Genomic DNA, 58,974 nt, shown 5'->3' with positions numbered 1-58,974 from the left:
GCAGAGGCTAAAGCCGGACAGGGTTCCTTGTGCTGAAGTTGATGCTTGAGCCCACAAATGACCCTTGTACCGTCTGGAAAAGAGAGAAACCCCAAGAAAAACTGAGAACCGGGTTTGTTTTAGTCTGAATTTTCGCTTTGATCTGAATTTCTGCTTCCTGCTCCCACCCAACTGCCACTTCTCATTCAGTGTGAGTGAAAAGCTTTAGCAGCCAGTGTGCTGAAGTGCAAAGCAAGGAAAGAACACAGGATTCTGAAATTACAAAATGCTCAGAGACACTTCTCTGAAGTTTGTTTTTTATTTGAAAGAGTGTTTTCTTTCATTCAACATCCCAGGAATCTCTCCAGGAACTGCTGGAACCTGTTTTAGGTGTCCTGAGCACTACTAATGACAACTTGGCTCGTTAAAATTCCTCCTGCAGGTTCACTGAACCAGGAAAATGCAGCAGTTTCTGAACATGAACACATCTGGCTGCAAGCGAGCCAGTGGATGCCACAAGCAGCTCCTGTCCTTACTGAGACTCTACCATGTGTGTGTCCCTCTAAAAGAGCTGAGCAGGAGACTGATGTCCTCCTAAAAGTTCCACAGATAAAGAAGAACCTGCACATATCTTTGTGGGACTGGAGAAGACAAAGCTGCTTGACTGAACCCAAGAATAAGAGGAGGAAGAGAGATGTGGCTGTGATAAGAGGACCAGCAATATCTAGGAGGTGCAGTAGTGATGGATTAGAAGTGAGGAGGTCTCCACACTCCCACTGAAGGGGCTGGGAGCAAATACACAAAGTTAAATGGGATGACAGTCACTATGGATGTGATCACTGGGAACCAAACTCACCCAACTCAGTGGGGACAGTTTGGGCCACTCCTGCTCATTGCAGATTTGCTGCACACACCATCCCAGTGTAGAGACAAAACAAACACCAGAGTACAGCTGGATTACACATTGGAGAGCTGGAAAATGCTTTGCACAGGTTGTATAATTTTAATGGCCAAGGAAATCTAGATGCACAACACACAGCATGGAGGCCAAGTGTGAAACTCAGGACTGAGTACAGCTGGGATCAAGGTTTGCCCGGTGTGCACAGACAGGGCAATTAAGTCATCCAGTCCTGGGGCTGTCCAGGAACTCCTCATTCAATCCTCTGCACAGATAATGAATTGAGACAATGAACTGACTTCAAGCTAGGCAATTGACTGAAGATCTCCACAAGTACCCAAGCAGTTGGTGCAGGAGCTCCCCAGGTGGGAATTTCAGTGTGCCCTGGAGACAGCCTTCAGGCACAGACCAACTCCCCTGCTGAAATGTCTCCTGGGTGGAGAGCCCAGCTTTTACTTCCAGAGACCCCCTGGGGGGGTCTTACAGCGAAACCCAGCAGCAGCACTACAGAGATAAGAGAGTTGTGGTCAAGATAAACTTTCTGCAGGTGCAGAAATAGTCACGTAGGACAGATGGTGAGTCAGTGTGTAGGGGGGTCCCTGGGAGACCCACGCTTGGAATGTGATTAATCCATAGTGACACATGGCATGTGGTGGTGCTGGTGGAGGAACCCTGGGCCAGCTTTACAGTGAGGGTGCAGCAGAATGCAGTTTAGGGTCTCACCTGACCCTATTTCAGTGATTTAATTCCTCATTAGAGCACTGCTCTGTGCTGAGACAAATAATTTAAGGTTTTGGGTTTTTTTTTTTTAACAAATGCTCTGTCCATGCCCATGCAACAGATACAGGAATATACAAATCATACAAACTCAATCATTGTGCCAGATTTGTTCTAGTATACAGATGTACCTTTAAATCTAGAATACTAATTGCTGTTTCAGCTAAAATGGGATGAAGTTTAGAATACCTTAGGATGAGCTTTGTGGCCAGACTGTCTCTCATTTATTTAACACAAACCAGTCTTTCTGGTTTCGAACCCTCTTTGCCTGAATGGAAGTAGCTGTCTCTTAACTCCCCAGCAGAAGCCTGAACAGAAAGGCTGTCTAGCTGCAAGTTTGGGTTGTTTTTCTTTTTTTTTTAAGCCAAGTAACACAAGAAATACTTCAATTTTTGTCTTCCCAGCTGTATTGCATATCTAAAAGTCAAACGCAAGGCGTGCTGAAAGCCATGGGCACAAAAACCTGTGGGGAAATGTTCCTGCTCTCTGTACCATTGGCAGATACACTCACAACTTGCCTTGTAATTCAGTAGAAATGTACTATTTTTTAAGAAAGAGGGACTGCAAGTGACTCACCTTCTCTCCCCAGCAAGAGCAGCACAACTGCAATGTCAGCCCAACCTGACTGTCTCCCATCAGGGCTGTTAAAGCCAGGAGAAGGGGGGACGAGTGTGACTGCTCCAGGAAGGTGAAACGCTGCTCCTGGCACCAAAAACTTGGACATGCCATGGGTGACACTCAGGAAAGTTGTGTGGAACCCAGCTGAAGACAGACCCTGAGTGCAGGGATCTTTTAAGTCGCCGAAGACATTTTCTCACATCCTGCTGCAAACAATAGGAAGTCAACAAGCAGATTTCAGGTAACAAAACAACAAAAGTCAGTTCAAAAATTAAGTATCTTTATTTTACACTTTTAGAAAAATTTTTACAGTTTCAAACTAAAACAGGCTCCAGGAAAGTCAATTCCAGTGGTTTTTAAAAGCAAAGAGCAAAGAAGAAAACCCACTGCAATTTCACTTGGGAAGTAATTTTCAAGTATGCTTTCTTTCACCACACTTATGTATGTCTGAAACTGGTTTAATTCCTCCATGGAAAATTTAGTCTGTGATATTCCTTATCTCTCTCCTTAGGAGTCTGTTCCCCCTACTGTTAATTCTGAAATAGAATCTGAAATAAATTTTTCCGGTGTTTCATCACTGAAGAAAGAATCAAATCTACATTTGGTCACTGGAAATGCTATATATTACAATGTATTTACATAGAAAAATACATGTATATATAATAGTATGCTGTGCAATTGGATCCAAGGCTGCAATTCTGGGGAAAGGCTGTTATCAAACGCACAAGGAGCTATCTAGACCCACTCAGATTGAACTGAAAATCTGATGTCTGCAGGTTTGGAAAGACAGAAAGGTTTACTGAAAACATCTTTTACTAGTTGGAAATGATACTGCTTTTTCACTTGGGTCTTCACGATGGCTCTAGCCTATTGTCAGTACAGGAAGGTGTTGGTAAGGTGACATGTTATTATTTGCTTGTACCAGAGATGTAAGATATTTGTACCATAGAGAGATACAGAAAAATGACTAATTTATCATCCCTGGAGATACCATGCAGCAGTTCTGCAGGTTGTCACCTAGAGAATCCAATGCCTCCATCAGGCTGTGTGGAAGGAGAACATTACCTGTCGGGGAAGGCAGCAGGCCTGCCGGTGGCCTAGCGCGGCCTAGCTCTCCTCACAGAAGACAGAGGCCTGCTGGCGGCCTAGTTCTTCTCACAGAAGACACAGACCCTGACAATATCCTCATGTTCCCATGAGACAGGAAAAGTCACTCATGCTGAGAGGATCTTAATAATCACATTCTCAAAACACAGTGGCCTTGATGACAGGGTTACAGGCTGCCCTAAACCAAGAAGTTATTACGGGAGGGTCCTTGGCAGTAACGGAACATGTTAAGAGCCAGCCATAATAAGATGGTCAAACAGCCGGTGTGTGTTTGCTTTTAGGGATCAAAGGTAAACTAACAATATTTAGCTATAAGATATGTTTATCAGAGCTCGTTATAATCACTAACCAATCAGTGAGGTGTAAATAGTGTATGTAACCCATTAGCAGTTTTTTAGCTTGCCACGTTTGCTGTAACAAATGTCTCTAATCTGGGTGATTTCACCCAATAAACAGCTTCACCTAAAACACATATCGAATTGCCTGTTGCCCATCCCGGTCTCCGCAGTTACCCCTCCTCACAGGAGGTTTACAGCTCAGCAACCCACTGAGCTAAAGTTACGAAGCTCTTTAGTGTGTTACCTGACTGAGAAAGTGAGAGAGATGCAAGATAAAAAGGAGGGAAGCAGGGGAAGGGTGTTTATTTTGTCAGCATCCCTGCTGCAGCAGTTGAGGACTGAACACATCCCATGCTGAGAACTGGCCCCACATCCTTTACATCCAACCTGTGTGTCATTTCCATGGCTGCAGCTTGGCAGTAGTGCCCCTGGGCAGGAAACAGACTGTAACCGAGTTTGCTGTTCAGTCTTCCTTCACTGGGGAACTCTCTCACCGTGATTTGGGGTGCTTTTCTTTCTTTTTTTTTTTAAATTAAGAGGCCAAACTGCATAGAGGATCTTAAAATAACAAAAACAGATCATAGAAAATCTTTCCCTTGGCTTAAAAAGTTCATTTCTCATGTGTACATACATGCATTCCCAAGCACTAAGATTAACAGGCTGTAGAGTCTGCACCCCTCCTAAAGCTACAGACTGTTATCTGAACATCAATACAAAGTCCTTTCACAAAGACATCAGACATCTGAAACTGTTCTACTTACCATGTTACCTCCCAGAGTAACTTCCTCCCTAAAAGCAGCTACTATCGAGCATCCAAGACACGAGGTGAAGCCCATCAGTATTTCACTCCCATCTCATACATCCTCTTTATAGTGCTCTACATTTCTGCCTCCGTCCTCCCATCTGATCCACATACAAAGCATCACCAGTTCAGTTTTAGTAACACTGGCATCATTCAAACAGGACCTGGGTGCTCCCAGGACGTCCCTGGAGCCCCCATTCCTCTGAGCCAGCCCTTGCTAGGACTGGAAAGCTGTATTTGCCTTTAAACAGGGTTTGCTTTCACATTCTGCCAGGCATACCCAGCACACACAGTGACTTCTATTTTCAAAAAGATTAATTTTTAGTGTGCAAATGTGACACCCCACTCCCCACCCTACTCCCCACCCCCCATGATGAAGCCAACATACAGTCCATGTGTCAGGCTGGGCTGCAGCGACCAACTCTTGGCTGATTCCCAGTTGGACGCTTTTGGACAGCACCAGGGTTGGCTTTTTCCTCTCCCACAGCCTTGCACTGGCTCTGTGAAGGTTTGGGAATCAGAAGAGAGGACAAATGAATAAGTGTGGCTTGAAGACCAGCAGGCAGATGATGTTCACACACCAGCACACACAGGCCATTACCAGTAACATGACATGGGGTAGTTTTTAAGTCTCCCCTGAGATCTATGAAAATAAAAAGGTTAAAACCCAGAACTGCACCACCAGTGGGTTTTTGGGGTTTTTTTGTTTTGTTTTGTTTTTCCCCAAACTAAACCTGAATCAGTTTAAGGGTTTTGTTCATCATGAACTGGGACAACTTCATTCAGAGCAGAATAATAAAAATCCCAACCACCTACTGACTGGTGTTTTGCTGGAGAAAATGCACATCAGTGACTCTGCTCATCCTGGACATCCCCACCTTTACACCACCTTAACCCATTTAGGCTGTGGATCACAACAGAGATGAGGCAGATTTGTGGTACTTTCCTATTTTCAGCCTTCCCAAACTTCTGGCTTACAGAAGAGGTTATTGTATCAGAACCAGGATCAGCTATGAACGGCTCTTGTGCACAACCATCACTGAAGGGCTGGTCTCCAGGCAGCACCATGGACCTGCCCACACAGACCGAACAGAGAGCTGCCCATTCATAAAGAGCATCACGTTCTCAGTGCTGGAAATGATTCCTCTGTACTTTAGGTGGTGTTTTCCTGCCATCCCAGGGCACCCCACCAGCTCAAGTCACTAATTTTCCAAGAAGCTATGATGAACTTGTTTGCTTTCTTTTCAGCTAACATTAAGCAGCCAGAAAAAGGGCACAAGAAGCCAGGCAGGTTTCAACCAAAAATGTCTGATCTACAGATCAACTCAAAAGATTCCTCAGAAATAAACGTGTGGATGAACTTTGCCACCCAAAGCCAAACTTGCATACTAACATGCAGGAAAATACCCTAAGAAACTTGATAAACTGGAGCTTCACCTTCAGCTAGAGGGAGGTGGCTCCAGATTCTCTCAGGACCACGTGCACTTTTAACCTGGGGCTGCCAGATCAACAATGGGACCAAGAGTTGTGATATTCCTGCTTGGGAAACAGAAACACACCCGAGTTTCTGCCTCACACAAAGGTAACTCCTCTGCTAGTTCCTGAAATCACAGATGACTCCATGCACGATACACTAGTTCCCAATTCAAGAAACCCAGTTTAAGCACATTCTACATCACCTATCACTAATCTAGATGGCAAAACCTCATCTTTACTCTGCATACTGTGGATTTTTACCTGCAGAACTGGAAAAGGCAAAGGTGAAACACTCACAGAAGAGCATGTAATCGATAAAAGGAGGAGATACAGAGGATCATCAAAGAGACAATTCTTTTGTGTCTCACCAGAAGCTTCCTTTGGCACTGGCACATGGCTTCCTGCTCTGAAAACGTTCCAGGGTACTAGAAACACACAATGAAACTCAATAAATTAAACATTTTAAAAAGGAATGCTTCTTTCAGCAGGAAGAGCACTGTGCCCATTTAACGTGTGGTTTCTTTCCAGGCAGGTAATCAGCTTTAAATTAGCAAAATGCAGGTCTTTGCAATACAGGCCCTGGGTTGTCAGACACATTTCCAAAGCTCGTTACAGCACCTACAAACTGGCTGCTAGGGGGTAGCACCCGTGCTAGGGAGACTCCACCTCCATGGAGTCCAACTCTCAGGCTGCACCTGCACTGAGGTGAGCTGGAAGGGGCACAAATGGCTCTTGCTCAGTCCTTCCCTCTCAGAACATCAGGAACTCAGCGTAACGTCATGAACAGCCCCAGAGGTTTCATATGCTTCCTGTGGCTGCTTCACCTGGAGCCCCTCTCACAGACTTCTCTCACTTGCCTCAAAACCACCTTTTTTAAAGCCTCTTCATTCTCCTGCCACGTGAAAAACAACCATCCTGTGTTTTTGCAATTTGCAGTTGCCCTTCAGGCTGCTGGGTAGTTGCCAGACATACCCTTAGGTCTTTGCTTTGGGGTTGGACCTCTCTGGAGCAAAGTCTTCCACTGCCATTCTCTCTGGGTGTCTCCTCGTGCTTTCTGAGCCACCTTTTGTCTCAGCCTTTCCCTCTCCATCCTACCCAGCATCCCTGGCACAGAGCTTTCCTAAAAGAGCTTGTTAGCACGACTGGGAAATCACACTCTGGATAAAATACCTAAAGACTCATTTTTGATGTTTTCTGGACCTCTCACCATAGTTCCTGTTCTACTTCCTGAGTCTCTAATACAATGTTCTCACTTCCCTGAAGACACAGACCTTACACAGATGTTATTTTACACATTGGTCTGTATTTGCTAGGTGAAGGCTCCCTCTCTGCAGGCTCTGGACAATCTGATCTGCTGGAAGAAGCGTTTACGTGAGGTGAGTCAGGTGTTAATACCTGTTAGTTGTGCATTATTTGCCCATGAATGCAAATAACTTGCTAAATGATGAAAGCATATACAAAATATTCAGTTTTGTTAATTTCTGATCAACAAAGTTGCTGTTAATAGGAATTATGACTGGGCTTTACATTCTGAACAGCAAGTGTCATGCAAAAACCAGAATTCTATGTACTACCCAACCCTGGGGCTGAGAAGAAAGACAAGGACAAAAACTGCAGGATCTTGCACTAAAAGAGCTGCATTTTTGAAATTATCTAGCCAGGAGAAGTTCTCCAGTGATATCCAGGAGATGCTGAGCTGCCCTAAGGGGTCAAGTGCTCATTGCAGCCTCCCAGTCCCTGAAGGGAGTGTATAAACAGGAGGGGATTCAACTTATTAAAAGGGGAGATAATGGCAGGACAAGGGGGATGGATTAAAACTAAAGGAAGGAAGGTTTAGATTAGATCTGGATGGATTAAAACTAAAGGAAGGAAGGTTTAGCTTAGATATTAGGGGGAAATTCTTTACAGAGAGAGTGGAGAGGGGCAGGAACAGGCTGCCCAGAGAGGGGGTGGGTGCCCCATGCCTGGGTGCGTTCTATGATTCTATGATTTGTGTTTTGAAAGAGCTCTTGAAGCAAGCCTAGAGAACAGTTCATGGTTAAGTAGAGAACTACCTATACCATTTCTAAGCACTCTGTTGCCCATCAGATACTAGCAAAAAAGCAAGAGCTGCAGGTGAATACAGAGGCTCCCAATTGGTGCATGTACTGCTTATTAGCTAGCTTCTCTCTGGTTCCACTGCCAGTCCTACTTCCAGCGTTTTTAGAAGCCTCCAGGCACCACCCTTGTATCATAGAATCATAGAATCCCAGAGTGGTCTGGGCTGGAAGGGACCCCAAGGGTCAGAAAGCTCCAACTCCCTGCCACAGGCAGGGCCACCAACCTCCAGGCCTGGAGCTACACAAGGTTGCCCAGTAGTCATAGGATGTGGTGCCAGAGCATCACAGATGCAAAAACCAAACATGAAACCCCATCAACACTTGTGAGGCATCAGTGGAAGACACCCTGAGGGCTGCTCTAAAAAAGGAAAAGCTTGATGTCTTGATCTCAGATAATCAGTCATGTAAGAAGTTCAAGAAATGTGGTGTGACTGATACAAGAGAGGGAGGAAATGACGAATACAAGAGTTTTCTAAATGCAGCTGTCAGATTCATTGATAAGCTGACTGGAAAACACACTGTGCTGCAGATTTTCTGCCTTCAGGCACTTGTCCAAGTTTAGAGAAAACAAATATTTTCACAAGTTTAATTCTTACAAACGTGGATGTGCTCATTTTCACTGGCCCTGGTAAAGCCAGGATATATTTTTCTCTATACATTTTGGTGGGGTTTTTATATATTTTGTTTAACTTGCTTTTCATTTGTGGGGAAAACAAAACAATCCTCCAAGTTAGAAGAGGGTTTGGGATACTTCTCCCTTCCTTGCCATCCCTTGTAAAGTCTTTCAAGCTGCACTCTCAGCGGCATTTGTGCAACCCTTTAGGAAGACAGAGTCAAAGAGAAGCACTTGGTCCAACCCCCTGATGCTCTGTAAAGCCAGGAAAGAATGCAGGACTCACTACTGAGATACAAAGGGGGGTTTTGGTGTTTGGTTAGGGTTTTTTTTAAAGTGGGGTTGTTTATTTTGGTGGTTTGGATTTTCTTTAGTAACTAAACAAGAGCTTCCCCTAAACACAGACAAGTTTTCAGAAACAAACCAGAAACACATCAACTTTACTTGCAACTTTCATTACTTTGAACAGTTCAGCTCAAGTTTGGTGTGGGATGTATTATCTGCAATCAAATAGAATCAGACAGCTACATTAACACACCTTCACATCTTCCTATACAAGGTCAGGTTTTACATTAAGCTGGTCAGGGAAGGGCTTGAAAGACAAAAACCCCACAGCCTTGATTTTTGCTGGTTGAACTGTGCAGGATTGGGGTCTGAACAGTCGCAGCCAAACCCAGGGTCACCCAATCTGTACAGTACTGGAACAGTCAAAGTATGTAATTCATGGCCAGGTTACACACTTCAACTGGAGATATTGCATTAAGTAGCTATTCCCTACCCCCCACCCCAGCCCATGGTCATTTTAGTTTAAAAAAACCCCAAATCCCACAGAAGGTGAAGTGTGTGCTCCACCCAGCCTTAGCTAGAATGTGATGTGAGCAAAACAACTGTCACAAACCTACAAATTAAGTGAATTCTGCCCTTTGGAGTTACAAACACAAATGGTTTCCTAACCCACGACACATGAGAACCAATTAATAGGCTTCCAAAGGAGATGATAAAACTTCATGCTTCATCATCAGAAAGCTACTGGCTTTGGAGTGTAGAAAAAGCTTTTCCAAGTAACGTTAGGACATGGAGACAATCGAGGCAAAACCCAAGCAGAACTGAGAGTCAGGCTCCAGACTCATTTTCTTGCTATTTGTCAAGTTCCTTATTCAAACACTAGATTGGTTTCTTAATTTAATATACATACTGAAGCCACTGTATAAATTAAGGCATAATCCAGCTGGCTGAAGTTTTCTGTAAAATGTCTCTGTTGGTTTTTATTAGTAATAGTTGGTTGGGATTACTGCTGGCAAAGTAGCATAGTCCATAAAGAGGAAATTGAAAAACAGATCTCTCTAGTAGCACTCTCTTCCATTAAGGTGATTTGTAAATTAAATGCAGTGCAGGCCTTTGGACTCAGGAAACCTCTCAAGAAACTTACCATTCAATCAATTTAACAGTCAGGGCTTGAGGCTTTAAGCAGGAGCTGGTAAAATGCTGAAGCCAGAGTGGTTTTACAGAAAGCCTTTTAAATTCCAGCATGAGACTGATATCAAGCAAATGTGAAACAGGAGAAAAACCAGAAGTTATCATGCAAAAAAGCAGAGGAGGAACTTTTAAAAAGACTTGGCCAAAAAGACAATGGCTGAAATTTAATAGGCAATACATGAAAAGAGAGCCCTCTTCATTTTTGAAAGAGAATTTAAAAAAAAAAAATCTAAATTTAAATCTTGAAATTTAACTTTTTCACAGAAAGAGTCATCAGAAAGACTCAATCTTACAGCATTTGAGGCTTTCTGGGATTGTAATTGAAGCACAGAACAGACACCTTTGATAAAGCCAAATATTCTTAGATGGAATAATATGCAAATTAAACTACCCCTCTACATGTTGATGCATAAAACACTCAAATCACGTTATACAGGGAAAACTCGATTTCAGGAATATGAAGATCAGCTGCACCCTGGAAAGTTTTCAATTATCAAATTCATAACCCTTCCCAATGTCATGTAGCAAGAGGTACAAACTACTAGGCTGGATCTCAGCCCTGTGTTACAGCCCAACAGACCACGGTTTGGCTCTTGGGACCAAGATAAACCATGACTGAGGCAGCTGATTAGTTTCCAAGCAGATGCAGCTTTATGTCACAACTGACTGTAGCACCGCACGTGCTCCCTTGGGGATGAAAACACCACATCATCTTCTTCAGAATTAGAAATCACAGTTACATTCCTTAAATGAGTAACAAGCAGCAAAACTCCAAACATATGAACTTCTACTGCTTTAACGTTTTCCCAATTAAAATATTGCCTATTAAGCTGAGAATAGTGCTACTACCTATTTTCTTACTTATTTGGCTTGCTTTTTATGTCTAAAACATTAAACATTCTTACTATGCTTTTGCTTCCAGTGTTCTGTAGCAAACACTGTTTATTTTCAGAGATGTACAAGTGCTTAGAAAGCTTCCTGTATCTCTTTTCATCCTGCCTTTGAAACTAGACTAGTAGCCAAGCCAGGTACCTGGAAGTAAAAACAAAAGACAGAAAAGTTAAGAGATGCATTTAATGCACCATGGTAGTACAAATCCTTTCAGAGGCTGGCAATTTAACCACTCTCTGTTTCCTGAATATCAGTTTATACTAAAGCATTCCCTTGTATCAATGGCTTTGACAAGTAGGGAAAAGTAAAATAAAAGGTGACAACAGGGGAAGTGCTAAAAAGCCTACTGTGTTTCTCTCAACTAAGCATTGTAGCAGACTTGTTCAATGCTTTTCCTCCACGTTGATCTACACTATGCTAAAGCAGCAAAATAGCCACACAAGCACAGAGTACTGTGTAAATAAAGACTCTTAATACTACCCTGGTATAATGAAAACGGTCAAAGGCATTCACTAATAAAATAATAACTGAAATCCATCTCTCAGAACCCTTGTAGAGCACCATATTTCAGAAGGATGTTTGAAGTGTATAGCTGTGCTGAAGCTGGAGGCAGAACATTCGTTGTTGGATTGGATGATCAGACTCCCAGTGAGGTTCTTCAATGAATGCAAACATTACTAAACCAGTCCTAAATACATACTGGTTTTATATGGATATGTTTGTGAAGGAAGATATAAGAGTTCTTATCACATTGTTTATTCCAGCTGTTTTTGCTCTGCAATTAGGCATTTGCTGTCAAGGTCATCCTTATCCTGCCCAGTTGGTTCCTCGCTCCGGGCAACTGGAATTTCTGGCTGCTCTGTCTGTGTGTTGGGATTAGCCAGGTTCTCAGCTGAGGTGGGGCCATGCAGCTCCTCCACATGGAGGGTAGGATTGGTCATTTGCTCTGTGTCTTGCTGAGAGGCTGGGACCTTGCTATCTTTGAGCAGCTCAGGGCAGTTGACAGGAGCTATCACCAAGGGAGGCTGAGGTAGGTCTTTCTGTAAAAGAGAGATCACAGGTCAGAGTGATGGAAATCAAGAATTACTGTGTCTAGTTATCAGGAATGATGATCATATAAAATGAAGATTAAAGGCTTATCACCCCCATTATCATTCCTCCAATAGAGGACAAAAGCATGCAGTTAACCTGTCTCTGTGTTCTGTAGTACCCATTTCTTCCAGAAACTGATTTAATTGCTTTCTGTCTGACTGTTCCTTGCTGATTTCAGATGTGCTCTGCTTATTACTGAGGAGCAGGCAAACAGCACGTTGCCACTCCCTGTATTTTCTCACTTTTGCTAACAGGGTACAACTGGCAACTTTTTCATTACATTTCAGATAATCTCAAATATTTTTTTTTCCCCCAACAGTTAAATTCAGTTCTCTAGAGGAAAGTTGTTACCATTATCACAAATAGTTTAGTAACAAAATAAAACTCACTGGGGAAACCTTTTACCTTGACAGGTTCCCCCTTCAAGTAATAATTCAAACTCCATAAGCAGGCATAGAAATTATTCCTTTAGGAATCAAAGTACCACAGGGAAACAAGTGATGATTTATGACACTGAACTGGATTTCTACCTTCATAAGCAGTAAGCTATGAAATAAATGAAGATTTTAAGGATATATTTCATATGATGTTATAAAACATATTTAATAAAGATGACAACAGTAAGACTTTCAGAGGTCAAACCAGTAATATTAAGGCAGAATCAAGAAGGATAAACAGATCTAGTTTATTTTTCACTACCCAGTTGAAGTGGCCAGAAACATTAAAAAAAAAACACCTCACTGAGGCAAAAATGTAAAAAAAAACCCCAAATAATCAAGCAAAACAAAAATCTCTGGTTTTGTTTGATAATACCACAATGTTTTACTCAACTTTAATTCTAGTTAGGTTTTTATAATATTAGTATTTCTTGAAGACAGTCATATCAAACTGGTATTCACCGCAAAGCCGCTGCCCGTCCAGAACATTGCCAGCTCCTTTCTCCAAAGAGCCACAACAAAGCTGGTGAGAAGAGTACAGGGCACCAAGTAGAGGAGAGCAGGCTGGCCCATCTGCATCAATGCCAAGGCAACAAAGGTCACAAGAAGGCCTATGCCATATGCTGGAAGGAAACAAACCCAACAAAACCCCAGTTATTTGGATTCTCAGCTGAAGAACAATTACATCATTAGCTAGAGGAGCATTCCTACAGGAACTTTTTCCAAGTCATAAGTAAAAAAACCCCTCTCTCCAGGTTTTTTCAGGCCTCTTGAGAAACAAACATTATACACACAATCCTGAATCTACAGCCTTTCTACTGATAACAACATGTGTGGAAGCAGTGTGGCAGGACTCCTCCACACCATGCAGTGGGAGCACTACCTTATGCAGTCTGAGAAAGGCAAGAGAAACAGGAAATATTGCACCTTGTATTTATTAATTCAACAGACAACACCAAACAAGCTTCCTGTTTGCTTTACCTGTTTCTTGCTATCTTGCAAGACCACTAAAAAAAAAAAGCCAGCTGTATGTGATAATTTATTACATTTCATTTAATTTCTGCCTATGTTCTGTAAAAGTTAAGTAGAACAGGAGCAGCTTGGATCTCCTATTGTAATCATTTTGAATTACATTTGCAAAACAATGAAGCTAACTCCAACTTTTTCATTAGTAATCAGATAACAAAGACATGTAGGTGCTGCAGCATGTCCAAAGAAGAGCTGGTGAAGGGCCTTTTAAAAAAACCCAACTCTTTACCTATTTTAAAAAAAGTAAAGCTAAGATTTGGTCTTAACTGCCTAACTGAGGGGAATAATTACTTGTCTCATGCTGCTGACTCAGTCTTGTTAAGTGAGCCATGTATGGGGTTAGTTTTCATTCACTGCTGACTCCTCAGGGATACAACATTTCCCTTCAATTTCTGTAAGCATGTTTTGAAAGTACCAGGTAAAACAACAATTTTCATTTAAGATATACACAAGGAATTAAGATCTGGTAAATGGAAATACAAGCATCTCTCCAATCCTGACATAAACCTCAAAGAACCTTTTGAAAATTCTTTTTTCAAAAGAATTTCTAAAGCAGTTTTTAATGATTTTTTTCCATTACATGAACTGTAAACATCTTAAATCTTTGCTAGCCTAACAGAGCCAACAGAATTCTGTAAGAGCCTGTTCAGTTGTTTAAGTCCATGGCACTTAATGCTGTGGATTCCACAAACCAAAGAAGAAAGCTAACTGGGAGGTGTTGTAGCCACTGCAATACAATTTGTTGCATTGTAGGTCACAGATTTTTAGAATACACAAAAAGTTAAGAAAAAAGTTAAAGGAGAATATCCCTGAACCCAGATGGATTCTCATAGCAACAAACTCCAAGATGCATGAATCAAGAAACCAGAATGAGTAGCTACACATGTATAAAGACAGTGTAGACTTAAGGGTTATAGGGAGACAAACTATGGTAACAAGAAGCATCCCTTATATCTAGCAGCCTAAACAGCTCAGAAAAATAGTACCAGATAGCTTGGTGATGGAAGGTCTAGCCTCAAGTACTCCACTAAAAGATCTGTTTAATAAAAACAACGCTCCCCCAAACCTGAGCTTGGTGGCATGCTTTTAAAGGCAGGAACTTTAAAAGGTATTGTGCACAGGCATCCCTGTCATACGTACCTATTGTGCAGGCTACAAAATAGACTCTGGATGACTGCACCTGGATATCAAACCTATGGCAATAGGCTACCAGTAAGCCTAGGAAAGGAAAGAACAATTACAACATGCTTTCAACCCAGTCACATGTTAAGATATACAAACCCATCAAGGTTTTTAAGGTGGTGAGCTGTTTTAGTCCCCCCTCCACCCCCCCAACACTTACTGGGGCACCTGGTGTTCAGGTACTATGCCAGCATCATTCCAGAGGCTGCACAGCTTGCACAGGAGTTACATGATAACACAAGCTCTCCAGTAATAACATATACAAATACCCAGATCCTAGATACAAAACATCATCCCATCCCTAACAAAAAGTTGTCAAAATAGTGTTCATGACAAGATAAAGTAGAAATTTACAGGTAGTAACTATGCCTCTAACAGCTTGGGGGGAGGAGGGGACCCTGACAGGGGTGACAGTTCATTATTTCCCTAAATAGAAGAAAATAATAAATGATTTTTCAGGTGATTTCTGAAAGCCAGAAGATGCATGCTTGTTTTCACCTGCAGTGGTGCCAGGCATACTTCTACATACTATCCAAAGTGAAATTTGAGAGGAGGTCTGATGGAAACACTGATTGTTGTGCAACTAATAAAATCATCAAGAGAGTGGTCACTGATGCATGGACTCAAATCATGTGCAAATGGACAACCCATTTCCTTTCTTCCCACTCTATTCAAGATGTGAATTGGCTGTGAAATCAGGTCTTTGAGATTTCTCTACATTCCTTGACATCACTGCAAGTGAAACTGAGATGTAAGATGAATGTGGAAAAGAAAGTGACTAGTGCAGAAACCCCCCTACAAAGGTGTACTTACAAAGCTGTCAGGTTTAGAGAGGCCAAATCAAACTTCTCACTTGAGGTGCAAGTACAAGAGGAATAAACTCATATGACAGTGCAACAAGTAGATTTTATAACAAACTAAACAAGAAATACCTGGAACTAAAATGTCTCCAAATCCTAGGAGAGAGAAAGGCCTGTCACACAGAGCCAACGGTGAGGAATTCAGTCGTGGAACCTTCAGGACCATTGGGAGCTTGGAACAAGAGAGACAAATGCCATATGAAAAAAGCTGTTTTCTCTACATGCTGACACTACCATCTACCAGAACTTGTTCCTGTTGTACTGAAACAGCAGGCTTCAATTACAGCAAATGCATTTTTAATGTCTTTGTTTTTACACTACAGAGCCTTAAGGTTTAAATTTTTTACTAATATTACTGACAACTAACAAAATATATTTAGCATAGCAAATATTTCATTACTCATAAGTACACCTCAAGTACTGTGTCCAGTTTTGGGCCCCTTACTACAGGAAGGACAATGAGGTGCTGGAGTGCATCCAGAGGAGGGTGATAAAGCTGGTGAAGGGCCTGGAGCACAAGTTCGATGAAGACCTGCTGAGGGAGCTGGAGCTTTTTAGTCTTGAGAAAAAGGAGGCTGAGGGGAGACCTTATCCTCTCTACAACTACCTGCAAGGGGGTTGCAGAGATGTCAGGGTTGGTCTCTTCTCTCAGGTGACAAGTGACAGGACAAGAGGAAATGGTTTAAAATTGTACCAGGGGAGATTTAGGTTGGATGTCAGGAAGAATTTCTTTACTGAAAGGCTTGTCAGGTGTTGGAACAGGCTGCCCAGGGAGGTGGTGGAGTCACCAGCCCTGGAGGGATGTAAAAGGCGTGTGGATGAAGTGCTTAAGGACATGGTCTAGAGGTGGGCTAGGCAGGGTTGGGCTGTGGTTGGACTTGATGATCTAAAGGGTCTCTTCCAACCCAGGTGATTCTGTAAGGTGTGGAGGGGACGCAGCCAGTTCAGCTGACCCCAGCTGCCAAAGGGATATTCCATAGCATGTGAGGTCATGCTCTGCATGCAGCTGGGGGCTGGCCAGGAGGCAGGGCAGCTTGGAAACTAGCTCAGCACCAGCTCTGAGGAGTGAGAAATTGTGCTGTTCATAATTTCTTTGGTATATTCTATTAATCTTCCTTTTCTGTGCTATTCAACTGTCTTTATCTCAACTCACAGGTCTGGCATTTTCCTTTTCAATTCGCTCCCCCACACCACTGCAGGCAGGGGATGGAGCAAGCAAACAGCTGAGCAGTGAAACTACAACACACAGGTTCAGACTACACACAGTACCTTTTCATGAGTAATAGAATGAGATGGTCCTGCAGCCACCTCCACCATTATACTCTCACCAGTCTAAAGAAAGGAAAGGGAAGACTGTAAATCAGCACTTCACTCAATGGGTCTGGGATCATTTAGGAACACATGGAGAAATGGGTCATTACACCCTGCTCCATGAGCAGCAGGTACTACTAGAGAAGGACTGTTACTTACCTTTGTTAGAAAAGGTGTGATAAATACAAAGAATACATCATACACAAAAAGAACCAGGAGGAGCAAAGTACAACCCTGAAGGAAGAGACAAGATACCTGGTGTTTACATACAGTGCATTAAACTGTAAAGAAATAATAATTAGCAATCTAAGACTATTTGAGTCAAAAGCTACCAAGGACTAAAACAAGCCACCCACATGTTTTTCTTAATTCCCAAGTATTTTAGATTGAGGAACTGGGTACTGCATGTGCCATAGAAAAGAAAGCAACTCTTAGACAGGAAAATTACATGTTAGCCCCTAAAAATCTTCATAATGTAAAATCTCCAATAGTGCCACTTCAGTTTGTTAGGAAATCATTTTCTGTGGAGGATGCTAGACATCCCTTGGGACAGTATCCACATTACTTTGGCCAATCAGTACAGGAAAACAAGTTTACAGGTGAAGATAACTTGAAGTAAGAGTTAGAAGAGCTGCTTAGATTTAAAAAATACCACAATGATGCATCAATTCTGCATCAAAGTTACCAAACACCATACCCAACAGTCACAGGTGACTTACTACTCTATGTGGTACTCAGTACACCACTCCTTTCCAAGCTACATATGAATGGCATTGCATTTCCAAGTCAGTGTACTCCATTCTGTTCAACTATATACAGGCAAACATCTTCTTTTTATGTGTTTAAACTTTCATACCTTAAATGTAGGAAGACGAATTGTTTTCAACATGTAAAGACAAAAAGCAATTCCCAAAGCATCTTGTAGAACCCAGGCCCATCTAAAGAAAGAGAAGAGTAACATTTTGTTTTGTAGGAAACAGTAGGAAAGCCAGATCAAGCCTTGTCCTCACTAAGGACCTGCCTGGGACAAAAAAACCAAACCCCTGTGTTAAAAGTACTTGCTTGAAATCAGCATTATTGGCAGCACAGATTTGCAAATGTGAAGCTGTGCTTGATGAACCTGATTACATTATACAAGGAAATGACTGGTTTGCTGGATGAGGAAAGAGAAGTGGGGATGTGATCTACCTAGACTTCAGTAGGGCTTTCCACTGAGAATCTCTTATAAGCTCCTCAAAGAAACTGATGAAGCACAGGCTGGATGGGCAGACAGGTGGATTGAAAACTGGCTGAACTGAAAGAGGAAGTGCTGGGGTGCTTTGGGCTGTGTACATGTGTGCACCCCTTGCAGCTGAGGGAGGTCTACAGCTGGGGCTGCTTCTTCATTGTGTTTGCAAGTCAGGTATAGAAGTACCAAAGCTCTCTGCTTTACTAGGAAACTTTAGCTAGAATCAGAGAGAAGTAGGATTTGAGATATAAAACACTAAGGTTTCCCTAGAACTGCTAAGGTCTGGATGGAAATGAGAGATTATGCTGTGGGGGATCAGTAACTGAGCTCTTGCTGATGGAGCCTGTGCAGGAAACACTCAGGTCTGCTCCAGTTTTGGCAGAGAAAATGTATTTCCTTGTGCTAGATATTACAGGCTGTAACAGCTCTACATCACTTCTGTACTCCTCAGTCTGACACTTAATTCCCTAAAAGGTGCTGCAGAGCTAATGCTTTGTAAATTTATGAGTTCTGTCAGCGAATGACCCACAGCCTTACACAGAAAACAGACCCCACAAAGGCAATAGTAGGCATTCAAGGCACAAGCAAGACAGCTTTGGTACCGTCAGCAGAAGCACCAACCACCCTTTCAGTTCCAACACAGAATCCCTGATAGCAGGGCCAAGAAGATGAACACATCATGTATATATGGGGAAATTTGAGTGTCTGGGACTAAGGTAAGGGGTAAAACCAAGCCAGCCAAACAAAACCAACCAACCCAAAACCAGAAATAACCCCAAAAAAACCCCCCAACCCAAAAACTCTAACAGAAGTGGTAAGAACAATAACTGAACACAGAGAATTATTTACTCATACCAGACACTTGAGAGAAACTAAAGATCTGACAATCTTCACAGCTCTCTCTGAGCAAATGCTCATGCAGAGCATCACCTGAAGAAATAAGTTAGACAACTTCTGTCCAACTTTCCATACCACTTCTGAAAAGCTTTCTTAAGCCAGAGAGACTGGAATATGGACTGGGACTTGGAGTAACTAAAGCTTAACAAGAGACTCTTTTCTGTAACTTAAGCCAAGAAGACAAAGATGAAATGCATAAGGAACAATTAAAAATTTCTGTCCAAGTCTCTAGTTTCTTTCCTGTCACTCCTAAATTCCAAGGAAGTTTAGGCTTCTACAGATGTCAGTGACTTGTACTATAAAGCACATTACAATCTCTAGGGTGGAAACAAAAATATACACTTACTGATCCTCGTTTCTGAAGATTCCCCAAACGATGCTGACAGAGATACAGAACACTGCCAACAGCAACATCCGGACCTGCGGACGCTTGTGGAAATAAGGCAGGTTGTTGTCTGGGATTCTGAAAGCAAAACACACCAAAGCTCCAGTTGTTTATGTAGTTACCTTCCTCCTTTATAAATATTTTGAAGTATGAAACCACTGTGTAAATCCCACACCTACCCAACAACACAGGAAAATTAAATTTTGCCTTTTAAAAGAAGTTTAGAAGTTGCCACATACCTACACTTTCCCAAGGGGAATCTTCTTACAAAGGGAGACAGACAGCTATAAAGACCAATTGATGCAGCCAGGCAGAATATTCCTATGATAACATAGACTGAGAAAGAAAAAGCACTAAGTTCAAGTAGGATAAGGTAAGAGATGTGCTTGGTTTTTTTACATCCTGGCTGAATAAAGAACCATCAAAGCATGTGAGTAAGAAATAAGGCTTAAATTTATCTGGTAAAATGTAAATTCAGAGGCTTTCAATGACTGTTGATTAGTTTTGTGTTCTTTAAGCATCTAATTTTAGCTCATTTTACTCAGGTATACTTTATGCAACAGCTTCTTCAACAAATTAAATCCCCTGTGCTAATATTCTTAGTCAGCCATAAATTATAAGCCCAACAGGTAATTTATGGTGAAGTGTTTATCCTCTTGTTATGAGTATACATGAGAATTTTAAGGGAACTCAAACTCACTCAGTAGCAAAAGGAATTAATAAAGATAGGATGCATCTTTCATAACTTCCTCAGAAGTATGAGGATAGAAATTCCAGTGCATTAGGCTCTCACAGCAAATTGATTTGTGAAAGACTAAGTGATCAGTAGCAACTTATCATAACTTCAAAAAAAATAACAACAGAAAAGCTGCAGGTTTAGGAATACCTTTGACAGAAATAATAGGTGGAAGACATTAAGTCTGTATCCACTTAATAGGCTTTAGTGTTTGAAAGAAGCTCTAATCCAGCCTTGCTAAAGAAGGTACAGAAATCTACTCAGTGGGTTTTCTTACAGGGTTTTAAATAATATTGGGATGAAGAAACATGGCAGAAGACAGCTGTTTCATGATTGTTTTCATCGGAAAACTTTAGATGGTGGCAGCCTTGTGATACTAAATGTATCAATACAAATGCAACTTTAAGAGTACCTAAGTGGTCATAGAAGAAATAAAGGAGGACCAGCATTGAGCAGCACATCACTACAAATATACAGATCATTATTGGAGTCACATCAACTGTTTCATCATCATGTTTCTCTGCCCCATCATCACGTTTGTGCTTCATGTACCGCCTGAAAGAGTAACATAGCTACAATCAACACAATATACAAGGGCACTGAATCTTCAGCAAGAACTACAAGGGGTTGGAAAACATGACACAACACCAATGCCTGCGCTGGTATCCACTCAAGTCAGTGGAACTTCACATTTTACAAGCATGTATGGACTTCAGATATAGCACAGCACATAAACCAGTCATCGCTGCATTAGTTTATGAAGAGCATGACTTTTCACTCACAATGAACTCAACAGAATCCTGAAAATTACTGGAGAATAATTTGCTGACTTCAGAAGAAATCCTGAAGTCTGGGTGTGTAAATAAAGCAAATGTCAGAGGTAAGTCTGACACAGGCAACCTTCAACCCCTCAATACCACTTAGGGGCAAAAAGTGACCATAAAATTGCAATAAAAGATTTGTAATAAACGTGGTGTGTGCTAGCTATTTAATGAGATTGTTTTGCACTGTATTAGTAAAAACAATGGGTTTGGGTTTGGTTTTTTTAAATGGAAGATTTTTATGGTGAATTTTTGCAAAAGGCCAAATAGGAAGCCTATTATTATCCAATTTTCCTTCTGAGCTTTTCAAGTGTTTGGCTTTTTGACAAGGCAAAAATACTGAAACACTCTACAGGCAAATTGTAGACCAAACTCTAAATCATTTCATACAGTGACAATGTCATTTCAGTGTCTTCTCATTCTGGTTGTACAGACAGTGTCCCAAACCTCATTAGCGGAGCTACCAGGTGATCTTTAGATAAATACCATTTATCTTTTTTTTCTGTGAAAAATACAAGAAAACAGACATACTACTTTGCAGTTACTCACTTTTTCACATCTCTGCTTCCTGCCCAGTAACCTCCAATTGCAACAGTCCCCACAGCCATGACAAATATAATCACCATGTTATAATCCAGCACAGGCTCATTCGGCGCGTACATCGCCCCTTTCACTGAGCTGCCAAAACTCTGTGGAGGGAAGTAGAAGTTATGAAGAACTTCCAAAACACCATCTTAGCAAAGCTTCAGTTATGGAGCTGTCACTAAACAACCTCAGAAACAAGTTTTATTGTAAATACTTGAGAGTAAGGTATTGGCACTACTATCAGTGATACTTCCAGCATCAGGCTCCAGTTTGGTTTTACTCTGCAGATGAGAACTAACTTCCCAAGAGATGGGTATTTTTTAAAGAACATAATGCAACTCTCTAGAGGTTCAAAGCTCTTAAGATGCACTTCAAACACTGTTGAGCAGCAGCTCATTTAAATGAGACAACAGAAGTTACCTTGCCGATATCTAACAGATCAGTATAGCTGATCAGAGCCACGGGAATATCAATCTCTTCATACTGACTCCTGTTACCCCCAGGAGGAACCTGAAAGACAGTTCAGAGCAGGCAAGAAAATATAAAATATTATCTTCTGAAAATGCTTCTACTGCTTCAAAAGGGTTAAAGGTGCAAGTTTTGTTTCTGTTAATTTTGAAATTTTCTAGAAAGGAACATAGTGAGAGCTAAAACTCAGTCACAACATATGCCTGTTTCCAGTAAACTGTATGTCAATTAAAGTCTACAGCAGCAAAACACAGCAACTAAAAGGGTCATTGTTTTACAGCTGATGTGATCTACGGATTCACCGAGCTATAAATCTCATTGAAGGTAGTAGTAGGAGTCAAGAAATCAACCTCCTTCTCTGATTTCAGTATTTCATATGACCTAAGGATAATTCTGAGCTCTTGACTTGAATGTTATAGTGGGTCTATACACACTCTTCCTACTTAAATGAGGATCCCCCTCATTTCATTAATCCTTCCTTCAGCTATGCATGGGAATAATACATCTATGCAACATACATACATAATTTATTTTTAAAAGGAGTATCAAATACTATCAATGAGTACAGAAGGCTATACCTAACACCAGACAATTACCAGCAAAGACAAAAGGGACTTACCAGTCTCTCCCTACTAACAATCAGCAGCCCACGAGCACCATTTATCTGAGCAAGCCTCACTTTCTCATAGAAGGTGCAATTCCCTCGCATCACCATGGGGATCTGATTGTTAAATCCCCCATCAGGTACATCAGTTGGAGAACACAAAACAGATGCTGTCTGATCCTGAAGTTGCAGGAGTGACTGAAAAGAAAGAAATTAGTTAAATACATATATAAAATAAAAACATAAGAGAGGTCAAGAGCAGAAACCACAGAGTTTCTAAAGTGCAATTTAGAATTTTCAAGTAATGGAGCACTAAGAGTACTCTCAGAGAAACCTGAAAGCTGGAACAGTGCTGCCTCCTCTATTACGTAGCACTCTGCCTTGATTCACCTTGTTGTACAGAATTCTGCTGTCTCCCATGGCAGACAGTCCTCCAGGAATTTCTCCAACCTGAGTCCTTTCCCATGGGGCTTCAGCTCTTCCCCAGCTGCCCCACTGTGGGTCCCTGCTATGGGTGCAGTCATCAATTACAACGTCTCTGGTCCCCAGGGGGTCACCAGCCTCCTCCCAGCAAACCTGCTCCAGTGCAAATCTCTCCCTTGCTCATCTCTGTGTCCCTGTCTCTCTCCACAGGCTGCAAGTGCTGGCAGGGGCTTGTTCCAACCCAGGTCACAGCATCTCCTGTCTGTCTGCCCCTGCTCCAGCGTGGGGCCTCTCCACAGGCTGCAAGGGGGGTCTGGGCCTTGTCCATGGGCTGTGGGGGGGCACCCGCTCCACCATGGGTTTCTGCAGGGGCACTTGGGGCACCTCCTCCCCCCATCCCCATCCCCATCCTTGGTGCCTGCACAGCTTCTCACATCTTCTCACTGTCTTCTCTGGGGGCAAAATGCCGCTGCTTGTGGGTTTTTTCTCCTCCCTGTGATTCCCAGAGGCACTGTGACCATGGCTGATGTGCTGGGCCTTGGTCAGCAGTGACTCTGGCCTTGAATCGGCCCATGTTTACAGTCTGGGGCCAGCAGAGAGCTTCTGACTGCTTCTTGCAGGAGCCACCCCTGCAGCCCCCCCCCCTTCTCTACCAGAACCCAGCTACACCAAACTGTGAAACTGATGCAATATCAAACACTTGCATTTACTGTTTTAAGATGAAACATAAGGGTCAAGCTGTCAGCAGCCCCAGGCCTTATTCAGAAACTGCTGTCTCCAACCTGGCTCCTACTTTAGGGGCAGTAAAATAGCAAAACACACAGTTCCTGGTTGTTCAGGTTTCAGGAAAGCTTATCAGCTCTATGATAAAACAACAACTTCAGGGTGAGCTCAGGGTGGTGCAATTTATATTGTACAATTTATATTGTACTGCTGGAGTACTGGAGGGAAGGAGAAAGAGGGAGACTATCAAAGACTGCAAAGGCAGAGGAAAAGCTGAGGGAGGAGACAGGTATAGGCAAGGGATACAGCACAGGCCAACCCAAGTGCTCTGTGGAAGGCAGATCAGAACCTGTTTGGCGTTGGACTTGATGATCTTGAGGTCCCTTCCAACCCCTATGATTCTGTGATACTGAACATTTGCACTGAACTGAAATTGCAGCTATTCTGGACAGCATCAGCTCCTGCAGAGCTGCTGAAATATGCCTCCAGTGAATTGTTATGAGTGGTTGAAACAAGATGCTTACAGTACAGTCCCTGGGTCTCACCAATTCTAGAGTCTGGAATGATAGAAACTCCTTGGTAAGTCTACCCAGTCCAGCTGAAGGAGACTCCTAAGCCTCTCAAACCAGCTTCATGCATTTCTGTGTTCCCACTTCTACCACTGAAGCAAAAGGATACTGTGCTGACTTCACCTCACACAGATTCAGGTCAAGTGCAAGAGTTTTAGCTGAGTCTACACAAGGCAAAGGCAGCTGCAGCATCTGAACTATGTATCCAGGGCATAATTAAGACGTGATTATGCATTGAGAAGGAACACCAGCACTCAACCAGTAGATTAAGGAATACACATATTCCCCAATTAGTACCTCATTCAAAGTGGATTTGCTGATTTCATCATTCAGTGACAATGACTTTTCCTCACAGAACAGAGCAAAGAATCATTTCAATTGTCAGCTCACAGGGCTTTAGATAATGCAGCAAGAGCCTGACAGAGCTTGTGACTATTTATTCTTACACCTGACAGACCTATGAACCACTAAGAAAGCACTAAAGGTCACAGTTCAACAGATTAGCAAGGCTACATGGTATTTTTTGTATCACACTGACAGACAAAAGAACTCCTTTCCAGCCACAGGTAAGTGCCACTTTCATTTAACCCATCATGTTGTGCAAAGGGAAGATTTTTGGTTTGAACCAGAAATAGTCATTACCTCTGTGTGCTGCTTGGAAAAGCACACTGCCATCACAGCACTTCCTAGGGTGATCTTAGATTAAAATATTTTCAAAGTAGAACAAATAGCTGCTTCAAATTCTGCTATTCCAAGAGAGGAATTGGAAGTTTCTCTGTAAAAAAAGGTATTTTTACATACATTTTTATGTCATTGCTTGGCTAGGTACTTACAGCTTTACCCAGGTCATGGGGTAAATGGGCCCACTGAGAGTTGAAGAGAATGCAGTAGTCTTTTCCTTTGCTGCTCCCCCTCTCTGAAAGGACATGTACCATCCCATACTCGCAGTACACCTGCAAACATAACAAAAAGTTCACTACAAGAATTTTAGGTCACCTGAAACAGCAGAAATGATGGGTAGAACTTGCTGTTGACTGGTCTCTATTTTAAACAAACCCAAAAGAGTCAACCAAGTATCAGTATTTGTGCAGGGAGCACAGTGGAAGCTGTTTATTATTTCCATTGTATTTCACACAAAGACTTCAGACACCTGAGGCAGATTCCCTCCTACACAACAACTGGTCAAAGAGTCAACTGAATGTTTAAAGAAAACCCCACAACGATCACCAAACCAACAAAAGCACCACAAACACTACAGCTGGACTGGTGCAGAGGTGTACAGAACCAAAGCAACAGAGACAAGCTGACTACTGCAGAACAGCTAAGAGCTGGAACAGGAGGCCAGGCCCCTGTCAACACCAGGAAGTACAGTCTGACTAAACAACTCATTCCAGATTGGCACTGATCAGAACCTCAGCCTTTGACACCTTTTCTGTAGGTCTGGAAAGACCCCACAGCATCACTGGCTCAATTTTTACATCCTAGGTAGTACACCCAACTTCTCAGAGGGGAAAGTAAAAGGGAGGTCTCTCCATTTTACTGGCATTTCACTTGAGAACTCCCAGTAATCCATGCCAGCAGGTGTCACTTTGAACATATTTCAGATGTTTTTTAAAAACAGATTTCAGTGATTGCTATGGCTTTCCCCTTAAATGGCCACACATTTTGCTTCTGATGGACTGCTGCCTGTTCATTAATGACTCCAGGAGACAGAAGAAGCAGAGAGCATCAGTTCACCACCACCAGGTTCAGCAAAAACCACACTAAAACCCCAAACCAAACAGAACCTACTCTAACTAACTACTTTATCTTTCTGCCATACCCTTTCATGTCCTGCTGGCCTCCACCCACACACCCAACTTCTGTCCCATTCTTCCCTGTCTTTCTCCTGACCAGCACTACCAAACAGAACTGGAGCCATCAACTGAAGACACATTTAATTGCTCTAATACTCAGATATAGTTTTCCCCAAGCAAATCACCTGGTTCCTCCTAGACCTGATGAAACCTTGTTCTGCAGAGAAACAGAACCCCTAGCCATTGCTGCTCCTAAATTAGGCAGGAAGTTATGACAGACTGATCTGTCAACATCTAGTTTAACATTCATCAGCAAAATGACTAATGATTTAATAATTATATGGTTAAACAAATGCACCTTTCACATTGGTTTCTCTAGGCAGCTGTTCCTCAAGGTAGTTGAGAAACAACGATGAACAGAGGCAGCAGCAAAGTTGTGCCTTAACATGTTTGTTGAAAACAAACCAAAAGAATCCATCATTCTATTTCAAACCCCATTACACAGACCTTACCCTTCACTCCTAGGAGCCACTCAGGGTAAAAAGATGCTGCTTAGAATTCCTCAAAGAATCCTCTGTCAAACATAAAGGATCTCCACACCTCCTGGAGTGTGCCATTCCACTGCAAGATGTCAGCAAGCAGTAAAGAAACATCATCCTAAATACACAGGAGGGAGCAATTTTCCTATTTAGCTCTTTTGTGTATAATTGGTCTTCAATAACTCATGCAGCAACTTTTTCCTCTTTTGATAATGTTATTGTTAAGTGCTCTAAAATCTATTTGTCCTGAAGTGTGCTGGACAGGGCAGGTCACACTGTTTATTTCAGTATGTATTAAAGGCACTGGAGCAAAAGAGCAAGGTTACAAGACACAGCTCTCTGTGGAGGAAACCAGATGCTGTTGTGCCCATGTGGTGAGGAAAAAACATGTTTAACAAAAAACTCCAACTATTTCACAGAATCACAAGGTTGGGAAAGACCTTTGAAGATCATCAAGTCCAACCAATTCCCATCCTAAGCTAAACCATTTGCCAACAGTGGACTTGAACTCCTACCTCAGCTACCCAGTGACAGCACCCAACCCCCTCTCAACAAAAGGATTTTACTTTCAAGAGTAAAAAGCCACAGAGACCCAAACACAGACACAGACAGGAGAGCAGAGCAAAAGTGCTTCCTTTTTATTGTGATGGGATCTGACTGGGCACAAAAAAGTTTTAGAAAGTATAAAATCAAGTAGCAGTTTCACATATTATGTGTGCAGCTACTTGCAAAGCCCTAGTGTGGTTCTGCAGGAGCTAGCTGACCATAAATTGAATCTGAGAACCAATCAACCTGCACAGTTAAGAGTTTTACATGTGTAAGATGCAAGTGACACATAAACAAGTAAGTACAGAGTGTGCTGCCATTTGACAACGGCAGGACAAGGGGGATGGATTAAAGCTGAAGGAGGGGAGGTTTAAATTAGATGTTAGGGGGAAGTTCTTTCCAGAGAGAGTGGTGAGGGGCTGGAACAGGCTGCCCAGAGAGGGGGTGGGTGCCCCATCCCTGGGGGTGTCCAAGGCCAGGTTGGATGGGGCCCTGGGCAACCTTGTGTAGCTCCAGGCCTGGAGGTTGGTGTCCCTGCCTGTGGCAGGGGGTTGGAGCTCTGTGACCCTTGGGGTCCCTTCCAACCCAGGCCATTCTATGATTTCTGGGGAGATAACCATTACTGGAACTCAGCAATAATCCCCCAGTGCATACTGATGACAGTAATGCACAATTACACTGAGCAACTTGGTGGATGTTCTTTAATGAACTATTAAGGGAAGGGCTCCAAATATCCTGGAAGCTGTGTGTTTGTGTGTGGCAAACACCAAGCAAAAATCAAGGATGAGAGGAATTAAAAGGAACATGGGCAGAGATAACTGCAGGAGAGGGTGTAAGTTTTAGAAAGTTCATGGAGAATGTAGTTTAACAGACATTTTACAAAGCACAGTCCTCAAGCCTGTTAAAAGCCACTGCTAGTTTGCTGTTATCCTCCCACAGGGCCACAGACACCAGTTGTTTGTTTCCCTGCCACAGGGCTGTGATGCTTCCAGTTGTATTTTTATTTTTATCACCAGACAGGAGACAACAGAAGTTCAGAGCAGTGCAGGTGATGCACTGGGATGGTGGCAACATCCCTGAGGTTTCTTAATTCCTGGATATCACTCCTGACAGATGAGAAAATAGCATCTCCTGTGCAGATCCTATAGAACATTCCTACAACTCCCAAGGGTTCTTTTCCAAGTGTTCAGGTACTAAGCCCTACCTTTGTCAAACAGTGACAGAAAAACAACAGATGTTGTGACAATAAGGTGCTTTATGACTCAGAAAGCACTACAAAGCCTTCAGCAGGCACGGGCTTCCTAGCCTCATAAGGAACTTCTCCCCATTAAGTAGGGAATTACCTATTTTCCCTATATAAGCAAGGAGTATTTGTACTTCAACATTGTTACCCACAGGCAGGCATCCCTGTTCATCAACAGGGAATTTTGGACCTCAGGGAAGCAGGAAGTCTGTTAGAATCCTCACTTCATACAGGTTGTTGTACAATTAACACAGAGACAAGTGGCTTATGTAAAGCTGCAAAAGAAAGGAAAGGTTTTCACATGACAGCAGAGGCTGAGGGCACAGCTTAACAGGCAAGTGACCCAATCTGACTGTGGTGTTTGAGGAGCATGCTTGTCTGCTCTGAACCTCTCAGCAGAGCCTCCCATGGTTTGATACATTAGAAGAGCAGAACACAGCTTAGTTTTTTAGTGAGTGGGTTTTTTTTGTCATGTTGGTGAATTAATGTAGATCAGAGACAAGCACTGAGGCTTGCAAGATAAATGATGGAAGAAGGTGGAGAGGAGGAGTTCAGCTCAGTATTTCAAGAAACTGGATGTGAACAACTGAGCCAGCCTAGAGACTCAGTTCTTGTTTGTTCCTCCCTGCTTCTGTCCCCAAAACCATGGATGCCCCCCCCAGTTTCCATTTTCATTAACTCTACCAGCTGGTTTGGCTACCTGAGTCTCAGAGATTTGACACTGGGAGCTGTGTTCCTCAAAGAAGGACCGAGTGAGTTCTGCACCCTCTGACAGCACATATCATGCAAGACACGTCCTGAGTTCCCAAGTGATGAGATGTGTTCTTTCCTCCTTTCAATCACTCTGGAGACCCCTAGCAGCACACAGGGGATTTGCTCACAAGGAAAACACTCCTCCCATGAGCGCTGTATGTACAGTGGAGAGTTTCATATTCACAGTGCAAAAATTCCAGGAGACTAAATTGTCAACCACCACCATAATCCAGCATTCCAGTCTTTTCAACTTTTCAGACTGACACCATAGAGCACTCTGATTTTAAATACAGAAGCACTTCAAGTTGATGTCCTGGTGAAAGCTATTGTAGTGAAAACCAGCTAAGTCCAACATGCTGACTGCAGATCATGTTTCTATACTCTTTCTTAGTCAAAGGCTCATGTATACCTCTACTGTTACAGGATAACTGAGACATAAGCAATGCCATGAAGGAATGGTTAGAATGGGAGGGAAGTGAAATGAATAGTTGAGACTTGGATACCAAAGCAAGATCTATGTGCAGGTTGTACCTGACCAAACCCCTCATTAGGTGTTTCCAGGTGAGGACCCAGATTTGCAAGAGCCATGCTTCACTTGCACACTGTTCCTTCTCCCTCTGTAGATCAGAGTTTAGAAGCAAATGTGGACATCACCTTCCCATGCCCCAGGAAAAAAAATAACTCCATTATCCTACTTCATGAAGGGAAAATTCACACATGCCCAACAGCACTAACACAAGGGAGTACAGCTGGTGCACAGCGAATGCACAAACCAGCTCATTGGGAGAGATGTCAGCTTTGTCCCCCAGAATAATCCCATCCATCAGTCACTGGTGTCTCATGGTAGTACAGGTGCATCAGAGCACTCCTCTCTGCATCAAGCTGAGGAGGATGTACTACCCAAAACCAAACCCACATGTGCAGGTACAAGAGATGTGTAAGTATAACAAAATATGAGGGATTCAAACACATTTTAAATAAGCCAGCTTGGCTGACTGAAACATATTAGCAACATCCAGGAAATTGGCTTTTTACTGCTGCAGCAGCACTGTTTCAGCACTCTGGCCAGTCAGTTCAAAGCTTCCCCAAGCATATTAGCACTATTCCATAGCACAAATTAAACGACTTGCTTACAGAAAGGAAGTATATGCTGCAATGCATGGAGCTGAAGCCAAGATCTCCAAGTATCCCCCAGTGGCCCATCTCACCTGCTGTCCTTCAGCACTGTTATGTGCTCACCTCTTCCAAACTGATGGATCAAATTGACTCCATGACAGTCCTTGACCCATTCTTATGTGTGGGGCCTATGTTGGCACTATCGGTCCACTTGAAGCATTAACAGAGATGCCAGAACGTACAGGACATGTGGGGAAATAAGGAAAGGATGACACAGGAAATGATGATGGAGGAAAAAGAAAACAACAACTAAAAAAAAGAGGATGATGCAGAAATAAAAAAGCAGCAGTTAACTGGCACCCAAACCCTTCTGTAACTCAAGATCATCAGCAAGGGATCAGTAAGGGGGAAAAATTAGACAAGACATAACACTCAAGAAGACGTAGTGCCCTCCAAATCATCTAATAAACAGTTAAGAACTTTCACAGAATCACCTGGGTTGGAAGAGACCCTTTAGATCATCAAGTCCAACCCCGGCCTGACCCTGCCTAGCCCACCTCTAGCCCACGTCCTTAAGGAGTTCACCTACACGCCTTTTACATCCCTCCAGGGCTGGTGACCCCAACACCTCCCTGGACAGCCTGTCCCAACACCTGACAAGCCTTTCAGTAAAGAAATTCTTCCCGACATCTAACCTAAAGCTCCCCCGGTGCAATTTTAAGCCATTTAAAGGGATTAAATGACTCTCGGAACACTTTCAGAATACAAAAGTCTGAGCTTAAGATACAAAACACACGTACCAGGCAACAACAAAAAACCCACTCCCTCCTGTGGCCGGATTACACGCCCAGCTCGTCGCACCCTTAAAGCTCTATCCCGAGAAAGTGAGAAGCGAGAACGCGAGGTTACTGCCAGATGAGGGGCCCGGCTCGGCAGAAACCCCGCTCCGTCCCTGCTCAGGGCGAGCCGGTCAGGACCAACCCCCAGCCAAGAGCCAGCAGCGCTGCGAGGATGTGACCCGCAGCGCCCGCCTGGCCTGGCCTGGCCGCCTGCCCACCCCCCGCCGGGCTGCCCAGCCCGGGCTGCCCGCCCGACACACACAGAGCTTTAGGAGCCCTAAGGGCCGCGCCGCCTGACATGGCGGGGAAGGGAAAGGAAGGGAAGGGAAGGGAAGGGAAGGGAAGGGAAGGGAAGGGAAGGGAAGGGAAGGGAAGGGAAGGGAAGGGAAGGGAAGGGAAGGGAAGGGAAGGGAAGGGAAGGGAAGGGAAGGGAAGGGAAGGGAAGGCCCCCTCATGAGCGCGGGGATCGCAGGGGACACAGCGCGGGCCGGGCACAGGCGAGCGCCGCGATCTTCCTCCGGGCCGCAGCTTGGCCGTGGAGCGGCTGCGGGCGGCCCCGCCGCTCCGCCCCGCGCCCGATTCGTGGCTACCAGGCCGAGGAACGCCGCCCAACCGGGCGAGGCCCCAAGCGCCACGGACCCGCCGGGGCCCGGGCCCAGCGCCTGGCTTTGCCCGCCATCGCTCTCCGCCCGGCCGCTGCCCCCGCCCCAGCGGAGCCTCCCTTCGCCACCAACCCCCCCGCCCGCCCCGCCACGGGGATCGCCGCAGCCACTCACCTGCTTCAGGACGTGCAGGAGCAGCCAGGCGCGGAGCCCGACCCCCGCCCCCGCCATGCCGGGCCCCCTGAGCCGACAGCCGCTTTGTTTCCGAGCGGGCCCGCACCGGCCGGCCAGTAACCCTGCAACCCGCCCCCGGAAGTCCCGCCCCGCTGGCGGCGTAGAGCCGCTACCGGGCTTCGCCGAGGCCCCGCGTCACTTCTGGCGGCGGCGAATGAAATGGCGAGCGGCGGCGGAGGCGGCGGCGCCGGCAAGATGGCGGTGAGGCGCGGGGCCTCGCGCGCGGGGCCCGGGGGGGGGGGGAAGGTGGCGGCGCGCGGGCTGGCTGGCGGCGGGCGGGGGGGTTTGGGGGGGGGGGTGAGTCGCCGCTATGTCGGCCGGCCCCGGCCTCGTGTGGCTGCGGGTCGGGCGGCTCTTCATCCCGGGTTGCTTCTGCCTTAGGACAAGGAGAAGAAGAAGAAGGAGAGCATCCTGGACCTCTCCAAGTACATCGACAAGACGATCCGGGTGAAGTTCCAGGGAGGGAGAGAAGGTGGGTGCGCGGCTGCGGGCTGGGGGGAGGCGCCGGCCGCCCCCGCGGCGGGGGGTGGCTCTGGGGAAGGCCCCGAGGAGCGGGCGCGTCCCGGCTGCTGCCGCCCGCGGGCCTCTCCTCAGCCCCCGCCCGCCTGTGCTCGCCTTGTGCCTCGCGGGGGTGAAGCTGAAGCAGCCGAGAAGCGTTCGGGCTCTTGTTGCTCTTCGGGCCAACGCAGCGGCGGGCTCTTGGCACACGGGTAGAATCACCAGGCTGGAAAAGACCTTTTGAGCTCCTTGAGTCCAGCTGTACCAGCCTTCGCTACCCCACATCCCTCAGCACCTCATCCACCTGTCTGTTACATCCATCCGGGGTTGGTGACTCTGCCCCTTCTCTGGGCAGCTTGTGCCACAGCCCCACAACCCTTGTGGCAGAGAACTTTTCCCTCCCATCTGCTCTGACCCTGCCCTGGGGCAGCTTGAGCCCATTGCCCCTTGTCCCATCTCCTGTCCCCTGGCTGAAGAGACCATCGCCCACCTCTCTGCACCCTCCTGGCAGGGCAGGGGAGGTGGGGAGAAGGTCTCCCCTCAGCCTCCTCTTCTCCAGGCTGAACACCCCCAGCTCCCTCAGCTGCTCCTCAGAGGATTTGCCCTCCAGCCCCTTCCCCAGCCTGGTTGCCCTTCTCTGGACTCACTCCAGGACCTCAATGCCCCTCTTTAGTGAGGGGCCCAAACCTGAACCCAGCACTCGAGGTGCAGCCTCACCAATGCTGAGTGCAGGGGCACAATCCCTTCCCTGGACCTGCTGGCCACACTGTGTCTGACACAAGCCAGGATGCTGCTGGCCTTCTCACCCAGGCACACTGCTGGCTCATGTTCAGCCTGCAGTCACCCAACACTCCCAGGTGCTTCTCTACCAGCAGCTCTCCAGCTGCTCTGCCCACAGCCTGTAGCACTGCTGGGGGTTGTTCTGTTCCAGGTGCAGGACTCTGTACTTGGCCTTGTTGAACCTCATCCTGTTGGTCTCAGCCCAATGACCCAGCCTGTCCACATCCCTCTGAAGAGCAGATATTTAGCCTTTCCAATATATTCAGTCTTCTCATCACTTCTGAGGCACTAACTTCGTTTCTTCCCCCTCTTCTTGCTCCCTTGCTGTCCATGTCAATGCAGCCCACAGTGCCACTTGCAGAACACTTGTGTGTCTGAGTTAACAGCGTGCTGCCTGGGAGGTGGTTTGGCAGATGGTTTTGCACAGCAAACTTGGTTTGCTTTCAAAAATCTCTGTTAAAACTCCCCTGAGGTCTTGTACACTCACTTTCTGGTTTAGGACAAAGTGCTTATCTGCCTGGCTGCAGTGCACTCCGATGAAGGCAGTGCTTATGCTAAAGAGATTGTATTTCAGGAGGACACCTGGAAGATGGTTTTTTTCCATATCCCTTTGATTAGGGCATTTTTTGTTTCTTTTAGTTAAGTTGGCTGGTGTTTTGGTTTGTTTGGGGGGTTGGTTTGTTGAGATTTTCTTTTTCTGGGTTGTTTGGTTTGTTTTGGTTCTTGTTTTATGTGTTTTTTTTTGTTTGGGGTTTTTTTTGGGGTTCCTGTGGTGTGACTTGTGCTGATTTGTTATGCAGAAGTATTCTTAAAATGCTCCTGAACCTGGCTGAAGACAAAAATGTTAGTATGCTGAAGAGTGTCTTGAGGTGGTGCTTGAAAAGCCTGCAAGTGTCAGTCAGCACAACACAAACCAGGACCTCATGTAATTGCCCTTTGATCAAGGGGACACTGATGTCACTGGTCTCAGTTGCTTGGTTGCCTTGCTCAGAGGAGGTAACAGAGCTGGAGAACTGAATGTATCTGTTCTTCATGCAGTCGTGTGTTGCTGGGTAGCAGGTATGGGTCTCTAATCGTTGTTCTGTGTGTGATTTTTCCCTAGCAAGTGGTGTCTTGAAAGGATTTGACCCTCTTCTGAACCTTGTGCTTGATGGTACTATTGAATATATGCGAGGTGAGTAATACACTGTCTGTGTAAAGCTCCCCCCACACCCCTCCCTTCTGATCCCAAATCATTTTCTTAATGGAAATCTTACAGCTCTGGGGGTGAATAACCAGAAACTGCCACTTGACATTAGCCAAATCCAGATGTTTGTCATAACCAGGCTGTAAAGAAAGGCATCTTGGCTTGTATCAAAACCAGTGTGGCCAGTAGGTCTAGGGAAGTAATTGTGCCTCTGGACTGGGCACTGGTGAGGCTGCACCTCGAGTGCTGGGTCCAGTTCTGGGCTCCTCACCATCAGAAGGACATTGAGGTCCTGCAGCGAGTCCAGAGAAGGGCAACCAGGCTGGGGAAGGGGCTGGAGGGCAAATCCTCTGAGGAGCAGCTGAGGGAGCTGGGGGTGTTGAGCCTGGAGAAGAGGAGGCTGAGGGGAGACCTTCTCCCCACCTCCCCTGCCCTGCCAGGAGGGTGCAGAGAGGTGGGCGATGGTCTCTTCAGCCAGGGGACAGGAGATGGGACAAGGGGCAATGGGCTCAAGCTGCCCCAGGGCAGGGTCAGAGCAGATGGGAGGGAAAAGTTCTTCCCTGGCAGAGTTGTCAGGGCTGGAACAGGCTGCCCAGGGAGGGGCTGAGTCTCCTTCCCTGGGTGTGTTTAAAAAAAGGGAGATGGGGTGCTCAGGGATCTGGTTTAGCTTAGGATGGGAATGGTTGGACTTGATCTTCAAAGGTCTTTTCCAATCCTGAGATTCTGTGAAAAGGGATAAGATAACAGAAGTTGGTAGAACATTTGTGGTAGTCCTTGCTGTAGTTCCTTTAACTCATTTGGGCCTCTTGTCCTCTAAAGTTTGAACAAAATTGTGTGCCTCCATTCAGATAAGGCAATTGCCTTTGTTTCTACTGCTGGAGGGTTGGCAGTATGCTCAAAGCAGGTAAAACCTCTCAGTGAGAACTAGTATCTTACTATCTTAAACTGCTGTAAATAGCTTACTGGAGCTAAGAGAGCTGCAGGGGGTTTTCTTACTGTTACTGTAAATCTGTTTCTTTCCTGAAACAGATTTTATCATACGCTAGGGCAACATTTTTAGAGTATTCTCTTGTCTGCTTACAAGGAAACACCTGGATCTTTACTTTTAGAATGGGCTTTAAGAAGGGGAGTTTAATGCTTTTTTTTTTTTTAATTTAAATCAAATACATTGACATCTCAAGGAGGATGGAATTGGCTGTTGCTGTGTTAGGTGGTTGTCTGTCCCCATCCACAGCCTTGTTTGCCTTGGTCTGGGAACAGACCAGTGCATTCTATACTTAGTCTGTTCCAAAGTCAGGGTCTCTTTCTGATTTGCATTGATCCCAAAATGGTTTGATATGGTGGCATTTGTAATGGAATCAGGAGGTTTTTTAAATACTTGCATGTATACTTTTGGTTAGATGAATGAAAGGGCCTTTGGATTCTTTAGAAGATACATGTTCCTCTTTGCATACAGAGCAAAAACTCTTCACTGCTTGCTGTGGTATGTGCTGCTTTGAAAATCAGTAAACCAGTAATGTCCCAAAGACATCAGATACTACTGCTGTGTCACTTGCAGTCCATGTGTTCAGGGAAACACTGTATTCCTGTGTCTTTTGAAGCTGATGGAGTTGAGTTTCTTTTCCTTAGCTGCCATTGTAACTGTGGATCTCTGCCTTTCAGATCCAGATGATCAGTACAAATTAACAGAAGACACACGTCAGCTGGGACTTGTGGTCTGCAGAGGGACTTCTGTGGTTCTTATTTGCCCACAGGATGGCATGGAAGCTATCCCAAACCCTTTCATTCAGCAGCAAGATGGCTAATGCTTTCTTTGGATTGTTTCCCAAGACTTCCAAGGATGCAAATCATCAGAGACAACTGTCAGTGTGTGTGAGAAGCTTCCTGCTGTGGAGGAGGAGTTTGAATGCGTATTTGTTCGTGGGAAAGAACTGTCAACTTTTATTTTTGTGGCTTTCCATAAACAATGAGAGAAAGGGGCATAGTGTAGAAGAAGTAAATTCTGATTTTTTTTAATTATTTTTTGCTTTCCCCAAATAAATGTCTAACTGTTTAGAGCTGGCAGAAAAGGATATACTGTCATGGAATTGTCTGAGGGCCCTCTTGACATTGAGAATTTTGAAGCAGCCACATAAAATGAGTAAAGAATGCCCTTGAATATTGGTTGTTGTTTACATTTTTAAATACATGATAAAAAAAAAAAGTCCTAATGTATTTAGGCTTTAGATTAAATACATGTTTTTCTTCCTCTTAGATGTCAGTACTCAGCTGGGAGCATTGTGTTGTCTTCCTGCTGTTGAATTCAGTCTCTTTCTGCCTGCTTGCTCCAGTGCATGCAGGAAGATTACTCTCCTTGTACAGTACCTTGCCATGGAGTTTGCAAGCTGTACAGCTAAGATCTCTTCTGGCATATGGTCCAGACCTTGTGGGCTGGGGATCTAGAAGAACTCCTGCATTCCTACAGAAGAACTGGATTAACTTCTAGGATGATGCTTGGCTGAGTTGACATGAACCTTACAGAAGTATCTTTTTGATATTGGAATTTTAGGGGAAGAATATTTAAGATCCTGATGTTCAGTTGTAGGCAGTATCTGGAAATACTGCTTATTTTTATATTGTAGCTGTCCAATTGCTTGTTATAACTTGATTTGTAAGTAAACATTTTTTTATTTCTTTTATACTGCAGAAATAGCAAGATTTGAGGTGTTTTGAGTGAATAAATACAAATGAATCTGTTCCTAAATGAATCTGTTCCTAAATGTCTGGGGTTTAGTCTGAAAAAGTGCTATACAGCTGACATGGCAGTTCTCCACACTTGTAAATCTAAATTAAACTTGTTCAAGGTGCATAAACACAGCAAAATCAGGAGGGACCAGATGAGAATATGTGCTCTACACTAAGACAGGAAATCCCTGAGTCCCTTTTCTGAAGACTTGTGCATTTCTGTTCAGCATTTTAAAGAGTGGCTCGTAGATGGTTGTGTCCACAGGCTGTGTGTAACATGCATCTGCCACCTGCTTTTCCCAAGGACCCTTTATGAGGAGGCTGCAGCAGAGCCAACTGTTCTGGTGGCAGCAGCAGTCTTGTATTTAGAGGTTGGCAGGAAAACCTGCCAAGGATGATGGTATCACTTGGGCACTCAGCACCATACTCCAGTTCAGAGACTCTCCTGGGTTGGCTCTGAAATGGTTGGGAACTGGAAGTAAACCAAATTCCAGTTCAGTGTATTTGACTTGTCCAGGAGGCTGTGAAACTAGGGACCAGCTGTCTTGTGTGGTATGTTGCCTGTGTAAACTTGATTTTCATTTCCTAGGGGTTCATCCTTTGGGTGCTTCACAGAGTCACGCTCCTTGCAAGGTAATTTTGTTCCTAACACTACAAAACTTGTTCTTCCTGCACTTGCACAATTGAAAAGAAACTGTGGAGCAGAATTTGCTTGTATCAGCATGAGTGGAGTCTGTAACTCCCTTTCCTTCATGTGGGAGAGAGATTGCTGTTGCTTGATACCAGTAACATGCCACACCATCACTGCACTCCTGTGTACTGAGTGTAACATCAGAAACAGACAGTTTGAAGCTCACTTGAGTGGATTCCAGGCTCTGGATGCAGAGGGCATGTTTCTAGCATTTCCTGCTCAGTTAATGGGTTGCCCAGTCTTTGCTGAAAGATACATGGTTCTCCTTGTCTGCAGTGCAGGCTTCTGGGTTCTGTTTGGGAGTTGTGTACTTGAAAATGAGCATATGAAAATGACAGCTGAGTTTATATATGAGTTTCTATTGTATTTGTTCCTAAATGTGACTGCAAAACCATTGGGGGAGGGTTGGACCTGATGATCTCTTGAGGTCCCTTCCAACCCCTACGATTCTGTGTGACTCTGTGATATGCTGTGGAGTGTTGCAGAAGCCTCTTTAGGAAATGCAGGAGGAAAAAGTGCTCTTGATCACAATGGCACCATCCTGCTTGCTGAACTCCACCTAGAAATGGCACTTTATCTTGCTGGTAACAGGTCACTATGCACACCTCTCCACTTAATAGCCTGGTCTGAATGCTTTGGAAGAATTCACTGTGTGAAACTGGTGAGCTGTTGCTTGTATTATGACTTTATTTGGTGTATTGCAATTGAGGATCTGTGACAGCCCATTTGGGTTTGAATTTACTCCCCCCTATATCTTACTAACCCACATAAAGTTAAATATATACTAAACAGTGCAAGCAACCTGGAATTTCATATTAAACTTGAACTGATGAGAGAGGTGGCTTTGGAGAAATTGGTGGGGTTTCCCTGGAAGTCTCAAGCTTTCCTGTGATTTTGATTTGCAGAAGTCAAAAGTACTCTTAATGGGTTACTTTTTTCCCAACTGGGTTCAATGCTCTTCCACATCTTACTGGTAGTGCTTAGAAAGCTTTTGGATATGTATATATATATATCTCCTCTTTCCTTCTCCTAGTCCAGGATCTGCTTGGCTAGCAGCTCCCCTAGTTTGCTGTGGTCTTACCAGGCTGAGGGAGATGTCAACTATGTCTGCATTTACTTTCTTTTTTGAGAGGGTGGGTGTGTTTACAGCTCTCCTGCTATTGCTCCTCTGAAAGCAGCAGGAAAGCCTGCAGAGCAAAGCAGGAGGGTATAAACCACACTCTATTTTTAGGGCAAGATTAACTTATCTTGTATTTATCCTAGCTGGGGGGGGGGGGGGGATAATGTTTCCAAGAGACTTCACATGAGTAAGGCCTGAGTTAATTTTAACTGCCTGACAGTCGACAAGCATGGAGGCTGCACAACAACCCCAGGAGCTGGAACCTCAGACAGAAACGATTGCAGACACAGTTCTTGAAGTTGGAGGGAGACTCTTTCAGGTCAGCCGCAGGGTGCTCTCAGTACACAGTCCTTATTTTGCAGCCATGTTCTTTGGGGGGGCGAGAGAGAGCTCTGAATCCCATGTAGTGATCAGAGGGATCGATGCTGTGCCTTTTCAGGCACTCCTTGAGTTCACCCGCACAGCCCACGTGCTTATAGATGAAGAGAATGTGATCAGCTTACTGGAAACAGCTGATTTTTTCCAGTTTGAAAGGGTGAAACTGTTGTGTGAGAGATTTCTGGCCAGAGAGCTGCATGTTTCCAACTGCCTGGGCCTGATGACCTACTCGCAGCACTTTGCCTTTGTAGAGCTCTATGCAGCTGCTATGAACGTGGCTCTCACTCACTGGGGGGATGTAATGTGCCAGGAAGAATTTAAAGCACTACCCAAAGAAGTGCTGCTGCAAGTCCTCAAAAGTGATGACCTCTTCGTTGCACGAGAAGATGTGGTTTTTGAGAGTATTGTCAGGTGGATAATGGAGGACCCAGAAGCAAGAGAGGAAGACTTTCTGGATTTGGTGGGTGAAATCAGGGTCAGTTTTCTGAGTTTGTCCTTCCTGGATATCCTGGTGAAACACAGCAAGCGCTCTGGAGAGACAGATACCTTTTCCAGGCTAATAAAGAAGTTAGACAGCTGTCCTCCAGCCAGCTGGCAAAATATGGAACTGTGTCCTTGCACTGGTCGGAGCTATGACACCTTATATGTCCTGGGAGGAAAGCATGACAAGGAACAGCAAGAATTGCTTCTCTTTCAACCTAAAACAGGGACCTGGCAGTCCTGTTCTCCACTGCAGCGCAGGAACTTCACCCAGTATGCATTGGCAGCAGTAGGTAACTTACAGACAAGAGGGACTGAGCAAATGCAAACAGAATTTGAGGCTTGTAGACCCAGATGCAGGGAGTTCAACTGCTTCTCCTGGAAAACCCAGTTACTTGGTGTTGCTAACATCTTGTTCGTATTTGTTCAAAGAATGGCTTTGTTTTCCTTGGTCCTGGGAGAACATTACACAAGGCTGAATGTTTCTTTTCATCCAGCAGAAACTATTGTACTCCTTACATTAGATTTATCTGGGGTGAGTCTAATGACCTCCCTTCAAGTGGCATATTTTTGGCCCTTCTCTTTCATGGTGGCTTTTCCAAGTGATGACTTTGGCTTTATAGTTCCATTAAGTTAAATTTACCATGGATGTTGTGAAATATTCATGCTTGGAGACTTCCAAGACAGCTCAGTAGCGTTAGTGATAGTCCAGTTTCAAGTGGACATGAGCTCCCCAGGGGCTGTGTTTCTGGGGGAGTACACGTGGAAGGATTTACTGTGTCCTGTAGGCCCAGCACCTCTCTGCAGATGAGGGATCAAGTAACTATGAACTGAAACAGAGCACAGTAATTTCCTCTGCTCATAGAATCATAGAATGGCATGGGTTGGAAGGGACCCCAAGGATGAGAGAGTTCCAAGCCCTCTGCCACAGGCAGGGCCACCAACCTCCAGGCCTGGAGCTACACAAGGTTGCTCCTCTTGCTACAGCTCAGGGAGAGATGAGAACCTTGGTTCTCAGAAGCAATTTTCAGCCTTCACATAACCAATCCTTCTCTCTGCTGTCTTTCCAGGGAGCTTCCTTTTCGTTACAGGAGGATATTTCCGGGATGAGTTTGTGTGGTACAGTGTGGATTGGGTGCTTATCTACAATTGCCTGGACAATAGCTGGCTGGAAGGGCCTGCCATGAAGAAGTCCCGCAACAGCCACTGTGCAGTAGGAGTGGGGCTCTACCTCTATGTGCTTGGAGGGAGCACAGATGAAGGAATAATCCCAGCAGTGGAGCGTATGGCCTTGATGGAGTCGGAATGGGAAAGCATGAGTCCTATGGCTCAACCTGTGGAGAGAGGAGATGCGGTCAGTGTGGGAACCAGGGTCTATGTGGTCTGCGGCCTGGATGAAAACGGACACGTGTACGATGGGGTGCAAAGGCTGAACACAGAAACAGATAGCTGGGATGTAATCTCATTCTCCCCACTTCCAAGGTAAGACTTTGTCATGGGTTTGCCCCAGCTGAGAGCTGAGCACCTCACAGTCACTTGTTCTTTAAAAGGGAGTTGGGGAGGGGGAGTTGAAGGGGGGAAAAGGGAAAAAAACAAACCCAAGGAACCAAAACCTCGTGGGTTGGGATAAGGAGAGTTTACTAGACTAGCAGAAAGATAGATATAACAATGATAACAGGACTTTAGAGCAAAATATATGAAACTAGTGCTACACAGTGTCTCACCGAACCACACAGCTCAGGCTGTGCAGCCCAGAGCTGTCCTGAAAACCAGACCGGCCCCAAACCCGTGTGGCCTGGAGCTGCCTGCTCCCCCTCCAACCAGCCCCCCTCTTATGCTGAGCATGACATAATTAGTATGGAATACCCCCTTTGGCCAGTTCAGGTCACCTGTCCTGGCTGTGTCCCCTCCCTTCTTGTTAGCAGGGAAATATGAACAACTGGAAAGTCCTTGATTGCTTGGCAACAACTAGAAACATCAGGGTGCTGTCAGCACTGCTCCCATCCTAACTCCCAAACACGGCATTCCATCTGCTCTCAGAAAAGAAATTAACTCTATCCTAGCCCAAACCAGGACACACATCATCTTCTGGGACCTGGCTGGAGAAGAAAGGTTCTAGTGTTGGTCCTGGTCCAAGAAAAGGTTGGACTGAAGAAACCCAGTAGTCTTGCTCCACCAACACTTCTGTGATTCTGTTTAAACAGGGCTCAGGGTCACACTGAATATTTCAGGGGCCAGATGTTCCTGTTGATTCTGATCAAGGGTTCCTTCCCTCCCAGGTATGACCTCTGCATCACATCCCTGAATGGTGCTCTGTACACCATAGGAGGGGGAGCTTTTCGATTTGATGTGGAAACAGATGAGTGGACCCAGGTGGATGAGGAATGCTTTACCAAGAAGTTCTTCATGGGATGCAGCACTGTGAATGGACGAATTTATCTCCTTGGACAGAGGAAGGGGAACAGTGCCCTCCCTGTTGTTGTCCTTTTTGATCCCTACATTGATATGTGCCAGGTGGTAGATAGCAAACTCCCTTGCCCCCTTCCTATTCATGGGTGCGTGTCGGTGCGGAGGTTTGATACATGGCCATGAGTGATGCCAGTCCAGTAGAACCAAAGAGAACAAGTCATGTGCTTTACAGCTGATGGGAGTTAAGTTAGGTCAAGTTCAGTCTTAGTTTTGAAAATAGGTCTGTTCCTTTGTACCTTTGTCTCTTTTTATTCCACCTGGCAAATGAACTTGAAGCAATAACCTTGGTGTCTACACAAAGGTTGGAGCTCTGTGATCCTTGGGGTCCCTCCCAACCCATGCCATTCTATGATCAGAAGCAGTGGTTGCTGCTGTTATGGTACAGCCTCTCAGGGTTGATGCTAAATAAAAGGCTGTTCTAACCTTTAACCTCTGTGGTGCTCTATCCTTCAGACAGTTGGGAGAGACAGGAATGTCACTACATCAGTGTTAGAAAGGACAGGAGAAGTAAAATAATGTACCAAATGTGCATCAAGGGCAGCTTCAGCAGGATCTGATTGCTTTCAGTACTGTAGAACACAGCATAAAACCCCACTGCAGCTATGCTGTCAGCCTGGAGTAACTGAGTTTCCCAGGTTATGTAATTATGGCTAAAATCACCTTTATTCCAGGTTGGAGAGGGCCACAGAAAGAGTGAGGCTCTTCTGGATTGATGCATTCAGACAAGTGATGGTAACTCTTTGCAGTCTGGGACACCAAAGAGTTTTGGTTCTGTTTCCTTAGTCCCCTTGGGGTTCATTGCTCTGCAGACCCTGACTCAAATGAGGGTGCAAGGAGCAGGACCTGTGTTTAGCCTTAATTAAGGGCTATGCCTGAGGAAGAGGGTTTGATAGGCAGCACTATGGACTTGGCAGAATGGTAGGTGATCGATCTCCCAGGGTACTCAGGCAGCCCTAGAATGGAGCAGCTGCCCCCAGAGCCTGGCCAAGAAGCTGGGTGTGCATCACCACCCAGCAGGGAGGTTGTGCTACAGTCATCACTGGCCTCTGTGCTGTCTGAGTCTGTTCTTTGTGCAGCGTGGAATGGAAAATGTACTTAAAGTTTGTGAGCTGACTATGGTCTGGGGAGGAGGGATTAAAAAGCAGCCTTAAAACCCAAGAGGAGTTTGTTAAAAAAACAACCCTGTCACTGGGAGAACTACCAGGGTGGTGGGAGCTACTCAACCCAGGGCTGCAGCTGTAGAGCCCTTCTCAAACCAGGGTCACTTCCACTCCTTGGCTCTTGTGGCTCTGTCAGCCTCCAGCCAGCCCCTGGCAGTGCCAGCCCTGTGAGCTGAGAGTTGGTGCTTCCCCTGTGAAGGGGCTGGCAGCAGGGGAAAGCTGGGCCCAGGAGGCTGTAGAAATCTTTTCAAAGAGGAGATGGTCACAGATCGTTTAGGGTTTGAAAAGAAAGCCTCTTCCTTCTTGGAGAGGGTGAAGCAATTCCTGGGCAAACCCTTACACCAGGCATCCTACTGAAGGCAGAATACAGCTACTTGGGGCTAGGTGGCATCCTTCTCAAGGTGATGTCCCACAGAGTTAGGTCAGAATGCTTCAAGGGAATTCCAGGTCAGTTCCTTCTGCCTTTCCCTCCCACATCTTTCTGGGCTTTGTCATTTCCCTTGCACAGGTCAGATGTGGGAGATGGACCGTGGGGTCTTCACAGCAGCGTGTTCTAGTGATACCATCCTTCAATCTCCCCCTCTTTGCAGTGCTCAGAGTTTCCCTCAATATCTGTGTAAAATGTATCAGCCCCCTTGGAAGCACACTCAAAGCCTGAGTAGAGAGCACATTTTTAAAGCTGTTTCCAGCTTTCTGTGTATTGTTGACAGGCTTGTAGATTTATCTGTCCTCAGCACTTCCTCAGCCTTTGAGTTAACACAACTGAAAATTTATTTGTCCCTTCAGCTAGCTTCTTTCACATGCAAGTCCTTTAAGGAGGTAGCTGGCAATGACTGCCAGTATCTTCTGAGTTTACAAGTCACTTATCCTCAGCAGTTGTCATTCCTTGTCTCAGGAGCCTTTGGGAAGGTTTTGAGATAACCACAGTGTCAGAACCCCAGCAGCTTTTTCAAACCCTCCTGTTTCCTTTCCCTGGATAAATGATCATAGAGCAGTAGTGAAAGAATGATCCCAGTAAGAGAAGTGAAGAGAACATCTCCTAAAGTGACTTAACTGCCTATAAATGCTAGGATTAAATTAGCTTCTGCCTGGACATGGGCTGAAGCCTCCCACAGCCTGTTGTGGAGCTCTGTGGGTGCCTGCCCAGCCACCCCCACTCTCCAAGTTGTATCCAGCCTCCCTGCTTCTGAGAGGCTGCCCAGCTCTTGGTGTTCTGCAGTGAGACCCACGTTACTCTCTGTTCTTTGCCAGGTCCTCTGCTTCACTCCTGTCACTCTCCTCAGTGTCGCTTCTGACATCTTTTCTTTTCTGCAGGAAAGACAGACAATTGGAATGAGTGGCAAAGGATGTGTGATATATTAGAGGGTTATTTCTGTCTCTAGTCACAGTCACTGGCAGCTAAATGAAAAAATAACAGGCATGATTATATCCTAAAAGACACTGTTGCAATCATCTCTGCACTGGGAGCTTGACTTGAACTGCTGGAGGTTGACTTTGTTATGGTTTCATCTAACTTTTGAATGCCTTTTTTGGGGGGGGTCACCCTAATAATGTTCTTGTAGTGTGATCTTCTGAAAACGGTGTTTATTCTCCATACAGTTGTTCTGCATGTGTTCCTGTGCAGTTTATTCCTGCTGAAGTTCTGAAAGTCAACATAATTTGAACCCAGTGAGCAGATTGACTGATCATCTCATTTTGTTATCAATCATCTACAAACTTGATGAGAGTTTTCTCCATTGTTTCCTCTAGAAATGCTGGGGTTTTCCCTTAATTTGGCTTCAAAAAAGGGTTTGTTCAAGGGAAAATGAAGGCATAACACCAGCACACTGATTTCTTTCCTTTCTCCTGGCCACAGATCCCCAAAGCCTCCACAAACCCACTCAGAAACCACAGTGTTCTACCCACCAGGCTTACCCAATCTCTCCTTACTCTCCTTTGGACATACCAACAGCTTTCTGCTCCCCCAAACCACTTACTGAGAAGCTGACTGGCAGTGCCTGTGTCACTAGGACACGTTTGCAAACTACAAGTGAGCTCCTGCTCTGATCTCCATGAGCAAAGGTATCCATACAGCTCCCCACAGGTGAGCTCCAGCCCCTGAAGGGGCTACAAGGAAGCTGGGAAAGGACTTCTTAGAAGGGCCTGGAGTGGTGGGATGAGGGGGAATGGTTTTAAATTGGGAGGGGGAGATTTCAGTTGGATATTAGGAAGAGATTCTTCCCTCTGAGGGTAGGGAGTCCCTGGCACAGGGGGCCCAGGGGAGTGGGGGCTGCCCCCTCCCTGGAGGTGTTCAGGGTTGGGTTGGATGGGGCCTGGAGCAGCCTGGGCTGGTGAGAGGTGTCCCTGCCCGTGGCAGGGGTTGGGACTTGATCTTTAAGGTCCCTCCCAACCCAAACCCTTCTGTGCCTCTGTGACTTCAGGAGTTCTCGGGCTGTTTACTGGGCAGTCCCAGTCCTGTCACCCTTTCCCTGCAGGCATGCAGGAGAATCCTACATCTCATGGCCTCTTACAAGTAGTAGTGACACAGAGGAGACAAAGAGTTTCTCTCATACCTCACCATGGAGGATGACACTGAAGATCATCTGGATTATTAGATAGGACCAGAAGATGTGTAACAACTGCAGGATCATCAGGAAAGCCATTATCAGACAGCTTATGAGGAAGAACTGAAACTTTGTCACAAAGTAATAGTATGTGCTGTGGGAAAGAGAGAGACAAGTCAGAAGACAGGAGACTAAAGCAGACTAAGCACCTTCACACTTAAAAAGCTCAAGTTTCTGTGCAGCTTCTTGACTGCACCATCAGGCTTCATGCTCTGCCTGGCTCTGGCCAAGCATATCCCAGAGGACCTGCAGAACCTCAGTGCAATAGTCTTTGCAGACAGGTTGGTTGTCAGAAACCTGGAGGTTGGTGGCCCTGCCTGTGGCAGGGGGGTTGGAGCTCTGTGATCCTTGGGGTCCCTTCTAACCCAGACCATTCTATGATTCTATGCTTCCCAGGAGAAGCAGGAACTGGCAGCATTTCTCCCAAAATAAGCCTGAAGAGGAGCAAGGAACAAAAAAAAAATCAACCTTGAGGGGATGTGGCCACTGGCATTTCAATAATAATATTGTAAATTGATTTTTAAGCTGCAATTGGGAAAGAGTTGAGGGTACAGGTGAACAGCTGGGCAGGGCATTGTTTTTGGCAGAAATCACAGAAACTGCATCAGTGGTGGGGACAGAAAGGGGGAAAGTGCTGGTTTGGAGACAGGAGCCAGCCCAGAGGGCAGTTCAGCACAGGACAGGAATGCCAAACACTGGTAGGTGTTTTCCTCTGTAAATTACCCAAGCCATGAAATCTGAGACATACTGGAAGCTGGGAAATACTGCTGGAGCTCATGTGCACTTGCTGTGTTCTTACCTTCCTATTCATCTGCTTCTTGCTGCTGATGCAGATGGGTGCTGACCCAGGTGGACCCTTGGTCCACCCTCTGCTGTCTTTTCAGCTTTCAGTGTTTTCTTTCTAAGGGAGCCTTTGCACCACCACAATCTGGGACTTGTTAGTAAAGTCAGCCTCAGGGGCACCCACACTAAATGTCAGCAGGACCAGAATTCAAAAGGCAGCATCTTCAGTGCTGGTATGGAGTCAGGGCAAGGAGAAGACAGCAGCACAGTCTTGTCCCTGTGTAGAACACGTCCCACTTCAAAAACTCTTCCAGGTGTAGTCAATGAAGTTTGGATTTGAAAGAAAACAGCAACCTTAGACTGAACACCTGTGTTGTGGAAGGAGTTGGAGGGAACTTACCTGGAATCAGCTGTTCCAGGCAGGGGGAAAGCAGGGGCAAGGATTTCAGCATCCTCAGAGCCTGGGAGCAGTTGGATGTGTAGAGGGAAAAGCCTGTTGCATGTGGCTCCTGGAGGTATCATTGCTGATACCCTCCTAGCACATCACATATTGTAGCTCCTGATCCTTAGCTTGTACTCAGGAGTTTGTTTTATTTCAATTAAATGGTGGGTAACCTTAAATTCTGCCCTTGTTCCCATATTCATTTTACCTTAATGGAGTTTAAACAGGCTGAGAAATTCCTGGGGAATTCTAACCAGTACAGTTTGTACCTTCTTTCTCTTGTAGGGACAGGTTACCCTCGGACTGTGGCAGGGATGGCTTTAGGAAGGTGGAGGATGACAAGTCCTAAAACCTTCCCAGTGCCACAATATCTTGTGAGGAGTCAACAGCTGTGGCTGCATCTGATCACAGAACGAGACAGCCCCTACCTAGGGGAGACAGTGAGACTGTGGGGGTAGAGGGGCAGTGGTTGTGGCTCTAGATGAATTAATTTAGTTAATTAATATAGTTTAAACCCTCTTTTAGATGTGATTCTTTGTATTTCTTTGCTGTTGGGTTTGGTGGGTTGTTTTTTCTCCCTTGGGTCCCTCAGTTCTGGTTGGATTAATATTTCGATGTGCCTGTAGTGTCCTGTTTTCTGCCTTTCTTCTGCTCAGCATGGAGGGTCATGCCTTCTGGAAGCTCAGACAGCCCATAATACCCATGTTCAGAGAACGTTACAACATAAACTCACATTAGGGGGAAAGCCACAAGCCGGGAGATGAAGAAAACCACAGCAAAAGCCATGAAGGCCGCTTCGCTGGCCCACTTCTGTTTCATGTAATGAAGCATCTTGGCAAACTGTAGGGAGACAAATTGCCACAGGTCCCATGAGCCTGTGTTCTTCTAGGGGGGGCTGAGGGGTTTGCCATGGCCTGCCAGGGTTGCCAGGCTTGTGGGGCTGTGGCCCAGGCCTGCTCTTCCCCAGGAGCAGCTGCCCTGCACTGTGTGACACGCGTGGGCCGTGTGTGGGCCACCACGTTCACAGGCATCACATGGTTCCCATGGTGACCCACAGAGCTGTGGGAGGGTAACTCACCTCTAAAATGTAATCAGAGGCATCATGGATGAGCATGACCAGCATCCCAAACCGTATAAGATTGGCACAGTAGGAGACAAAGATCAGAGTGAGGGTGGCGATGTGGTGGATAATCTGCTCCTTGAAGTCCTGGCATGAGAAGAGAGACTGTGTGTCAGTCTTACCTTGACCTGGCAGCACCTCTGCCTGGATGTTGCTGCCTCTTTAGGACATGTCAAACACCTCCACAAAGCATCAGTGCTCCCCACTGTGCTCTGAGGTCCTGCACAATCCCAAGAAGGACAAACATATTTACACCCCGTTTATGGAAACCTGGATAATTACCAGCCAGGTACACATAGGTGCAAACATGCTAGAAGACAGAGTTTAGACATTTTCCATGAAGCAACCTGTCCTTACAAAGTTCCTCTCTCAGCACCCGATGTTTTTTCCCCTCCCAGGTCCCTCCACTGTGTATTTAAATGCAATGACAATAGATTGCCCTTGGCCAGGGCAGGTCCTATCCACTGGCCATAGTGGAGACAGTTCTTCAACCTCCCTGTACTTCCCATGGAGAGGGACCAGTGGAGCTGGACTGGACATACTGCAGGTGGGGAATATTCCCTCTCACATGCCTCAGGTAAAGAGAGGACCTTGGTGGGTGGTTCATGTCTGCTTGGACAAATCTGTACATGCAAAACCACGATGCTTTGGGGTGTAAGATGAGCCCCAAGTGCACAGTGGATAAATCAGGAAGGGCAGCTCTGACGCAGGGAGGATCACTGCCAGGCATTGTGTTCCTACTTCTTCTGGGAAGCACTGCAGGTGTTCAATAACCAACATGTCTACAAAGACTACTGCAGTATGGATAACTTTAACAGAGCTTCTGCAGGTCCTCTGGAACCTGGGACATGGTCTGTGAGAGCTGAGCATCTCTGGGGAAAAGCACAAAGTCTCTGAAATTAGATGTGAGTGTCAAATTAAACACTCAAGTGAAGCTGGGGTTGAACCTCATCCCACACTACAAAAGCCACATGTGCATCCACAGGACCCTCTGTTGCCACAGCCCAGCTCCCTCCCACTGGGAGAGCATATGGCCCCGTGGATCAGGAAGCACTTGAGACCAGAGCTGGGAAGGGCCATGTGCCTGTGCCTTGGCCAGGTGTGGGGACCCTGTGTCAGCCCCCAGGGCTCCCCTGGCCCAGCAGGCAGCAAGGTGTCCCACACAGAAGTGGGACCCAGTGCAAAGTGCCATAGTGGGATACAGGAGCTGCAGGGAGCTCAGGTGCTCAGGGGTCTTCACAGCAGGAGGGGAGACCCTCACAGCAGGGGGCCAGCCAAGCCCGACCATTGTGGTTGTGCTGCTGTCACTCACCTTCCTCTTCACGTCAAAGGGCAGAGTAGCCACCAGTGAGCAGTAGAAGGAGAGCTCCAGCAGGTAGAACCAGCCCAGTGTCGGAGGGAGAGGCTGCAAGACAAGGGACAGGCAGTATGACACCCCTGCCTAGCTCTGGGTTTGGGACAGCAGGGCTTGGTCATGTCTAAACCTTCATGTTCCTGGTGACTGAACCACTCACTGAGGCACTGTCAAGCCTGGTCCAAAGCCAGGACCTGCCTGCAGGGGGTTGGACATCTCCATCCCTGCTCTGAGAGGTTGAGATGTCAACCTGGTCTCTTTTGTGGCCACACACACTGAGCCACTTCCAGCTAGGCTTGGGTTACAGAGAAACTGGTTGAGAAGAGGTGCCTCTTCAGGGAAGAGACTGTTTGCTATCACATCACCTATGGGGAGCTTGTCAAGAAGCCAGAGCCAAGCTGTTCACCACAGTGCAAGGATGAGAGACAGCAGGCATCAGCTGATACAAGAGTGGTGGGTGGGTGGAAAGACAGTCACAGAATCGTAGGGGTTGGAAGGGACCTCAAGAGATCATCAGGTCCAACCCCCCCCGTGGGTCTTGCAGTCAAACAAGTTGCTCAGAGAGGTTGTGCTGCCTCCATCCTTGAAGGTTTTCAGACTAGACTGGAGAAAGCCCTGGGTAACCTGATCTGACCTTGCAGCTGAGTGCTGCAAGCAGGAGGTTGGACAAAAGCTCTCCTGGCCCCACAATGTGACTTATCTGGTGATTCCATGTACTTGCTGCTCACCTGTTGTGGAAATCTCAGCCAGCACATCGTATGGTCCCAAACCCAGGGCTTCTGTGCAGAGAGAAAAGAGCAGTAAAAACCCACAGCCTGTTAGTGACACGTACCAACAGTATGAAAAAGCACTTCAAGAAGTCAGTGAGCCCATGCTAGAGCCAACCTGCCTTTGATGTTTGGCAAAAGCAGTTGTCAAAAACCATTTGTCATTAGTGAACACACAGGATGTCACACAGAGGGTCCCTGATACACAGTGGGCAGCAGCCAAAGCCAGGACAGGGGCTGTGCTGGGCTGAGATGCAAGGGTGGTTTGTGGGCATTAGTGGGAATCACACAAGACAAGGAGAAAACCATGGTAACATCACTGACACCCAGCCAGGTCCACCCAGAGAAAGGGGGAATATAATGCTGGAGCAGGATGGGGGATGGTTCAGCTCTGTGCCCTGAAGTTGTCATTGTCTTTGGCCACACCTGATCTTTGCATGGGCTCTCTGAAATGACCATCAGCCTCATTTGCCATGAGCAAGGAACTCTTTAAAGGTGTCACTCCACAGCATCACCCTGCTCATGTACTTACATCATACAGGAGAGCCAGCCCAGAGAAGAATGAGGTGAAATAGAATGTAAATCTCCAGCTAAAACAGAAAAAACAAGAAATTAAGACTTCTCCCAGAACTGGAATAGCTCCCCAGGCTGTGCCCAGGATGCTGCAAAGCCCCCAGGGGAACCTACACTCATTTGGACAGGGATTTGCAGAACCTCCTATCTCTTTGCACACACATGTGCTGTTAAGGCAGCAGGATATCCACAGCCCACCCAGGGTCTGCTGTGGTCCATGCTGTGCCCAAACTCTTGGTGTCCTCCACCAGCACTAAACAGGATGCAGCAGGATCCAAGCACTGGATAATTGATTTTTCAGTGGGATTTTGGGGTAAACTGCTGGAAACAGCTCTGAGGACAAGGACCTGGGAGTCCTGGTGGAACAAGGAGCTCTCAACGACCAGCACTGTTCCTTCATTGTTAAGAAGACCAATGGTGTCCTGGGGTGCATTCAGAAGAGTGTGGCAGCTTGAGGGAGGTTCTTCCCCTCTACTCTGCCCTGGGGAAGCCACATCTGGTGTACTGTGTCCAGTCCTGGGCTCCCCAGGTGAAGAAATCCAGGGCAGTACCGGAGAGAGTCCAGCAGAGGGCTGTGTGAGGGTGATGAGGGCACTGGAGCATCTCCTGAGTGAGGAAAGGCTGAGAGAGCTGGGCCTGTTTAGCCTGCAGAGGATCTCACCGATGCCTGTAAATATTGAAAGGGTGGAAGTCGAGGGGCTGGAGCCAGACTCTGTTCAGTGGTGCTGGGCAACAGGACAGGGGGCAACGGCCACAAACTCACTTTTCCTTGTGGTGAGATGGAAATTCCTCCTTTCCCAGGAGGGTGGCAGAGCCTTGGGCCAGGCTGCCCAGAGAGGTTTGGGGGGTGTGTGTGTGTCTCCTTCATAGAATCATAGAATCATAGAATGGTCTGGGTTGGAAGGGACCCCAAGGATCACAGAGCTCCAACCCCCTGCCACAGGCAGGGACACCAACCTCCAGGCCTGGAGCTACACAAGGTTGCCCAGGGCCCCATCCAACCTGGCCTTGAACACCCCCAGGGATGGGGCACCCACCCCCTCTCTGGGCAGCCTGTTCCAGCCCCTCACCACTCTTTCTGTAAAAAACTTCCCCCTAATATCTAATCTAAACCTCCCCTCCTTCAGCTTTAATCCATCCCCCTTGTCCTGCCATTATCTGCTCTTGTAAAAAGTCAAATCCCCTCCTGCTTATAAGCTCCCTTCAGGTACTGGGAGGCTGCAATGAGGTCCCCCCACAGCCTTCTCTTCTCCAGGCTGAACAAGCCCAGTTCTCTCAGCCTCTCTTTGTAGGGCAGGTGCTCCAGCCCTCTAATCATCCTTGTGGCTCCTCTGAACCCTCTCCAACAGTTCCACATCCTTCTTGTATTGGGGGCCCCAGAACTGGACACAGGACTCCAGCTGGGGCCTCAGGAGGGCAGAGTAGAGAGGGACAATCCCCTCCTTGACCCTGCTGGCCACTCCTCTCCTGATGGAGCCCAGGATACCATTGGCCCTACGAGCTGCAAGAGCTCCTTCTCTGTCTCCTTCTCTGTCTCCTTCTCTGGAGACATTCAGAACCTGCCTGGATGTGTTGTGTGCAGCCCACTTGAGGTGATGCTGCTTTAGCAGGAGTTGGACTGGGTGATCTCCTGAGGTCTCTTCCAACTCCCATCATATGAATGAACAACCAGGCTGGGGATGGTGCTGTGAGGACTTCAGTGCTTTCTGGTGGGGTTTTTTACCTCCTTCAGTTGATGTTTTGCTCTGCCCACTAACCACACTCCATGGATTTATTTTATGCCCAATGGTCCAGGCTGATTTTAGAATTCTTATTTAGTGTGGAGATCACCTTGAAAGAAACAGTTTGATGCATTTTGACAGGTGCTGGAACAGGCTGCCCAGAGAGGGGGTGGGTGCCCCATCCCTGGGGGTGTTCAAGGCCAGGTTGGCTGGGGCCCTGGGCAACCTTGTGTAGCTCCAGGCCTGGAGGTTGGTGGCCCTGCCTGTGGCAGGGAGTTGGAGCTCTGTGACCCTTGGGGTCCCTTCCAACCCAGACCAGGCTGGGATTCTATGGGGAGGAGAGTGAAGAGCAACAAAAAGGCCCATTAAACCTTTCCCCACCCTGATTTTGCAGCCACAATCAACCAGCAGTGGCTCCTCTGGGCATATGCCTGGGGTTCAGGGCAGGGCAGGGCATGGTGATGACGTGCAGGCCTTGTTGGAGGCCTTCATCACCCACAGCCTCTGCTGACCCACCCTACCTGGCCTCACAGAACTTCTTCATCAACCTGGGCCTGTCCTGGGCCCGCCGGTGCCGGAACCAGGTCTCCACCTCTTTGACAGGCAGATCATTTTGCTTTGCCAGTGAAATCAGGTCTCCCTAGAAAAGAGAGCAGGAAAGCAGGATGTAGCCTTCCTCAGGCTGGTGGAAGAGCCAAGTCCCTACAGGCTGCCCATGGGGGCATTCCCCTTTCCTAGGAAAAAACCCATCAAACCCCATTGTGATTTGTAAACTCCCAAATAATTTTTGCCCTTGAAAAGCTCCAGCTCAGTTCTGTCTGAAGGCAGGTCCAGAAGCCAGCACAGACTCTCCCTGGTTGAATTTTGCCACAATGAGATTCAACATCTTTGCTATGAAAGTCTAAAGACTTTTTTTTTTTCCACCTCCAACACAATTTAGACTGACAATGATCAGCTACAGACAGCAAATTTGAAGGGAAAAGAAGTTTGAGCTCGTGATGATAAAGAAATAAAGCACACAGGTCACTAAAGAGTTAGGAAAAAAAAAAAACCCAGCTGGTCAAGCACATTCACAGGCTAAAAAGCATCTCTGCCAACATCCTTTATGAGCCCAAACAAAACTACCCAGGCTGCAGATTTCTAAGCTGTGATTAAAAGGAATGTAAAGATGAGCTCATCAGCAAGTTTTAATTAATCTGACAAAGCTTCACACAAATTGAAGTCAAAAATTAGTTTTAAAATTCATGCATCAGGGTGAGTCATGACCTGAGCCAAGAGTGTGGTGAATGGAGTTATATCCAGCTGGTGGGCAGTCACCAGGGGTGTTCCCCAGGGCTCTGTGCTGGAGCCAGTTCTCATTAACATCTTTATTAATTAAGGGAATCGAATGCACCCTCCATATATTCACAGACAACACTAAGTTAGGCAGGAGTGTGGATCTCCTGGAGGGTAGGAAGGCCCTACAGAGGGACCTGGACAGGCTGGATCCATGGGCCAAGGCCAATGGCATGAGGTTCAACAAGGCTGAGTGCTGAGTCTTGCATTTGGGTCATGATAACCCCCAGCAGTGTGCCCAGGGGGCAGGAAAGCCAACAGCATCCTGGCCTGTGTTAAGAAGAGTGTGGGGAGTGGGACTGGGGATCTCCTTGTCCCCCCAGCGCTGGGGAGGCCCCTCCAGAGCCGTGCTCAGATCTGGGCCCCTCACTACAGAAACGACACTGAGGGGCTGGAGCGTGGCCAGAGGAGGGGGATGAGGCTGGTGAAGAGCCTGGAGCACATTCCTGTGAGGAGCATCTGAGGGAACTGGGGTTGTTTAGCCTGGGGGAGACTGAGAGAAGACTTGATTGCTCTTTACAACTCCCTAAAGGGAGGTTGTAGTGAGGTGGGGGCTGGTCTCTTTTCCCAAGCAAGAGGAAACAGCCTCAAATTGTACCAGGAGAGGTTTAGACTGGGGATGAGGAAAAACTGCCCTGCTGCTCAGGGAAGTAGTTGAATCACCACCCCTGGAGACACTTAAGAGACATGTACATGTAGTGCTTAGGGACAGGGTTTAGTGGTGGGCTCCACAGCCTTTGACTTGATGATCTTAAAGGATTTTTTTCCAACCCAAATGACTCTGCCCTTCTGAAGGACTTGTAGTTCTGCTAAAAAAATAAGGTACCTTATACACAGACTCTACCCAAATGGGGTGGTGGCTGCTTCTTTCCCAGCAGCACCCACACTACCTGCCCTACCTGATACACAGCAGGTCAGGGGGTGCTGGGATTGCAGCTCTTGAATACCTTGGAAGATGCTGAAATACCTGCCTGTGTTATCTTCTTCCATGGAAGGCTGGGTAGCAGTAACTGCCTGGATGGTAAAGCTGGTTGGATAGGGCTGGGCAGAGAGGGGCTGCTTGCCTGGGCTCTTGGGATACTGGGACACAGGGGACACTCACCTCCTTTGGGGTCCTGCCCAGCAGAGTGTAGAAACCTTCCAGTGTGGCATTAGGCTGAACTCTGGGCCTCTGCTTGTCACTCACACCCAACCTCCTGCCCAAGGGCCGAGCTACAGTTCTGCAAGAGGAAAGAGAGTTCAGCCAGGGGAGGACATGCCTGCCAGCACCATGTCCTGTGCATGGATGCACCAGGGGTCCAGCTCTGCCTTGGTGCTCACACACCAGCCCAAGGGGTCCAACAGTACATCAGTGATGCAGGTATAGCCCACAGGACCCAATCCTGCTCCAGTGGGACACATGATGCCCAGTGCTTCTTCCAGGTCAATGTTCTTTCTGGAGGGTCATGCAATGACACCAAAGCAAAGGTGAGGAACACTGGATGTGCAGTAGAGACAACAACAGCAGCTACAAAGCAAGCAATAACTACTGCCCAGGCCCTGAGATGCATTGAATTTCTCTGTGAGGAGCACATGCTGGTGCTCTTTATGTTCCCAAGCAGCCCAGCCCATGCCATGAAACCACTCTGTGAGTGTCTGAGTGTCCCATGTGCTCCGTGCCCAGGGTACCTGGCCCCTGGCTGTGGCAGGAGCCAAGGTCACAGCACACAGGGCTGTGCTGGTTCCCTCAGGAAGGCAGTGGTTCCCTACCTTTGCACGAAGCAGAGATTTCTACAATCTTGTTGCTAGGAAGCCAGGCAAGTGGAACATCTTTGAGGGAAGACCTGATGATCCCTGGAATTAATTCTAGCTTTCTGCAGTCCCTGCCTGCCACAGCTCCTTGCATGGCTCTGCACAGCAAGAAGAGAGATGGACCAGCACTTCCCCAGCTCCTGGAGGCCACAGGAGAAAGTCCATGTCCCACTGAGTACAGGTTTGCTGAGCACAGCCTTGCTGCTTCATGTCCCCACTGCCCAAAGTCCTGCTCTGCCTGGCAGGGCAGGACACCAGCAGGTCTCCCACACTAAGTGCCTTGATTTAACTCATGGGTTTGATCTCCTGTGTGTGGGGGTTGGTCTGTACCTGCCAGTTTCTGTGTTCCTGGAAACGGGGCCCAAAGCCCATCTGAATCCATGTCCTGTGCTGAGCCATCTGGACCTGCCTCATGTCTACCCTTGAGCTCTGGGAAGATGCCAGCTTGTCAGGCTCCCCCCAGCCAGGTGAAAGCCCACTGCTGGGGCACTGGAGCACATCATCCCTGACTGAGTTGGGGAGAGAGACCACAGCAGAGCTGGGCAAGGAGGAATGGTGTGAGAAAGTGGCCCCACAACAAAGTCCAGGAGCCACAGTCACTCCCCACTTCTGCATCTGTGCTGAGAGTGGGGCTCACATAACACCTTCAGGAGCATCCTCTAGGATCAGGCTGAACCTGGCTCAGCTGGGGGCTCACAGAACTGATGTACCCAGAAAATCCCTTATCTGTGTTGCAAGCTCCTACATGGACTCTCTCTCCAGAGGGACCCTCACCCACAGTTGAGGTTGCTGAGTGACAGACTTGCCTTTTCACACCAGCCAGTACAGGGTATCTCACAGGTACAGGGGAGGGCAGGGCACCGTGCTGCCACACAGATACCATATGCCACAAAAAAAGCATTCAGCACTCCTGGGGACAATCCCCTGTCCACTTTGTAGTGGTCAGGAAGCAGATTAGGATTACTGTGGAGCAGCCCTGGCAAGAGGCTGGTGCCAACCAGTGCAGAAAGAAAACAGATGTGCTGCACTCACCTTTCAAAGGTGCATCGGACAGCGATCAAGAGCAGGGCACCAGGAAGGCAGAGCAAGAGATCCCAAGGCTGTGGGTAGTGTATGTCTCCAGAGTCCTTCATGTCTTCCCAGGTAGCTCCAGGTGGCAGCCAGTATTCATGGTGCCAGAACCTCTCTGACAGTCCCATCCTGGTCAAGATGATGGGCACCGAAAGCAGAGGCTCTGGGGCTGAGCAGAGAGCAGCAAGGTACAGAGCTCACTCCTAAATCAGGGTTCTCAGCTCAACAGCTCAGCCTTCACTCTCCCCACCTCTCACTCAATCCCATGAGTACGACTTCAGACTAGTTGGAACAGCATCACTTGTTCTGACCTGCCCATTTGTTGAGTGTGGAGGTGGGGTAACAGGAAAGCAGTGCAGTGGGTGTCAAGAAAACTCTGCTGCAGAGTTGACTAGAGTCCCTTCCTGGTAACAGCAGGGGCTTCTCTCTAGTTCCCTCTGCCAGCCTTTTCCTTCCCAAGCTGCAAAGCCCTCACCTGTTAACCAGCTCTGACAGCTGGCAGCTGGTAGTATCTTCTGGCACCCCCTGAGCTCCCAGTGTCTCAGGTTTGGTTCCTCTATCTTGCCCAGCAGACTGAGCAACTGAGTTGATAAACTGCTCCCTGAAACCATTCTGAAGTGCCAGCATTCAGCCCAGCACTTCAGGAGGCTTCCTTGCTCTCCTGTGTGTTCAGTTTCACTGGTGTTTTATCCCTCAGGACCAGCAGCCCCTCTGTAACCACGTGCAGCCAGTCTGCATCCTCACTGGGACTTTCATTATCAGCCAGTTTTGTCACCTCCTCCTTTCTGGGGCACCTGGAAGGATATGTAGCTGCAAAAAATCCCATGGTAACCCCAGGTGGGTTTCTTTAAGCCTGTGATGAGGGGTCTTTCTGAATGCCTTTGTAAAGTTGAGTAGGTAGGAAGTCCCCTCCTCTGCATGCAGTCACTGACTCACTGGGATAACTCCAGCAGAGAGAGAATTTTCTCCTATACAACCCATGGGGACTCTTTCCTGTGTTATGTTCACATGTTTCCATGGTTTCCATCATTTATTACACTTCCTACCAGTCTGACCACTCTTCATGTCAGGCTACTGTAGCTCCTCACACTCCTACTCAGAACCTTCTTGGATTTTCCTGATAAGAAGATGATTTCAAACAAAGCCCATCATTCCTTAGTTTGTAGTTTAGCTCCCAGGATGAGTTTCCTTTGGCCACTTGAGTGAACATCACCCACCTTTGAAGATGGGCCATTATTCTGGTAGTCTGTTTGCCACACAACATCATCTCACCCCTCAGCTTCAGGGGGATCCTCGTGGCGTGGAGCCTCAGCACTGTGGTGGATTGAAAGGACACCTTTAGTAACCACTGAGCAAGCTTTTCTCCCCTCTCCTGGCTGAGGCAGCAGCCTCCAGTCAGGTTTCAGGACTTTTCCATTAACACCAGAACCACAACATTCCTATACAAAAGGTTGTCCCAGCCTGGGGGACTCCTGCTGTGCAGGGTCTGTCTGTCTGCCCCTTCCTTACCCGATGAAGCCACCCTGCCACCACCCTGCTAAAGGAGAACAAATTAACAGCTCCACACAACCCTTTCCTGCTTTTTCTCTGGCTTTTGCAGCTTCGCCAACAAGCACAACTGTCTCTTTTCCAGGGCTGCTCTGCCATTTCCCACACAGCACGAGGTCAGAGCTCCTAAGCAGGGGTGCCAGATGCAGGCAGCTCCTTGTTTTGGCTCTAGCCTGTTCTCCCCTCAGTGTTCTTGCCCTGTGCTTCTAATACCTGTGACTCCTGCAGCCTCCCCAGTGTTCAGCTTGGTGTTGCCTTTCACGTTGCTTCTCCTGGGCTTTAGCCCAC

General features: G+C 46.4%; 4 protein-coding genes across 4 annotated transcripts; 2 read left to right on the top strand and 2 right to left on the bottom strand.

The window, feature by feature from the left end:
* Positions 1-11,103: 11,103 nt before the first annotated feature.
* SPPL2B (signal peptide peptidase like 2B) lies at positions 11,104-32,089 on the bottom strand (the record flags this gene model as incomplete). Its single annotated transcript, XM_084276135.1, has 15 exons — positions 11,104-12,114; positions 13,066-13,226; positions 14,773-14,850; positions 15,747-15,846; positions 16,944-17,006; positions 17,145-17,219; positions 17,842-17,923; positions 19,457-19,573; positions 19,735-19,831; positions 20,644-20,786; positions 21,602-21,741; positions 22,058-22,147; positions 22,725-22,907; positions 25,258-25,377; positions 32,033-32,089. 15 exons carry the CDS (start codon positions 32,087-32,089, stop codon positions 11,830-11,832), a joined length of 1,791 nt encoding a protein of 596 aa, XP_084132261.1. The 3' UTR covers positions 11,104-11,829.
* Positions 32,090-32,249: 160 nt separating this feature from the next.
* LSM7 (LSM7 homolog, U6 small nuclear RNA and mRNA degradation associated) lies at positions 32,250-37,287 on the top strand. The gene is made up of 4 exons (XM_084276166.1): positions 32,250-32,293; positions 32,474-32,564; positions 34,473-34,544; positions 36,219-37,287. Exons 1-4 carry the CDS (start codon positions 32,252-32,254, stop codon positions 36,359-36,361), a joined length of 348 nt encoding a protein of 115 aa, XP_084132292.1. The 5' UTR covers positions 32,250-32,251; the 3' UTR covers positions 36,362-37,287.
* Positions 37,288-39,320: 2,033 nt separating this feature from the next.
* LOC311201783 (kelch-like protein 23) lies at positions 39,321-42,758 on the top strand (the record flags this gene model as incomplete). The annotated part of the gene is made up of 3 exons (XM_084276228.1): positions 39,321-40,242; positions 41,020-41,431; positions 42,229-42,758. The coding sequence occupies 3 exons, from the start codon at positions 39,321-39,323 to the stop codon at positions 42,539-42,541; spliced, it is 1,647 nt and encodes a 548-aa protein (XP_084132354.1). The 3' UTR covers positions 42,542-42,758.
* A 2,050-nt stretch (positions 42,759-44,808) lies between these two features.
* On the bottom strand, positions 44,809-57,266 carry LOC311201839 (ceramide synthase 4-like; the record flags this gene model as incomplete). The annotated part of the gene is made up of 10 exons (XM_084276300.1): positions 44,809-44,886; positions 46,131-46,275; positions 48,140-48,246; positions 48,485-48,613; positions 49,839-49,931; positions 50,609-50,659; positions 51,180-51,237; positions 53,463-53,581; positions 55,379-55,496; positions 57,100-57,266. The coding sequence occupies 10 exons, from the start codon at positions 57,264-57,266 to the stop codon at positions 44,809-44,811; spliced, it is 1,065 nt and encodes a 354-aa protein (XP_084132426.1).
* Between the last annotated feature and the right edge of the window lie 1,708 nt (positions 57,267-58,974).

Source organism: Gallinula chloropus, assembly GCF_964237585.1.
Source record: "Gallinula chloropus genome assembly, chromosome: 28".
Taxonomy (NCBI): Eukaryota; Metazoa; Chordata; class Aves; order Gruiformes; family Rallidae; genus Gallinula; species Gallinula chloropus.
Note: the sequence above shows the minus strand (reverse complement) of the source record. Positions and strands in the feature narration are given on the sequence as shown.

Excerpts from the sequence above, each read along its gene's own strand:
- LSM7 (XM_084276166.1), top strand. The coding sequence starts at position 32,252 with ATGGCGAGCGGCGGCGGAGGCGGCGGCGCCGGCAAGATGGCG. Across the intron at positions 32,294-32,473 it reads GCGGCGCCGGCAAGATGGCG|GACAAGGAGAAGAAGAAGAA; the intron begins GTGAGGCGCGGG and ends CTTCTGCCTTAG. Across the intron at positions 34,545-36,218 it reads TACTATTGAATATATGCGAG|ATCCAGATGATCAGTACAAA; the intron begins GTGAGTAATACA and ends TCTGCCTTTCAG.